At 42.3% G+C, this 72089-nt stretch overlaps 1 protein-coding gene across 1 annotated transcript; it reads right to left on the bottom strand.

The window, feature by feature from the left end:
- Positions 1–33546: 33546 nt before the first annotated feature.
- On the bottom strand, positions 33547–48218 carry TMEM179 (transmembrane protein 179). Its single transcript, XM_053689045.1, has 4 exons — positions 47920–48218; positions 40247–40384; positions 35581–35659; positions 33547–33781 (listed from the first exon to the last, which is right to left on the bottom strand). The coding sequence occupies exons 1-4, from the start codon at positions 48216–48218 to the stop codon at positions 33605–33607; spliced, it is 693 nt and encodes a 230-aa protein (XP_053545020.1). The 3' UTR covers positions 33547–33604.
- Positions 48219–72089: the final 23871 nt, after the last annotated feature.

The following is a 72089-nucleotide window of genomic DNA, read 5'->3' as shown; positions in this document are numbered from 1 at the left end:
GTAAAATTTGTATGATTGACATTATGCTATTAATTTGTATCATGTGTTTTAACTGAACTTAGTTTTTAAATTATTCGCTATTTTATAAAATTATAATCTTTTATTATTATTTTTAGTTCTATTAACAGACTATGTAATATATTTATATGTTATATTTTTTATCGATTGTTGTGAAGGATCAATAGGCTATATGCCTCTCAGCAAGTTGAGCCTGTTTTTGCTTATACAAATAGGTAACAATATTTTAGATAGGAATGAGTTAATCTGTGAAGAGGAAGACAGGTAATAGTTGTAAGACCGCCCACAGACAGGTGCATGTAAGGTAATTAAAGAGAGAAAAGGCTTGATATGATACAGCCTGATGAAACAGCCTTTCAGCCGAGAAACGCGTTGCTGTTTTAATCTTTAATAAATCACGTTTTTTATCTTTACCTTACGTGCTCCTTTGTTTTGAGTACCTATCCACCTTGTCCTCTGATCGTTACCAAGAAGGAGTCTGCTTCTGTCTGAAACTACTGACGCTGCAATTTCCAGCTGATCTCGGGCAGTTGCAACAGAGTGATATTACCTGCAGCGGATTGGAAGTCCCATGGTGACGTGTATCAGCCTGGGGGTGGCTGTCGGGTGACTCTGAACAGTCCCGACTTGCGGTTTAAGGCACGCTGTTTGTGCCGCTCATCTTGTGAGTATCCAGTCTTATCCGGGGGGGGATCTTATCTCTCTCACTGCATCAAACCTACGATACTGTTTTATGTTTTGGCGCCTCTCTTCTTCTATTTGTCTATACAGCCGATTCCATCGGGATTTCTTTTGGGGAGTGCAGCCACAGATCCAGCATACCGGAACTGAAGATTGTCAACTAAACACCAGCGCACCTCTTGAGGACTGCGGACCCTCTTTTTTTCTATCTTGAACACAGAGAAAACCCAGCACTCACTTACAAGCTCTCAGCTAAGATTTAAAAGCAAAAATGGAAAGGTTAGTTACCGCATCTGGCCAAATGGGACAAGCCCAGGTACCTCGTCAAGGTCCTTTCCAATACCTGGGACCCTAAAAACGCCACACAATGCAAGCTTTCAAATCCAAACAAACTGGGAACAAGGGAAGGGTGCACAGGCATATGTAATCACCCTAGACATATACAAAACACGGAAGGGAACTGCACTCTCATACCAGATCGGGTACATATCCCATGACCCTGCAACATGCTCAGCCTTGGGTGCCACTTGCACTCACAGGAAGCTGTGCTGTCCCCAGAGTCACAGCCAGTTAACCCCAGACAGGGCTGGGTGCAAGAACCATAGGAAAAATTACAAAATAAATTAATACAACACACAGAGAAAACAAATAGAAGAAGAGAGGCACCAAAACATAAACCAGTATCGTAGGTTTGATGCAGTGATGTGTACCCGGTCTGGTATGAGAGTGCAGTTCCCTTCCGTGTTTTGTATATGTCTAGGGTGATTACATATGCCTGTGCACCCTTCCCTTGTTCCCAGTTTGTTTGGATTTGAAAGCTTGCATTGTGTGGCTGTGTGTTGTATTAATTTGTTTTGTAATTTTCCCTATAGTTCTTGCACCCAGCCCTGTCTGGGGTTAACTGCCTGTGACTCTGGGGACAGCACAGCTTCCTGTGAGTACCAGTGGCACCCAGGGCTGAGCATGTTGCAGGGTCATTGGATGTTTCCCCGGTCTGGTACTAATAAAGCACAGAGACACCCAGCACTCACCAGCTAGCTCACAGCTAAGATAAAATCACAACTGGAAAGGTTAGTTACTGCATCTGGCCAAATGGGAAAAGCTCAGGCACCACGTCAAGGTCCACTGCCCGAGTCCCTAACACAGCCACACAATGCAAGCTCACAAAGCCAAACAAACTGAGAACAAAGGAGGGGTGTACAGGTATATGTAAAAATAATTATTATTATTTGTTTGTAATCCCCCTATGTTTCTTGCACCCATTCCGGACTGGGGTTAACTGCCTGTAACTCTGGTGACAGCACAGCTTTTTGGGAGTGCTATTTAAGCACCCAGGGCTGGGATGTTGCCGAGTCATTGGATGTGTACCCGGTCCGGTCTTGGAGTGCAGTCTCGTTCCGTGTTTTGTATTTCTCTGGGTGATTACATATACCTGTGCACCCCTCCTTTGTTCTCAGTTTGTTTGGCATTGTGAGCTCACATTGTGTGGCTGTGTTAGGGACTCGGGCAGTGGAAAGGACCTTGACGTGGTGCCTGAGTTTTTCCCATTTGGCCAGATGCGGTAAGTAACCTTTCCAGTTGTGATTTTATCTTAGCTGTGAGCTAGCTAGTGAGTGCTGGGTGTCTATGTGTTGTATTATTATTTGTTTGTAATCCCCCTATGTTTCTTGCACACATTCTGAACTCGGGTTAACTGCCTGTGACTCTGGAGACAGTACAGCTTTTTGGGAGTGCTATTTAAGCACCCAGGACTGGGATGTTGCTGAGTCATTGGATGTGTACCCGGTCCAGTCTTGGAGTGCAGTCTCCTTTCGTGTTATATATATATATATATATATATATATATATATATATACACACACACACACATACTCCAAAAGCACCCTAATGCATAGCCCCAAATGATTTGAAGAATATTTAATACGATGTATGTTGGTTGCTAAAAACAACCCTCATACATATCTACCAGCTAGTATCCTTAAAGGGGCAATACTCCTAATATAATGCTATATATCAATGTTTGGGAATGTAATTCCAAGGAAGCAATACCTTACAGAAACAAAATAAGAATACTATATAATATGGCTACCCTTATTTTAATATCAAGTAAGTGTAAGGGCCAATTTAAGTATGGACATGTACATAAATACTATTACCTAATATATATAATGTTGTTCTGAATAATAGTATTAAAGCAAGAAAGCAGCTAGGTCAATATCCTTATTAAGCCCTATTGGCACTAAGGTACCCATTTTGTGGATCCAAAAGGTTTCCCTTTTGCGAAGATCCAGGGTCCTGCTTCCTCCCCTTTTATTTTGTTTAACCACTTCAAAGATGGTTCCTTTTAGACCTTGTGGATCCTTGTTATGGAAGTGTGTAAAATGCAATGGAACATTGTGAGTGGTTAAATCAGCTTTTATATTATTTATGTGTCCCAAAAGTGCGTCCTATGTATTGAAAACCGCAAACACATTGCAGAAGATAAACCTCAAATGTTGATTTGCAGTTACATAGAGTTTCAATCACACATACTGGCTTATTACTAGTTGATACAACTTGTTTTGTAGGTATTTTATCGTAATGATGCTCGCAAACTACACAATTGGCCCTGTTACACTTAAAGTACCATATCGATTGGGAATGTAACCAGTAGGGTTGCACCGATACCATTTTTTTCTGTGAACAAGTACCGATACTTGTTTTCAAATACTCGACGATACCAATTACCGATACTTTTTTTTAATGTCATGTGACAGTTTACCAAGCACAATACAGACTAATTATTTAAGATTCCTTCTTTATAATTATAAAGGACTGTAATTCAAAAGACATTATGAAATAATAAAAAAGTTCACTGAACATGTTTATAAATAAAAAATATTACAATAAAATATTAAATTTAAAGGGGTGATACAATTGGGTTGTAGGGCTGTTATATAACATCAATCTGACATTTGTATGGAGGTTCGACTCTAAGTTGAACAGTCTTTCACTTTCCACACTACTGCATGGGGCAGAAAGATATTTTTGGGCCATTTTAGCCAGAGCTGGAAATCTGTTTATTAACTACCCAGTACTTCAGGGGTTTGTCTGAAAGAGACAATAATACAAATAACAATTTGTATTGTCAGAACAGTAGTAAACAATTTTTACAATAAATATACCGAATATCACAAAGAAAAAAATGTGAAATAAATGTGATAACAAAAATCATAAAAGGAAAACCAAATAAAGTTCTGAATCAAGGATATGGCTGTGTCCTCAGGATGAGTTTTTCAGCTTGTTAGCATTCCTCAGTGAGATCCCATAAAAAAGGAAACAGAAAATTGCAACATAGTGTGAATCTGTAATGGCACTTTGAGGAAGTAGTTGTTTTGTAACAAATGACTACTCACATTTGTTGGAGCTTTCCACTAAGCTCAAGGATATGCGCACTCCCACTTTATACTGATGGGAAAACAGTACACTAGGCAAAACTTGGATACAAATTTATTTTAAAATATATAAAAGCGTTACATAAGCCTTGATAACACCACAATGTAAGGGTACAAAAGCAGATATGCTGTAACAAATGCTTCAAATCGCCAAACTTGCAAAGAGGTAAATGGATCAGCAGGAGTGTGACCGCTGAAACCAAAACCTTTTTAGTAGCAAGACAATAGCGCTAAGCCCCCAGGTGTCCTGGCTAGTGTAGAGACGCAATAAAACTCAATATAGAACAGTTCAGTTCCGACGTACGTTTCGCTGGTATGCTTTGTCAAGGAATGTTAGTGCGCATGTCCAAGAGTCCTTTTAAACAATCCATTGATGAGTTTCTGCCAGGTTTGTGGTTACTTCCTCCATTTTGGAAGTTGGCATTTAGGTAATTTGTCATTAAACAACTAATATGTTTTTCAACTTCTTTCAGTTTTATACATTTTGTTGATATATGCATAGATGTTAAGATGGATAACCAGAATTGGGAAATTATGCATTATAATGTTATAGCATTATACATATATGCAAAACTTCAAAAAGCATAATCACATTGTGCCTGCAATTAGTGTCTATACTGATGATATATGTAGGTATTTGTTTTCTTTAACCCCTTAATGTGAAGGTATTAGTTATATATTTTTTTTTTTTTTTTTTTTTTGTGATGTTACTGACTATATGTCCTACGGACCATAATTAAACTACTAGCCTTATCATAAACCTAGTTGTGTCGCAATGTTTTTAAAAATAGATTTTATTTGTTAGCATGTAACATGTTTAAAAACATATATTGTACTTTTGTGTGTTTGCGCTGAAAAGTTATGATAGGATGTTGAGGTTACTGTTTCTAACTATGTGTTTAATTTTACATTTGGGGTTCCATCTATTGAAAATAAGTTCGTGAAACATTCTAAAACTATTTAGCACTGATAATATAAGTGTGGACAAAAAAAAAAAAAATTAAGAAAAATAAAAAAAAAAAAAAAATTATTAAAATTAAAAATAAAAAAAATAAAAAATTAAAATAAAAAAATTAATTAAAAAATTTTTTTTTAAAAAAAAAAAATGTTTTTATTAAAATTAAAAAAATAAATAAAATAAAAATGAAAAAAGACATATATAGATTTTATAGCCTTCGTAGCTGTACTTATAAATAACTTTCACAAAAAGTGATGGATTTCAAAATCTTTATTAAGACCATTGGGTATGAAGCTATCCATAATATGGATCCACTTCATTTCCAATTGTCCCAATCTATTCTGTGTGTCTCCTCCCTTCCAATTCTGTTCTAATTTCCTAATGCCCAGAAATTCCAAATCCTTTACATTTCTATTGTGCTTTTTATCAAAGTGAGACGATACTGTATGATTAGCATAACCCTTTTCAATATTGTAAATATGCTCATTCATCCTAATTTTTAGAAGTCTAGAGGTACGCCCTATATAGATTAAATTGCATGAGCATCGTAACATGTAAATTACGTTTTTGCTATTGCAAGTAATAAATTGATCTATACTGTACTCCCTTTTGTTATCTCCAGAAAAAAAATTTTTACAGAATTTTGGAGTTTTTTTTCATAAATTTGCAAGCATTGCAGAATTGACACTTTCTAAAACCCATTTCAGATGGTAGCAACCAATTTTTTACTTTGTTGTTGTCTACTTCTTTAATACATTGGGATAGTTGAAACTTAAGATTGGGAACCTTTCTAAAAATTATGTTAGGTCCATCGCCTAAAAATTCATTTAATGCTGCATCTCTTGTGAGAATTCCCCAGTGTTTTTGTATGATGTTCCTAAGTTCTCCACTCTGCGTGCTATGTTGGAAGATAAGTCTATTTGCTAGTTTATCATCAGTGAATTTCTTATTTTTGATTTTATATTTTAATAAATCTGACCTGTCCATGTTGGTTACTTCTTCTATTTTTTCATCTAGAAAATTAGCTGGATAATTTTTCTCTAAAAAACGTTTTTTTAGGATTTGAGATTGAACCTTATACATATCTTGTCCTTTACAATTACGTCTCAGTCGAACGAATTGACCTTTGGGGACATTTTTAAGCCAATGTTTTTGATGACAACTTTCGAGGCTTATGTAATTGTTTACGTCTATGCTTTTAAAAAAGTTTTTCGACTTCAACATTTCATTCTCAATGTATATTTCAAGGTCTAAAAATTCTACCTTGGTTTGACTATAATTCCAAGTTAGAGCTACTTTGAACTCATTTGTTTTCAAATATTCCATGAATTCAAGTAATTGGTTCTCACTTCCTGGCCATATGAAGAAAAGGTCATCTATGTAGCGATGATAAGACACCAGATATTGCACCCAGCTAGAGTGGTAAATATATTGATTTTCCCAATTGGCCATATATAAATTGGCATAGCTGGGTGCAAATCTGGTGCCCATCGCTGTGCCTCCTACTTGCAAATAGTATTGGTGATTGAACCAAAAGTAGTTGGTTTCTAGAATTATAGCTATGCTGTCTAATATAAACTCAAGTTGTTTTTTATCCAAAGAGTCATCTTTTTCTAGGATGTTTTTTACTGAAGCTATGCCAAGATTTTTGTCTATTATGGTATAAAGTGACGTGACATCACTAGTCACCAACCACCAATTTGGATTCCACTCGAGTTTTCTAAATGGTTAAGGATACTTAAGGTATCTTTCAAATATGATTTTGTCTTTACGACATAAGTCTGTAAAAATTGGTCTATATATGCCGATAAGTTGCTTGTGAGGGAATTAACCCCTGACACTATGGGTCTACCCGGGGGGTTAGATGGATCCTTGTGTATTTTCGGCAGTATATAAAAAGTGGGAGTTTTTGGAAATTGGTTGTAGATATATTGATATTCTTTTTTATTCACAATGCCTGTTTTTTTTTGTTTTTTGTTTTTTTGTTTTGTTTTTTTTTGTTGTCCACACTTATATTATCAGTGCTAAATAGTTTTAGAATGTTTCACGAACTTATTTTCAATATATGGAACCCCAAATGTAAAATTAAACACATAGTTAGAAACAGTAACCTCAACATCCTATCATAACTTTTCAGCGCAAACACACAAAAGTACAATATATGTTTTTAAACATGTTACATGCTAACAAATAAAATCTATTTTTAAAAACATTGCGACACAACTAGGTTTATGATAAGGCTAGTAGTTTAATTATGGTCCGTAGGACATATAGTCAGTAACATCACAAAAAAAAAAATATATATATAACTAATACCTTCACATTAAGGGGTTAAAGAAAACAAATACCTACATATATCATCAGTATAGACACTAATTGCAGGCACAATGTGATTATGCTTTTTGAAGTTTTGCATATATGTATAATGCTATAACATTATAATGCATAATTTCCCAATTCTGGTTATCCATCTTAACATCTATGCATATATCAACAAAATGTATAAAACTGAAAGAAGTTGAAAAACATACTAGTTGTTTAATGACAAATTACCTAAATGCCAACTTCCAAAATGGAGGATGTAACCACAAACCTGGCAGAAAATCATCAATGGATTGTTTAAAAGGACTCTTGGACATGCGCACTAACATTCCTTGACAAAGCATACCAGCGAAACGTACGTCGGAACTGAACTGTTCTATATTGAGTTTTATTGCGTCTCTACACTAGCCAGGACACCTGGGGGCTTAGCACTATTGTCTTGCTACTAAAAAGGTTTTGGTTTCAGCGGTCACACTCCTGCTGATCCATTTACCTTTTTGCAAGTTTGGCGATTTGAAGCATTTGTTACAGCATATCTGCTTTTGTACCCTTACATTGTGGTGTTATCAAGGCTTATGTGACGCTTTTATATATTTTAAAATAAATTTGTATCCAAGTTTTGCCTAGTGTACTGTTTTCCCATCAGTATAAAGTGGGAGTGCGCATATCCTTGAGCTTAGTGGAAAGCTCCAACAAATGTGAGTAGTCATTTGTTACAAAACAACTACTTCCTCAAAGTGCCATTACAGATTCACACTATGTTGCAATTTTCTGTTTCCTTTTTTATGGGATCTCACTGAGGAATGCTAACAAGCTGAAAAACTCATCCAGAGGACACAGACATATCCTTGATTCAGAACTTTATTTGGTTTTCCTTTTATGATTTTTGTTATCACATTTATTTCACAGTAAACAATTTTTAGTTTAGTCTCCACTCATTTAAAATGAAATGGGAACATGCAGTTTGAAAAAACGCCACAAGATAGCATATGGGTAGGAAGTAGAGGTATCGGTTTAAGTATCGGTGCATTTGCACGAGTACAAATATTCATGCAAATACTTGGTATCGGTGCACCCCTAGTAACCAATTCCCTTCATTCTTGCAACTTTCTCTTATTTCACTTGGTGCCAAAATATTCTTAATTTTCCTGAAAATTATTTGGGGACCTGATAGTAAGAAATATTTAAATAGTTCATCCTTTTCCAATACATGCCAGTGTTTTTTATCACTGTTTGTATCTCTTTGGCGCCTTCACCAACACAGGGACTCCATGCCCCAATACAATAAAAGTCTGTATTTAATATAATTTTATGTAATAGGCAATGTACAGTCACTTTAAGAACTTAAGGGCTTATCAAAAATATTTCTATTTAATATTTTTGTTTTTTATACCATAAGTCACTTTAAAAACTATTATGGTTCTTATCCAAAATATTTCTATACAATATTTTTATACAATAGGCAATGCACTGTCACTTCAAATCTTTTGACAGAAAAGCCAGCATAACGTAACGCCCAGGTAGCCCAACATCTTAGTCTGATTGAGGTGTCTAGACTACTCGGAAGCACTTGACACAGTGGGACCGAGGAAAAGATGCCGCTCCGCCATCACAGCGGGAAAGTGGGTCACGTGGTTCACCCACTAGAATCCTGACAATTATGTGAATGTGCGAAAACTAGTCTGCGTATAGCAGAGTCCTCCCGCCACAAGAATGTGTAATGGCGAAGGACTGTAGCGCTCGCAAGGATTCTGAGTAACAAGCATTAAGCCGCTTGAGACTTGAGCCTTTCTCAAAATATATGCCCAAAATAAAAAGCATTAGCCCTTCCAGTAATGTGACAACCCGTACATAACGCCTCATCAACATGTACATCGTAGCCACAGTAACATGTTTAACATGTGGAAACAGTTACATTACTCAGCGCTACTGCTCTATAAGCATCTCCATTAACCATGCACTGAGTAGAATAGTGAAAAATTGTTGTTTAACCTAAAATCACAAACATGTCTTTCGTGTTGCAAACATAAGCTTGTTTTGCCCACAATAAATTAAGATTATATACTCAATCCGTAGAAAGGTATTAACCCCTGTCTCCAGTCACAAGAGAAGTGACCGTTCCCTGCCTTGAAACATCCTGATACAAGATATATGAGTCCCTTAACACTGCAGCTTCTAAAGTGCCCATCTCCCTATTAGAATACCTGCATCTAGCCAACCGGCAGGAGGACAGCCTACACAGTGTGAGAGGATGCCACTCCTTACAGAGACCTGTAGAAAGAAAAGGAACAGAGTAAACCTACTCTGGCTTTCTGTACCATGGGCAGAAAAATGTTAGGAAAATGCAGCAAGGCCCACCTTACAAGTTCCTAACTGCTTTGAAGCTACCACTTCTCTACTGAAGAGATTGACGTGGAATACAGCTATACCCAAAATAAAGGAAGATCAGAGTAAACCTTCTCTGGCTTTTTAAAATAATAAAATATTGCTTGTAGCAAAAACAAAATTTATGCTTACCTGATAAATTTCTTTCTTCTGCGATGTACCAAGTCCACGGATTCATCCTAACTTGTGGGATATTGTCCTTCCTGACAGGATGTAGCAAAGAGAGCACCACAGCAGAGCTGTCTATATAGCTCCCCCCTTAACTCCACCCCCCAGTCATTCGACCGAAGGCCAAGGAAGAAAAGTAGAAACTATAAGGTGCAGAGGTGATTGAAGTTTACATAAAAAAAAATTACTATCTGTCTTGAATAGACAGGACGGGCCATGGACTCGGTACATCGCAAAATAAAGAAATTTATCAGGTAAGCATAAATTTTGTTTTCTTTTGCATGATGTACCGAGTCCAATGATTCATCCTAACTTGTGGGATACCAATACCAAAGCATTAGGACACGGATGAAGGGAGGGACAAGACAGGAACCTAAACGGAAGGCACCAGTGCTTGCAAAACCTTTCTCCCAAAAATAGCCTCCGAAGAAGCAAAAGTTTCAAATTTATAAAATTTTGAAAAGGCATGAAGCAACGACCAAGTCGCAGCCTTACAAATCTGTTCAACAGAAGCATCATTTTTAAAAGCCCATGTGGAAGCTACCGCTCTAGTAGAATGAGCTGTAATCCTTTCAGGAGGCTGCTGTCCAGCAGTATCATAAGCCAAACGGATGATGCTTTTCAGCCAAAAGGAAAGAGAAGTCGCCGTAGCCTTTTGACCCCTACGCTTTCCAGAATAGACAACAAACAAAGAAGATGTTTGACGAAAATCTTTGGTTGCCTGCAAATAAAATTTCAAAGCACGAACCACGTCCAAGTTGTGCAACAGACGTTCCTTCTTACAAGAAGGATTAGGACACATAGAAGGAACAACAATTTCTTGATTGATATTCCTGTTAGTAACAACCTTAGGTAGGAACCCAGGTTTGGTACGCAAAACCACCTTATCAGCATGGAACACAAGATAAGGAGAGTCACATTGTAATGCAGAGAGTTCAGAAACTCTTCGAGCTGAAGAGATAGCAACTAGGAACAAAGCTTTCCAAGATAAAAGCTTAATATCTATGGAATGCATGGGTTCAAACGGAACCTCCTGAAGAACTAAATTTAGACTCCATGGCGGAGCAATAGGTTTAAACACAGGCTTAATTCTAACTAAAGCCTGACAAAAAGCCTAAACGTCTGGAACATCTGCCAGACGCTTGTGCAACAAAATAGACAGAGCAGATATCTGTCCCTTTAGGGAACTAGCTGATAATCTTTTCTCCAATCCCTCTTGGAGAAAAGACAAAATCCTAGGAATCCTGATTTTACTCCAGGAGAAGCCTTTGGATTCGCACCAAAAAAAGATATTTACGCCATATCTTATGATAAATTTTCCTGGTAACAGGCTTTCGAGCCTGAATCATGGTATTTATGACTGACTCAGAGAAACCCCGCTTTGATGGAATCAAGCGTTCAATCTCCAAGCAGTCAGTTGCAGAGAAATTAGATTTGGATGCTTGAATGGACCTTGAATCAGAAGGTCCTGTCTCAATGGCAGAGACCATGGTGGAAGGGATGACATGTCCACCAGGTCTGCATACCAAGTCCTGCGTGGCCATGAAGGTGCTATCAAAATCACTGATGCTCTCTCCTGTTTGATTCTGGCAATCAGACGTGGAAGGAGAGGGAAAGGTGGAAACACATAAGCCAGGTTGAACGACCAGGGTACTGCTAGAGCATCTATCAGTACAGCCTGAGGATCCCTTGACCTGGAGCCGTAACAAGTAAGTTTGGCATTCTGACGAGACACCATCAGATCCAACTCTGGTGTGCCCCATAGACGAACCAGCTGAGCAAACACCTCCGGATGGAGTTCCCACTCCGCCGGATGAAAAGTATGACGACTTAGAAAATCTGCCTCCCAGTTCTCTACACCTGGGATATAGATTGCTGACAGATGGCAAGAGTGAGCCTCTGCCCATTGGATTATCCTTGAGACCTCTATCATCGCTAAGGAACTCTTTGTTCCACCCTGATGATTGACATAAGCCACAGTCGTGATGTTGTCCAACTGAAACCTGATGAATCTGGCCGAAGCCAGCTGAGGCCATGCCTGGAGAGCATTGAATATCGCTCTTAATTCCTGAATATTTATCGGTAGGAGAGCCTCCTCCCGAGTCCACAAACCCTGAGCTTTCAGGGAATTCCAGACTGCACCCAAGCCCAGAAGACTGGCGTCTGTCGTCACTATAACCCATTCTGGCCTGCGGAAACACATTCCCTGGGATAGATGATCCTGTGACAACCACCAAAGAAGAGAGTCTCTGGTCTCTTGATCTAGATTTATCTGGAGGAGATAAATCCACATAATCCCCATTCCACTGATTGAGCCTGCATAGTTGCAGTGGTCTGAGATGCAAGCGAGCAAATGGAACTATGTCCATTGCCGCTACCATTAGTCCGATTACCTCCATACACTGAGCCACTGACGGCCGAGGAATGGAATGAAGAGCTCGGCAGGTGGACAAAATCTTCTTGAGAAAGCCCTGTAAGAGGGAGAAACGCGTTGATGAAAGTTACAGCTACCTTACACTTCATACATTGTCTATAAGGACTCTAATACTCTTTTGAAGTGACAAGTTTTTCAGCTATCCACGGAGAGCACGAGGACCGCATTGTGAAGGGCCACGCGCCTAAGTCAAGCCGGTTTCAAGTTGCACATCAAAGTCCATATACTACAAGGTCTATAAGAGAGATCTGGATATACTATGACCCTGCGTGCGATTCTGCACTAAGAGCGGGGTTTAACATCTACAATATAGAGGCCGCTATAGTTCATCTGTCAAGTTATCCTGACCAATAGGATTTCCCTACAGAGACGACGCCTCCCGGGATATACATACGCCTCACGGAGGTGATTCAAAATACACGGACGGTACGCCTGAAGATAAAACGGGTTAACTTTTACCCGGCTTTGATCTCTTTTTTATCTCTTCTGAGGACTTTAGTTATTATTGTCAACTTCCTCTACAAAATACAGAGACAAGGTCTATATTGGCAACAGTAGTCATTTGTTTTTATTTATCGAAGACGTCCGATTTTTTAATTTCTCTACATTTATGCACTTTATCTTTGCAGGATTTGTACTTCTATGACTGTTTGATTAAATTATATTTGCATAGCGAGTCATTTATCTCATTTCGTTTGCATAGCAAGTCATTTATCTCACTTTGTTTTCATTGTAGCACCTTTAGCTTTTATTAGCACTTCTCCCGTTTTTTCATTCTTTTTCTTTCTTTCTTTCTTTGACAAAATCTTTGATTTCCTGACCTCCGTCAGAAATATTTTCATGTCCACCGAGTCTATCAGAGTCCCTAGAAATGAAACTCTTGTGAGGGGGGAAAGAGAACTCTTTTTTACGTTCACTTTCCACCCGTGAGACCTTAGAAAGGCCAACACTAAGTCTGTGTGAGACTTGGCTAGTTGGAAGGACGACGCTTGAATTAGAATGTCGTCTAGATAAGGTGCCACTGCTATGCCCCGTGGCCTTAGAACCGCCAGAAGGGACCCTAGCACCTTCGTGAAGATTTGCGGCGCCGTGGCCAACCTGAAAGGAAGAGCCACACACTGATAATGCTTGTCCAGAAAGGCGAACCTGAGGAACTGGTGATGATCTTTGTGGATAGGAATGTGCAGATATATATCATATATGTCATATATTGACCCTCCTGGATCAATGGTAAGATAGTACGAATGGTCTCCATCTTGTAAAGATGGAACTCTTAGGAATTGGTTTAGGATCTTGAGATCCAGAATTGGTCTGAAGGTTCCCTCCTTTTTGGGAACTATAAACAAATTGGAGTAGAACCCCTGCCCCGCTTTTGGAACTGGGCAGATCACTCCCATGGTAAAGAGGTCTTCTACACAGCCTAAGAACGCCTCTCTTTTTGTCGGGTTTAAAGACAATTGAGAAAGATGGAACCTCCCCCTTGGAGGGGAATTCTTGAAATCTAGAAGTTATCCCTGGGTTACAATTTCTACTGCCCAGGAATCCTGAACAACTCTTGCCCAGGCCTGAGCAAAGAGAGAGAGTCTGCCCCCTACTAGATCCGGTCCCGGATTGGGGGCTACCCCTTCATGCTGACTTAGTGGCAGCAGCAGGCTTTTTGGCCTGTTTACCCTTGTTCCAAGCCTGATTAGGTTTCCAGGTTGGCATGGATTGAGCAAAGTTCCCCTCTTGCTTTGCAGCAGGGGAAGAGGTAGAGGGACCACTCTTGAAGTTTCGAAAGGAACGAAAATTATTTTGTTTGGTCCTGGTCTTATTTGACTTATCTTGAGGGAGGGTATAACCCTTCCCTCCAGTAATGTCTGAAATTATCTCTTTCAATGCAGGCGCGAATAGGGTCTTACCTTTGAAAGGGATGGACAAAAGCTTAGGTTTAGATGACACATCAGCTGACCAGGACTTAAGCCATAACGCTCTATGCGCTAAAATGGCAAAACCTGAATTCTTAACCGCTAATTTAGCAAGATGAAAAGCGGCGTCTGTAATAGAAGAATTAGCCAATTTAAGAGCCTTAATTCTGTCCAAAATATCATCTAGTGGGGTTTCCATCTGAAGAGCCTCTTCTAGAGCCTCAAACCAAAAGGCAGCTGCAGTGGTTACAGGAACAATGCTTGCTATAGGTTGAAGAAGAAAACCTTGATGAACAAAAATTTTCTTTAGGAGACCCTCTATTTTTATCCATAGGATCAATGAAAGCACAACTGTCTTCAATAGGTATAGTTGTACGCTTAGCCAGGGTAGAAATAGCTCCCTCTACCTTAGGGACCGTCTGCCATGAGTCCTTTATCGTGTCAGAAATGGGAAACATTTTCTTAAAAACAGGAGGGGGAGAGAACGGAATACCTGGTTTATCCCCCTCCTTAGTAACAATGTCCGAAATCCTCTTAGGGACCGGAAACACATCAGTGTAAACAGGAACCTCTAAATATTTGTCCATTTTACACAATTTCTCTGGAACTACAATAGGGTCACAATCATCCAGAGTAGCTAAAACCTCCCTGAGCAATAAGCGGAGGTGCTCTAGCTTAAATTTAAATGCCGTCATATCTGAATCTGTCTGAGAGAACATCTTTCCAGAATCAGAAATCTCTCCCTCAGACAGCAAATCCCTCATCCCTACCTCAGAACATTGTGAGGGAATATAGGATACGGCAACTAAAGCGTCAGAAGGCTCAGCATTTGTTCTTAACCCAGAGCTACTGCGCTACCCTTGTAACCCAGGCAGCTTAGATAAAACCTCTGTGAGGGTAGTATTCATAACTGAAGCCATATCTTGCAAGGTGAATGAATTAGACGCACTAGAAGTACTCAGCGTCGCTTGTGCGGGGGTTACTGGTTGTGACACTTGGGGAGAACTAGATGGCAAAACCTGATTTCCTTCTGTCTGAGAATCATCTAATGCCAAACTTTTATAAGTCAAAATATGCTGTTTGCAATTTATAGACATATCAATACAAGTGGGACACATTCTAAGAGGGGGTTCCACAATGGCTTCTAAACAAATTGAACAATGAGTTTCCTCAGGGTCAGACATGTTTAACAGACTAGTAATAAAGCAAGCAAGCTTGGAAAACACTTTATTTAATGAAAAAAACACAACGGTACTGTGCCTTTAAGAGAAAAAAAGGCATACACAAACTGCAAAACAGGTTAAAATTGCTTCAAAAATTCCGAAATTTTAACAGTACACCCACTAAGCTTTAGAAGAATTGCACCACAAGTAAAAAAGCAATAGACCCCCAAATAAAAAAAACGGATTGAAATATGTCTAAAACCGGTTAAAACCCCTGTTAGCACCTTGCCACAGCTCTGCTGTGGCCCTACCTGCCCTTAGGAAGCGATAATATGGGGGTTTAAAGCTTCAATTAGTCCCTCAGAAGACTATCAGGAACTCAGGAGAAGTTGCTTGCTGCTTGTAAATGTAGGCCCCGCCCACCTCACTCAATGTTGCTGGGGCCTACACAAAACTAACAAAGCCTGCCTTAAAGCCATGTGGGTTATAAACAACCCCAAATAACCCTCAAGCAAATGTCCCATAAAACAGAAAACGTTACTCCCAGACACAAAAACTTTTGTCCCAAATTCACATAACAAACTGAGTGCCCACAAAAAATTAACCCTTTATGCAAGCTAGTAAAAAACCTCTGGTAACACTAGGATTACTGTTTACCCTTCCCCTAATGGGGACACTGTCAGCCTTTCTGAGTTAACACAGTCTCTGCAGAAAATATGACTGAACATACCTCATTGCTGTATAGCAAGAAACCGTTCCTCACACTGAAGTTTTCCTGTACTCCTCAGCTTCTGTGGGAACAGCAGTTGACCTTAGTTACAAATGCTAAGATCATCATCCTCCAGGCAGAAATCTTCATCTATGTCCTGCCTGAGAGTAAATAGTACAACACCGGTACCATTTAAAAATAACAAACACTTGATTGAAGATAAAATAAAACTAACAGTTTAACACCTCTTCTCTTTACTCTTCCTGCTTAGAGCCAGCAAAGGAGAATGACTGGGGGGTGGAGTTAAGGGGGGAGCTATATAGACAGCTCTGCTGTGGTGCTCTCTTTGCTACTTCCTGTCAGGAAGGACAATATCCCACAAGTTAGGATGAATCCGTGGACTCGGTACATCATGCAAAAGAAATAAATCCATTTTCTTCAGACACCAAAACTTCACCTCCTCCATTAACAGAGGCAAAGAGAATGACTGAGGTTTGTGGGAAGGGGAGTGATACTTAACAACTTGGCTGTGGTGCTCTTTGACTCCTCCTGCTGGCCAGGAGTGATACTCCCAACAGTAATTGATGACGCTGTGGACTCACCATATCTTAGGAAAGAAAATCAAACAAGTGACTCAATGTACTGTGGTTTATATGTTTTATTTTATGTCTATATTCATGACACTTCATATGTAAATCAGCTGTGATCTTGTTCCTCTATAAAGCACTAATCATGTACCAATAACACATGAAGGTGGGGGGGGGATTTATTCCCCACAACTAAGTACATTTTTTATAACTTTAGATGATGCTTTTTGTTTTGTAACTTTTGATGCACAGTATAATAGTCTAGGCCAGATATAGATAACCTTGGCACCCCTGATGTTTCTGAACTACATTTTCCATTATGCTCAACTAGAGTGCCTAAGCTTCATGGGAAATGTAGTTCTGAAACATCTGTGGTGCCGAGGTACGCCATCACTGGTCTAGGCTTTATAAAACTAATTTAGAACACATTTAGCCATAGATTTGAAGTGCAATGGTGAGCCGTGATTGTGCCTGCCACGCGGCAGCAGACCTACCCGTACACACGGCTACCATAAAGTGTGCAGTGAGTAAATATTGGCGCACATCCATACACTTAAGTCCACATATTTTTTAACAGATTATTAACATATTTACTTATTTATATATGCTGCAAAAAATATTTTTCTTGCTAAATATTCTTTATACTTTAAATAAAGTTGGGATTTTAGTCAAACAATATGGCCATATTCTGCTCAGCCATTCACCACTTACAAGGTGTTCCAAAATAGACTGGTCCTAACACTATCAAGTTTAGCTTAACTGGGAGAATGAAACTCCCTGGCAGGTGTGTTCCAGACAATGTGATTGTGTTGTATATATAAAGCATGGGAATCTCATTCTGTGCAGTCATGATTTGAGGCATAGTACTGCAGTGTTGGAATTCTGTATAGGTATATTATAATCAAATGAGACAGCCCAGTAAAACGTCATAGTGTTAGGACCAGTCTATTTTGGGACACCTTGTAAGTGGTGACTGGCTGAGCAGAATATGGCCAAATTGTGTGACTAAGATCCCAACTTTATTTAAAGTATAAAGAATATTTAGCAGGCAAAATATTTTTTTGCAGCATATATAAATAAGTAAATATGTTAATAATCTGTTAAAAAATGTGGACTTAAGTGTTTGGATGTGCGCCAACACCTGTTGTTGTCTTATATTCATCAGTTATTTTTTTGTGGGTTAAATTCTAAAGACATTGCTATAATTGTAAATTAGTTACAAAACAATGGTTGAATAAAAACAAATAAATCTTGTTCCCAAAATAAACAATAATAAACACATGGTGGATAAAAAAAAACATGCAATAGTTTATGCAATTGCATTATTTTATGTAATGTGTAAAGCTTACTTTACTGGTGGAAAATGCCTGAAAAATAGAAATGTATATTGTAAATGTGAGGATTATATAAAGTATACTGTATATATTAAAAACAATTATCTCAAAGAAAACCACCTTGTGACCACACCACATAATATAGGGAAGTTCACTGTAAATTTAAAAACATCATTGCCACCAAATATATTATTGTGTGTCATAAAAACCATTATGATTATTGTGGTCATGAAATAGCAATTGTTATAAAAAGGAAAAAAAAAAGTCTATTTATATATTATTCCCAGAAACAGGCTGATCTGGGTAGAGACACATAGAATCCAAATGCCTGAAATATAATGGTAAATAACTTAATAAATTAGATGTGTAAAGCTGATGACAACTCCGATTTCTAACAACTTGAAAAGCAAAACTGAATTTTACAATTAATCAGCACTGGTTAACTATGTTCATGTTTAATTAAAATGATTTTTAAAATATTTGTACTACATTTGTAGGTGAGTAAAGTGCGTCACATGACAGATAGTAGAAATATCATTACAATCCGTTCCTTTAATGTAAAAGTTACATAATATAAATGTATATATACTGTATATACTGATTACAAACTATTGCAGTTATATTAAATGATTACATATTTTACACTTTTATATGCACCAAACAGAATTACACACATCATGCATTTATATTAGCAAATAACTAAACACAACAATACATTACAATTTTACAACACTTAAATACTGCAAGCAGAATATTGTTTTGTCTTTAGGTTTGTTTTTAACATGAAATGGTCATAAAATTGTAGATGTTCATAGAAAGTAGATGCTAAACTGTAAAGTTATCTGTATAGTTATCTATTCAATAAAGTGTAATTGATTAAATAAGAGAAGATTTTTGTCACCAAGAGACCAGAGCGCAAGGAAATGTGATGCAATTGCGCCATGTTATAAAGGTATCTGCGTCACAATCCAGATCGCAGGTGAGATGGTATCGGATAAAATCAGTGTCAGTAGGAGTCTCGGCAAGAGGCGATTTATTACACTCCGCTGCAGGAGGCGAGGGCAGAATGTTAAGAGCATTATTCACCACCTGTAGTGGCAGTGTAATCCCGGCAAGAGGCGATTTATTACACTCCGCTGCAGGAGGCGAGGGCAGAATGTTAAGAGCAGTATCACCACCTGAAGCGACAGTGTAATCCCTTTACAGTATTGAATGACAATAAACCTATATGAGCTGGGGGGTTGTGGGTATATTGTACATGTGTATTTACCAGAGTGAATACAAATCTATTTTTTTTATTTAACATTGTATCTGTATAGCTGCTACTAGTGCACATTTTATGTGTATAGCTGCTACTAGTGCACATTTTATGTGTATAGCTGCTACTAGTGCACATTTTATGTGTATAGCTGCTACTACTGCACATTTTATGTGTATAGCTGCTACTAGTGCACATTTTATGTGTATAGCTGCTACTAGTGCACATTTTATGTGTATAGCTGCTACTAGTTCACACTGTATGTGTATAGCTGCTACTAGTTCACACTGTATGTGTATAGCTGCTACTAGTTCACACTGTATGTGTATAGCTGCTACTAGTTCACACTGTATGTGTATAGCTGCTACTAGTTCACACTGTATCTGTATAGCTGCTACTAGTTCACACTGTATCTGTATAGCTGCTACTAGTTCACATTGTATCTGTATAGCTGCTACTAGTTCACATTGTATCTGTATAGCAGCTACTAGTTCACATTGTATCTGTATAGCTGCTACTAGTGCACATTGTATGTGTATAGCTGCTACTAGTGCACATTGTATGTGTATAGCTGCTACTAGTGCACATTGTATGTGTATAGCTGCTACTAGTTCACATTGTATGTGTATAGCTGCTACTAGTTCATATTGTATGTGTATAGCTGCTACTAGTGCACATTGTATCTGTATAGCTGCTACTAGTTCACATTGTATCTGTATAGCTGCTACTAGTTCACATTGTATCCGTATAGCTGCTACTAGTTCACATTGTAGCTGTATAGCTGCTACTAGTTCACATTGTATCTGTATAGCTGCTACTAGTGCACATTGTATCTGTATAGCTGCTACTAGTTCACATTGTATCTGTATAGCTGCTACTACTGCACATTGTATCTGTATAGCTGCTACTAGTGCACATTGTATGTGTATAGCTGCTACTAGTTCACACTATATCTGTATAGCTGCTACAAGTTCACACTGTATCTGTATAGCTGCTACTAGTGCACATTGTATGTGTATAGCTGCTACTAGTTCACACTGTATCTGTATAGCTGCTACAAGTTCACACTGTATCTGTATAGCTGCTACTAGTGAACATTGAATCTGTATAGCTGCTACTAGTTCACATTGTACTGAAGATGTTTAGTTTTAATATTGCGATTGCACTGAACCAAATGGGTTTTATTTTAAGAAGAAGTTTGCTACAATTAAATCCCAATATTAGAATTAAACCACAGTAAGTTTAAACTGTACTGAACGTGAACTTTAATATTGCAATCTCGGGCATCAAGAGATGCGGACTGGTGAATATATACTACACCCAAAATTAGACTGGGACTGAAGAGCCACACTCGGTATGTCCCTATAAAAATAGCTGTGCACTCTGGGGTCACTCTGATAATATGTATACACTTGTAAAAACATATCTTTTTAATCTAGCTGACAATGGCTAATTGCACACAGCAGTCTAGCTATAGCAATGAAAAAGCTGCTGTTCTGTTGAAATTGGCTACCTTGTCGAGATTTGTTACCTTGATGTACACATGCGCACAATTACATAATCGCGCTCCACATATGTTTCAAAAGAAAGTGTGGAAGGTGATTACGTAATAAGCATATGCATATCCTTAGGTAGCAAATTTGTATACTTGCATTTCTTCTTAAAGCGGCCATGTACATGCGCGCATGTGCAGCTAAACATTTTCTCATTTAATTACACAAGGTTTTTGACTGCGCACGCCACTTCTTAGTTACAGGTCCATATCTTATCAAAATTAAATAAAGTATTTCTCCACCTCCCCAACAGTTGCACATTATTTAATAAAGCTTTCTCCTCTCTTCATTTTTTAATCCATCATTTGCAAGGCACAACACAGGAGCTGATCAAGCAGACGAGACAACGTAACAGAGTTAATTAATTTAATAAATTACCCCATCAAAATGTACTACCCCCATGTTTAACTGTGCATGCACACATGTACATGGCTGCTTCAAGAGGAAATGTGAGGACTAATTTGCTCCACTGTCGAGATTTGCTACGTAACAATGTGCACATGCTTGTAAATACGTAATCAAATTCCACACATTCTTTTAAAACACATGTGGAGTGTGATTACGTAATCGTGCGCATGCGCAAATTGAGGTAGCAAATCTCAACGGAAGTAGAAAATTTTGACAGAACACCGGCAGAAGGTTAATATAGTTTAAAGAATACACAGCATTAAGTAATGGTTAGTCCTCATGTAAGAGGCAGAATGGTAATGCAGACATCGACAATAAAAGGGAGTTATTTATTAAGGTCAAAATGAAAGGAAAAACGATGTAAATTATACAATGCAGTCTGAACCAGATTCTGGCCTTAAAAGTAAACATTTACCAATGATATTCAAACAGCAAGTCACATGTTCTCTTTCAATCTGATGAGACGGCTCCATAAGTTAACGGTCACCTGCAACATCCGCTCAGTCATCTGAACCACAACAAGATGCCAGGGCCACAGCAATAAATATAAATATTCTAATTAGACAACCAAAAGCACAATAATAAATAATGTGACACAATTAACGCTAATAATACAAGCTATAAAGACACACTAATATTGTAATGGGCTGTGTCTTATCTAGCAGTTACTTCCGATTTTACAACAAATCTTATTTACATAAATGAATGAAAACTTTCTCTTTGCATATATATATAAATAAATAAATACATCAACTTTTCACTATATTGAATGTAAAATAACCGCAATAATGATATTCTCACTGAGACATAAATTTGTAATCAGGTTGTTTTACTCAAACATCTACTTTACATAGAGATGAACAGATTAGCGTTCATGTACTCAGCCACTAATGTAAAAAGCACATTATTAGGATGCAAATTAGCACAGTTTGGGACGATACATTTTTTATAAATAAAGGTGACAATCATGAGAACCTATTAGTCACTACAAGATAGGATACAAATGTGGGTCTATAATGTATTCACCAGAATAAGGTTATGCTTTCAGTATTCCTCTAATTGTATTTCTTATTTTGGCTGAAACGTGTTTATATACACACAAGAAGCGCGACTATCCAAAAACCACACAACTCACATGATTACGTGAACCTATACAATTCACACGATTAAAGGGTCATAACACCCATATGCTAAATCACTAATATTAAAGGGACATAATACCCAAATGCTAAATCACTAATATTAAAGGGTCATAACACCCATATGCTAAATCACTAATATTAAAGGGACATAATACTTATATGATAAACCCCTTGAAAGTGATGCAGAATAGCTGTAAAAAGCAGACAGGAAAAAAATCACCTCAGAATCTCTATAGAAAAATGTAAGATATTTTACTTCAAAAATTCCTCACCAGAGTAAGTGCTCTGTAAAAAGCTAAATTTCAGTTACTGCACAGCTGCAGGTAAAAAAAAAGAAATGAACAGCAGCCAATTAGCATCAGCAGTGCTGAGGTCATGAACTGTGATCTCATCGGATTTCATAGTAAACTTCCTTAAAACTGAATAGGGAAATAACATGAGTGTGCATGAGGCACCCTCCCTTGCAAGTCCCGGGACAGACATACTGATTTCCTGCTTAAAGTCCTTTACAATGGATGTGAATACCTTAGGACATTTTGAGGTTTTTAAAAAATAGAGATGTTCAGGTGATATTTTCTAGTCAGCTTTTTACAGCTATGCTGCATCACTTTCCAGGGCTTCAAATTTTGGGTATCATGGCCCTTTAAGTGAAACTACACAACTCCCACGATTACGTGATACTACACAACTCCCACGACTATGTGAAACTACACAACTCCCACGACTACGTGAAACTACACAACTCCCACGACTACATGAAACTACACAACTCCCACGACTACGTGAAACTACACAACTCCCACGACTACGTGAAACTACACAACTCCCACGACTACGTGAAACTACACAACTCCCACAACTACGTGAAACTACACAACTCCCACAACTACGTGAAACTACACAACTACCACGACTACGTGAAACTACACAACTCCCACGACTACATGAAACTACACAACTCCCACGACTACGTGAAACTACACAACTCCCACGACTACGTGAAACTACACAACTCCCACGACTACGTGAAACTACACAACTCCCACGACTATCTGAAACTACACAACTCCCACGACTATGTGAAACTACACAACTCCCACGACTACATGAAACTACACAACTCACATGATAATTGAAACTTTCCAACGCACATGATTACATTACTGCTGGACACAGTAAAAACATAACTTATGTAAGAATTTACAAGATAAATTAATTTCTTTCATATTGGCAAGAGTCCATGAGCTACTGACGTATGGGATATACATTCCTACCAGGAGGGGCAAAGTTTCCCAAACCTCAAAATGCCTATAAATACACCCCTCACCACACCCACAAATCAGTTTAACGAATAGCCAAGAAGTGGGGTGATAAAGAAAGGAGTAAAAAGCATCAACAAAGGAATTTTGAAATAATTGTGCTTTATACAAAAAAATCATAACCACCATAAAAAGGGTGGGCCTCATGGACTCTTGCCAATATGAAAGAAATTAATTTATCTTGTAAATTCTTACATAAATTATGTTTTCTTTCATGTAATTGGCAAGAGTCCATGAGCTAGTGATGTATGGGATAATGACTACCCAAGATGTGGATCTTTCCACGCAAGAGTCACTAGAGAGGGAGGGATAAAATAAAGACAGCCAATTCCGCTGAAAAAATAATCCACAACCCAAAATATAAGTTTATTTTTATAATGAAAAGAAAAACTTAAAAACATCAGCAGAAGAATCAAACTGAAACAGCTGCCTGAAGAATTTTTCTACCAAAAACTGCCTCTGAAGAAGCAAATACATCAAAACGCTAGAATTTAGTAAATGTATGCAAAGAGAACAAAGTTGCCGCTTTGCAAGACTGATCAACCGAAGCTTCATTCTTAAAAGCCCACAAAGTGGAGACTGATCTAGGAAATGGCAGAAGCCTTCTGACCTTCCTAGAACCAGAAAATATAACAGACTAGAAGTCTTCCTGAAATCTTAGTAGTTTCAATATAATATTTCAAAGCTCTCACCACATCCAAAGAATATAAGGATCTTTCCAAATAATTCTTAGGATTAGGACACAAAGAAGGGACAACAATTTCTCTACTAATGTTGTTAGAATTCACAACCTTAGGAAACAATTTTAAAAAAGTCTGCAAAACCGCCTTATCCTGTTGAAATATCAGAAAAGGAGAATCATAAGAAAGAGCAGATAACTCAGAAACTCTTCTAGCAGAAGAGATGGCCAAAAGGAACAACACTTTCCAAGAAAGTAGTTTAATGTCCAAAAAATGCATAGGCTCAAACCTAAGAGCCTGAAAAGCCTTCAAAACCAAATTAAAACTCCAAGGAGGAGAGATTGATTTAATGACAGGCTTGAACCAAAGCCTGTACAAAACAATGAATATCAGGAAGTTTAGTAATCTTTCTGTGAAATAAAACAGAAAGAGCAGAGATTTGTCCTTTCAAGGAACTTGCAGACAAAATCTTATCCAAACCATCCTGAAGAAACTGTAAAATTCTAGGAATTCTAAAAGAATGCCAAGAAAATTTATGAGAAGAACACCATGAAATGTAAAACAGAAAAAGACACAGAGCGCATCCCACTCTAAGTGTAACACCGTTTTATTTGAACAAACATCCAAAGCGTGTAAATCGCACGTACAATGTAAAAGAAATTAAAAAGGCAAAATCACCAAGTCCAAGTCCGTTAGCCGGATGCTGGGGGTGTATTCTCTGTCAACCCGTTGGCTCAATCCTCAGGTAAGCTTCCGGAAAGCTGTGAGGGGACTCGCCGTACCGAGGGATACTCCGTGTTCAGCACCGGCGTTTCAGTGACCGGGAGAGGGTGTTGATGCCGCCTCGACCTGACTTTTTCAAGAGGATATATCCGAATGAGTAGTTGTAGTTCCTTTTAAAAGGCCCGGGCTGGGCGCGCCTCCCAATGAAGTAATATCATTGGCTATGAGTCATCAAAGACCTTAGGGCAAGGCTAACACATATGTTACATCGGTCCGATCATTTGCATAGAAGACAGTGTTTTTCTCTCCAGATTCAGCAGCAAATGGAAGAGCAGGTTGCACAGAAATCCTCTGAATTAGAACAGTATTTAAAAAGAGTGCGGGAGCTTGAGGACATGTATCTTGAGCTGCAGGCGACCCACAGCTACAGACCCTCCTTCAGCAATTAGTGGTAATAAGCATCACCTTATCTGCAGAAAGAAAGCCTTTCTTTCTGCAGATAAGGTGATGCTTATTACCACTAATTGCTGACAGTAAGGCCTTAATGGAAGTGGCCAAGTTTGGCAACTGGACATCCAAACAAGATCCGCATACCAAAAACCTGTGAGGCCATGCTGGAGCCACCAGCAACACAAATGATTGTTCCATGATGATTTTGGAGATCACTCTTGGAAGGAGAACTAGAGGCGGGAAAATATAAACAGGTTGATAACACCAAGGAAGGGTCAATGCATCCACTGCTTCCGCCTGAAAATCCCTGGACAGGTATCTGGGAAGTCTCTTGTATAGATGAGAGGACATCAGATCTATTTCTGGAAGACCCCACATCTGAACAATCTGAGAAAACACATCTGGATGGAGAGACCCCTCCTCCGGATGTAAAGTCTGGTGGCTGAGATAATCCGCCTCCCAATTGTCTACACCTGGGATATAAACCGCAGAAATTAGACAGGAGCTGGATTCCGCCCAAGCAAGTATCCAAGATACTTCTTTCATAGCTTGGGGACTGCGAGTCCCACCCTGATGATTGACATATGCCACTGTTGTGATATTGTCTTTCTGAAAACAAATGAAGGGTTCTCTCTTCAACAGAGGACAGAACTGAAGAACTCTCACGGCACAGAGTTCTAAAGTACTGATTGGTAATCTCGCCTCTTGAGATTTCCAAACCCCTTGTGCTGTCAGAGATCCCCAAACAGCTCCCCAACCTGAAGACTTGCATCTGTTGTGATCACAGTCCAAGTTGGACGAACAAAAGAAGCCCCTTGAACTAAACGTTGGTGATTTAACCACCAAGTTAGAGAGTATCGAACATTGGGATTTAACGATATTAATTGAGATATCTTTGTATAATCCCTGCACCATTGGTTCATCATACAAAGCTGGGGAGGTCTCATGTGAAAACAAGCAAAGGGAATCGCGTCCGATGCTGCAGTCTTGAGACCTAAAACTTCCATGCACATAGCCACTGAATGGAATGACTGAGACTGAAGGTTCTGACAGGCTGCAACCAATTTAAACGTCTCTTGTCTGTTAGAGACAGAGTCATGGACACTGAATCTATCTGGAAGCCAAAACAAACAAAAAAAAAGGTGACCCTTGTCTGAGGAATCAAGAAACTCTTTGGTAAATTGATCCTCCAACCATGTTTGAGAAGAAACAACACTAGTTGATTTGTGTGAGATTCTGCAGAACGTAAAGACTGAGCGAGTACCAAGATATCGTCTAAATTAGGAAACACCGCAATACCCCGCTCTCAGATTACAGAGAGTAGGACACCTAGAACCTTTGAAAAGATTCTTTGAGCGGTTGCTAGGCCAAATGGAAGAGCAGCGAATTGGAAATGCTTGTCTAGAAAAGAGAATCTCAGGAACTGAAAATGATCTGAATGAATCGGAATATTAAGGTATACATCCTGCAAGTCTATTGTAGACATAAAATGTCCTTGCTGAACAAAAGGCAGAATAGTCCCTAAAGTCAACATTTGATAGTTGGTACTCTTACATAACGATTCAAAATTTTCAGATCCAGAACTGGTCTGAATGAATTTTCCTTCTTTGGGACAATGAATAGATTTGAATAAAACCCCAGACCCTGTTCCTGAAAAAGAACTGGCATGATTACCCCTGAAACTCCAGGTCTAAAACACACTTCAGGAAAACCTGAGTATTTACTGGATTTGCTGGGATGCATGAGAGAAAAAATCTTCTCACAGGAGGTCTTACTCAGAATCTTATTCGATACCCCTTAGAGACAATACTCTGAAACCATTGGTTTTGGACAGAATTTATCCAAACATCCTTGAAAAAAAACTTAATCTGCCCCTTACCAGCTGATCTGGAATGAGGGCCGCACCTTCATGCGGACTTAGGGGCTGGCTTTGGTTTCTTAAATGGCTTGGATTTATTCCAATTTGATGAAAGTTTCCAATTGGAAACAGATTCCTTGGGGGAAGGATAAGGTTTTTGTTCCTTATTTGACAAAAAGAACGAAAACGGTTAGAAGCTTTAGATTTACCCTTAGGTCTCTTATTACCTTGGAAAGAAGAGATAGCAATCTAGACTTAGAAGTCATATTAGCATTCCAAGATTTAAGCCACAAAGCTCTTCTAGCTAAAAATAGCTAAAGACATAGATCTAACATCAATCTTGATGATATCAAAAAATTGGCAACAGAAATGATTAGCATGTTGCAATAAGCGAACAATCCTAGATAAATAAGAATCCAAATCTGGTTGCGCTAAATTCTCCAACAAAAATGTTTATGCAGCTGCAACATCAGCCAAAGAAATTGCAGGCCTCAGAAGATGACCTGAATATAAATAAGCTTTCCTTAGATAAGATTCAAGTTTCCTATCTAAAGGACTTAAGTACTATCTTCCATAGGAATAGAGGTACGTACAGCAAGAGTAGAAATAGCCCCATCAACTTTGTGGATCTTTTCCCAAAACTCTATAAAAATTGCTGGTAAAAGATACAATTTTTTTAAACCTTGAAGAAGGAATAAAAGAAGTACCCGGCGTATTCCATTCCTGAGAAATCATATCAGAAATAGCATCAGAAATAGGAAAAAAACCTCTGGAATAACCACAGGAGGTTTTAAAAAAACAGAATTTACTATTTCTAATATCAAGAGGACTAGTTTCCTTAATATCCAAAGTAATTAACACTTCTTTAAACAAAGACTGAAAATACTTCATTTTAAATAAATAAGTAGATTTGTTAGTGTCAATATCTGAGGAAGGATCTTCTGAATCAGATAGATCCTCATCAGGAGGAGGATAATTCATTATGTTGGTAGGTCATTTGAAATTTCATCAACCTTATGAGAAGTTTTAAAAGACCTTTTATATTAATTAGAAGGCGGAATAGCAGACAAAGCCTTCTGAATAGAATTAGTAACAAATTCTTTAAAATTCATAGTTATATCATGTACATTAAAAGTTGAAAGAACAGCAACAGGCAATGTACTATTACTGATGGACACATTATCTGCATGTAAAAGTTTATCATGACAACTATTTCCAAATGACAATCGGAAATAAAATGCACTTAGCTTTGGTAGAACCGATGTCAGGCAGTAAAGTTCCAACAGATACTTCTGAGACAGGATCAGATTGTGACATCTTGCAAAATGTAAAATAAAAAACATATAAAACAAAATTATCAATTTCCTTATATGACAGTTTCAGGAATGGGAGAAAATGCAAATAGCATAGGCCTCTGACATAGAAAAAGGCAAGAGGCAAATAGCAATGGGGTGATAAAATAATGAAAAAATTTGGTGCCAAGTATGACGCACAACATAACTGAAATTTTTTTGGCGCTAAAAACATCTGGAAATGACACACTATCGACGCAACCTTGTGTAAGGAACTCAGCGGCAACTACGACGCCGGAAATTATGAACTTGCGTCAACGGACGTACTTTCGCGCCAAAAAATTATCGCGCCAAGAATGACGCAATAAAGTCTAGCATTTGGCGCACCTGCGGGCCTAATTGTGCCCGCAATTTTCAAAAAAAAATGTAGTCAATTTGAAAAAAAGACTAAACTAAGGGGTAAGAAAAATATTTCTTAATAGGTTTATTTTCCCCAAATATGAAACTGACAGTCTGCAAAAAAGGAAATACATGAACCTGACTCATGGCAAATATAAGTACAATACATATATTTAGAACTTTATATTAATGCATAAAGTGCCAAACCATAGCTGGGGTGTCTTAAGTAATAAAAACATACTTACCAAAAGACACCCATCCACATATAGCAGATATAGCCAAACCAGTACTGAAACAGTTATTAGTAGAGATAATGGTATATGAGAGTATATCGTCGATCTGAAAAGGGAGATGAATCTCTACGACCGATAACAGAGAACCCATGAAATAGATCCTCGTGAGGAAAACCATTGCATTCAATAGGTGATACTCCCTTCACATCCCTCTGACATTCACTGTATTCTGAGAGGAATCGGGCTTCAAAATGCTGAGAAGCGCATTATCAACGTAGAAATCTTAGCACAAACTTACTTCACCACCTCCATAGGAGGCAAAGTTTTTACAACTGAATTGTGGGTGTGGTGAGGGGTGTATTTATAGGCATTTTGAGGTTTGGGAAACTTTGCCCCTCCTGGTAGGAATGTATATCCCATACGTCACTAGTTCATGGACTCTTGCCAATTACATGAAAGAAATTTTGTGATTCTTTAGTTTGGGGGGGAAAAAAACTGAAAAACAATAAAAAGGGTAAGATTGTTGGATACTAATAAAATGAATAAGGCATAATGCCCTTAAAAGAGACATATTAAGTTTAAGATTTCCTTTTTAATATGGACTGTAATTAAGTGAAGACGTTTATGAGCAGTGTATCCTAGCTGGGTGATGGCCTCTCTAAAGAGGATTTTTATACACTGAATTTGTGATGAGTATATACAGCTCAGGCAGCATTATGGGAAAGTCATTAAGGCATATTCTAATGCACACGTTACATGCTCTGATGTGTTAAACCATGCAATGTTTGCTTTATTTACATTAGATGATTGTGTTTACCCCTGTAAGTGGTTAAACACATAGGTAAAGTCTAGATAGGGAATCACAAAGCTTTGCAGCTCCTGAGCAGTATCCTGTTCAGAAAATTTAAGATTTAGAGAGTACAATCTTTGTATCAGAATATAAATAGATAATTAAAAACAAGATTTGTAAATAAAATATTCTGGTATTTAAAACACAAAGCAGCTTGATTGAAGAATATATCTCTAAGAGTGCATGCACACCATTCGTCATGCATTAAGATGTGCATAATATTCTACAACACACAAAGGTACATCAGGCAAACACAACGTACTCATAGTATTAGTGATATAGGAAACGCTAAACAGATAGAATGTTCACTGTGCACAGCTGTATTATAAGATTAGTACATCTATACATAGCACAGTAAGCTAAAGTGCCCTGATATATTACACCACCAATGACCTATACAGCAGATGATAATACATTTGCACCAAACAACATGATTTACAAATCCGTGAACAAACCTACAGCATATACTGTACCTGTTGTTACCAGCTATATGTTAAAACAAACCTACAGCATATACTGTACCTGTTGTTACCAGCTATACGTTAAAACAAACCTACAGCATATACTGTACCTGTTGTTACCAGCTATACGTTAAAACAAACCTACAGCATATATACTGTACCTGTTGTCACCAGCTATATATTAAAACAAACCTACAGCATATATACTGTACCTGTTGTCACCAGCTATACATTAAAACAAACCTACAGCATATACTGTACCTGTTGTTACCAGCTATACATTAAAACAAACCTACAGCATATACTGTACGTGTTGTTACCAGCTATACATTAAAACAAACCCACAGCATATACTGTACGTGTTGTTACCAGCTATACATTAAAACAAACCTACAGCATATACTGTACCTGTTGTTACCAGCTATACATTAAAACAAACCTACAGCATATACTGTACCTGTTGTTACCAGCTATACATTAAAACAAACCTACAGCATATACGGTACCTGTTACCAGCTATACATTAAAACAAACCTACACACATCTCGTACCTGTTGTTACCAGCTATACACTAAAACAAACCTACAGCATATACGGTACCTGTTGTTACCAGCTATATATTAAAACAAACCTACAGCATATACTGTACCTGTTGTTACCAGCTATACATTAAAACAAACCTACAGCATATACTGTACCGGTTGTTACCAGCTATACATTAAAACAAACCTACAGCATATACTGTACCTGTTGTTACCAGCTATACATTAAAACAAACCTACAGCATATACTGTACCTGTTGTTACAGCTATACACTAAAACAAACCTACAGCATATACTGTACCTGTTGTTACCAGCTATATATTAAAACAAACCTACAGCATAGACTGTACCTGTTGTTACCAGCTATACATTAAAACAAACCTACAGCATATACGGTACCTGTTGTTACCAGCTATACATTAAAACAAACCTACACACATCCCGTGCCTGTTGTTACCAGCTATACACTAAAACAAACCTACAGCATATACGGTACCTGTTGTTACCAGCTATATATTAAAACAAACCTACAGCATATACTGTACCTGTTGTTACCAGCTATACATTAAAACAAACCTACAGCATAGACTGTACCTGTTGTTACCAGCTATACATTAAAACAAACCTACAGCATATACGGTACCTGTTGTTACCAGCTATACATTAAAACAAACCTACACACATCCCGTGCCTGTTGTTACCAGCTATACACTAAAACAAACCTACAGCATATACGGTACCTGTTGTTACCAGCTATATATTAAAACAAACCTACAGCATATACTGTACCTGTTGTTACCAGCTATACATTAAAACAAACCTACAGCATATACTGTACCTGTTGTTACAGCTATACACTAAAACAAACCTACAGCATATACTGTACCTGTTGTTACCAGCTATATATTAAAACAAACCTACAGCATAGACTGTACCTGTTGTTACCAGCTATACATTAAAACAAACCTACAGCATATACGGTACCTGTTGTTACCAGCTATACATTAAAACAAACCTACACACATCCCGTGCCTGTTGTTACCAGCTATACACTAAAACAAACCTACAGCATATACGGTACCTGTTGTTACCAGCTATACATTAAAACAAACCTACAGCATATACGGTACCTGTTGTTACCAGCTATACATTAAAACAAACCTACACACATCCCGTGCCTGTTGTTACCAGCTATACACTAAAACAAACCTACAGCATATACGGTACCTGTTGTTACCAGCTATATATTAAAACAAACCTACAGCATATACTGTACCTGTTGTTACCAGCTATACATTAAAACAAACCTACAGCATATACTGTACCTGTTGTTACCAGCTATATATTAAAACAAACCTACAGCATATACTGTACCTGTTGTTACCAGCTATACATTAAAACAAACCTACAGCATATACTGTACCTGTTGTTACCAGCTATACATTAAAACAAACCTACAGCATATACTGTACCTGTTGTTACAGCTATACACTAAAACAAACCTACAGCATATACTGTACCTGTTGTTACCAGCTATATATTAAAACAAACCTACAGCATAGACTGTACCTGTTGTTACCAGCTATACATTAAAACAAACCTACAGCATATACGGTACCTGTTGTTACCAGCTATACATTAAAACAAACCTACACACATCCCGTACCTGTTGTTACCAGCTATACACTAAAACAAACCTACAGCATATACTGTACCTGTTGTTACCAGCTATACATTAAAACAAACCTACAGCATATACTGTACCTGTTGTTACCAGCTATACATTAAAACAAACCTACAGCATATACTGTACCTGTTGTTACAGCTATACACTAAAACAAACCTACAGCATATACTGTACCTGTTGTTACCAGCTATATATTAAAACAAACCTACAGCATAGACTGTACCTGTTGTTACCAGCTATACATTAAAACAAACCTACAGCATATACGGTACCTGTTGTTACCAGCTATACATTAAAACAAACCTACACACATCCCGTACCTGTTGTTACCAGCTATACACTAAAACAAACCTACAGCATATACGGTACCTGTTGTTACCAGCTATATATTAAAACAAACCTACACACATCCCAGAACAAGTTATCCAGTGACATAAAACTTAAATCACAATTATGATTTTTGGCTTCACATTGTTACAGATTTAGCTCTATATTTTTTCTACTTTCATTTGTGTCAAAGTATCCTCTAGGGAATAAGTCTCATTTTTTTCTGTCACATTCTTCCTCGGTAACTATAAGAAATTTAGATAAAAATCTTTGCTGTAAACACATTACGTGGTGGATGAGAGCTATCGCCTAAGGCTGGAATCAAATCAAAACACTTTTCTCTTCCTGCACAGAGTGATGTGAGGCAGATCCAATCAGCAGTTCCTTCTCATGTATCAGGCTGTCCAGCAAGTCCTCCTGTCTGCAGTTATGATACACTTTCAGGAAGGATAGGACGGTTGTTCCTAGCCATGTGATCCAAGCAGCCCACAGTCCAAACTAGAATAGGAAGACATAAAGCAGAAGACAAGGGGTCTCAGCAAGTGCCCAGCTGCTACATGTAAATGCCCCCGTGATACTGCCAACCCAAGGTCAGAACAGGTCAGAGCTTCTGCTCCTTAAATGGAGGCTATAAAATGTAAAGCACTTACTGCAAACCTGAATATAAGCTACCAGCAAACTCTCACTGAAAGTGTATTAAATGATAGTAACATGTATTGGCAATCTTACCCCTTCTCAGATGCGGTGCTGAGGTGGAGAAGAATGATGGGGACGACAATGAAGACAATGACAACAACAACAATGACTATGACGATGACAATAATGACGACAATGATGAGGATGATGGCAATGATAATGACGATGACATCTAAGAGTTTTCACACAATCCTTCCTAATATCATCTCAAAACATCCTGACCATTGTTTGTAGCTATATTTTAGAATTTTACATTGTTTTCTTATTTCTAGCAATAAAAATCATGAACATAATAGTGAGTTAGATGGTGAAATAATGAGTTTACAATTTGTATTTAATGTAACCTGCAGCCTGTGTTATAAACAAAGCAATAATAGTGAGCTTTTGTTTTGTAACATCATCTGAGCCCTGTTACCTTCTGTTTATTGACAACGAAAATTCTGTATCCAGGTCGACTAATCCCAATCATATACACGACTTACCTGAGCAAACAGTAAACTGATCCCAATCATATACCCGACTTACCTGAGCAAACAGCAAACTGATCCCAATCATATACATGACTTACCTGAGCAAACAGTAAACTGATCCCAATCATATACCCGACTTACCTGAGCAAACAGTAAACTGATCCCAATCATATACCCGACTTACCTGAGCAAACAGCAAACTGATCCCAATCATATACACGACTTACCTGAGCAAACAGTAAACTGATCCCAATCATATACACGACTTATGTGAGCAAGAGCAAACTGATCCCAATCATATACACGACTTACCTGAGCAAACAGTAAACTGATCCCAATCATATACCCGACTTACCTGAGCAAACAGTAAACTAATCAAAATCATATACACGACTTACCTGAGCAAACAGCAAACTGATCCCAATCATATACACGACTTACCTGAGCAAACAGCAAACTGATCCCAATCATATACACGACTTACGTGAGCAAGAGCAAACCGATCCCAATCATATACACAACTTACCTGAGCAAACAGCAAACTGATCCCAATCATATACACGACTTACGTGAGCAAACAGCAAACTGATCCCAATCATATACACGACTTACGTGAGCAAGAGCAAACTGATCCCAATCATATACACGACTTACCTGAGCAAACAGCAAACTGATCCCAATCATATACACGACTTACCTGAGCAAACAGCAAACTGATCCCAATCATATACACGACTTACCTGAGCAAACAGCAAACTGATCCCAATCATATACATGACTTACCTGAGCAAACAGCAAACTGATCCCAATCATATACACGACTTACCTGAGCAAACAGCAAACTGATCCCAATCATATACATGACTTACCTGAGCAAACAGCAAACTGATCCCAATCATATACACGACTTACCTGAGCAAACAGCAAACTGATGCCAATCATATACACGACTTACCTGAGCAAACAGCAAACTGATCCCAATCATATACACGACTTACCTGAGCAAACAGCAAACTGATGCCAATCATATACACGACTTACCTGAGCAAACAGCAAACTGATCCCAATCATATATATACACAACTTACCTGATCAAAAAGCAAACTAATCACAATCATATACACGACTTACCTGAGCAACAGCAAACTGATCATAGAAAGAAGTGTGTGTTAAGTTAAGATCCAGGTCTTTGTCCTGCAGTTCCTCACAGCTGGGAGAATATAAAGAGATAAGTGATAGTTACACATATCGAGGGGAAATTCACAAACAGGTTACAAAAGTCATGAACTCAATTGTACAGGAAACATACATAAGTCACAGGAAGCCGACATCCCAGATGAAACAAGTATTTGCTATAAAAGGGATGTACTAACCCCACAAAGGGAATAAATACATAGTAAAGTCCTGCTCAAGAGTATCAAGCATTGCAGTGCCAGAGCTGGCGATCGGTGGGTTGTGTGACTGTCAAATGCATGACCTTGCAGGCAGTTTCCTGCACAGAAGCTATCAGGCAACCGATTGAGACTTTCCCTATGTTTTAAACTCATTTGTGGGAACTAAACATAAAATTAGCTAGGGACAGTGACTCTATTACAGACTGTAACAAATAATGTTTATTAGCGTATTTGTATTGCACTTATGGACCACTATATAAAATAACTATACATGTGTCTAGCACTGAAAACCAGGTAACAATACAGCAGAGGTAAAAACGACAACACCTGCGTCTATCTCATTATAGTTTTATAAACATAGAAACATAGATATTGACGGCAGATAAGAGCCATAGGCCCAGCAAGTCTGCCCGACCTTACCTAACAGTATAAACTTATCTAGTTCGTAGGATAGCCTTATGCTTGTCCCATGCATTTTTAAAGTCCCCCACAGTGTTTGTTGCTACTACCTCTTGAGGAAGTTTATTCCATAAATCAATCACTCTTTCTGTAAAGAAGCTTCCTCAAATTACTCCTGAATCTACTACCCTTTAGCTTGAGCTCATGACCCCTTGTTCTTGAATTTTCCATTTTATGTAAAATACCCACAGCCTCAGTTTTACTAAACCCTTTAATGTACTTGAAAGTTGCTATCATATCACCTCTTTCCCTTCTCTCCTCTAAGCTATACATATTTAGGTCATTGAGCCTATCCTGGTAAGTTTTATTTTTTAGACCATGTACCATTTTGGTAGCCCTCCTTTGCACAGATTCAAGTTTGTTAATATCCTTCTGAAGATATGCAGGCCCATTTATCAAGCTCCGTATGGAGCTTGAAGGGCCGTGTTTCTGGCGAGTCTTCAGACTCGCCAGAAACACAACTTATGAAGCAGCGGTCTAAAGACCGCTGCTCCATAACCCTGTCCGCCTGCTCTGAACAGGCGGACAGGAATCGCCAGACATCAACCCGATCGAATACGATCGGGTTGATTGACAGCTCCCTGCTGGCGGCCGATTGGCCGCGAGTCAGCAGGGGGCGGCGTTGCACCAGCAGCTCTTGTGAGCTGCTGGTGCAATGTTAAATGCGGAGAGCGTATTGCTCTCCGCATTTAGCGAGGTCTTGCGGACCTGATCCGCAGTGTCGGATCAGGTCCGCAAGCCCTTTGATAAATGGGCCTGATAGTCTCCAGAACTGCACACAATACTCAAGATGAGGCCTAACTAATGATCTATAAAGTGGCATAAGAACCTTACTATTTCTGCTGCAAATACCTCTACCAATACATCCAAGCATTCTGCTAGCCTTACTCGCTGCATTACTACATTGTTTACTAAGTTTTAAATCATCTGAAATAATAATTCCCAAGTCCTGTTCCTCGTCTGTAACAGTCAGTAAAGTGTCATTGAGTCTGTAATTAACATTTGGATTTTTCTTCCCTAAATGCATTATTTTACACTTTGCTGTGTTAAACTTTAGACCCCAGTCATTTGTCCAATCCTCCAATTGTTGTATATCACTTCTCATTTTGTCTACCCCCCCTGGAACATCCACTCTGTTGCAAATTTTTGTATCATCTGCAAAGAGACATACTTTCCCCTGTAGCCCTTTGCTGATATCGCAGATAAATATGTTAAACAAAACAGGCCCCAGAACTGACCCCTGAGGAACACCACTAGTAACAGCCCCCTCTGCTGAATGAACTCCATTTACTAAGACACTTTGTTTTCTGTCCTTAAGCCAGCATTCCACCCAGTTCACTATTTTTGAATCTAGACCAAGGAGATACAGTTTGGGAATTAGTTTATTGTGTGGGACGGTGTCAAATGCTTTGCTGAAATCTAGATATGCTACATCAACTGCTCCTCCCTTGTCTAATACTTTTGTTACATAATCAAATAAGTCAATTAGATTAGTCTGACATGATCTCCCTGAAGTAAAACCATGCTGATTTTGGTCCTCTAAATTGTTTGTCTTTATGTAAGTCATAATTCTTTCTTTTAAGAGGCTTTCCATTAATTTCCCTACTACTGAAGTTAAACTAACTGGCCTGTAGTTGCCAGATTCTTCTCTACTGCCCTTTTTATGAAGGGGTATTACATTTGCTATTCTCCAATCATCTTGGACAGCTCCTGTTAATAGTGACTGATTAAACAGATCAGTTAATGGGACAGTTAGCACTGATCGAAGTTCTTTTAAAACCCTTGGATGAATATTATCAGGACCCACTGCCTTTGTAACATTTATTTTTGATAATGCTAACAAAACCTCATCCTCTGTAAAAAGATTACTGTTAAGCTTGTTTCTATTTTGCGTTGCATCCCTTAATGTAGACATTGTATCTTCACAATCTTTAGTGAAAACAGAACAGAAGTAATCATTGAGACAGTCTGCAATCTGCTTATCTCCTTCTATTATTCTACCATCAACTGATTTCAATTTTACTATTCCTACCTTATTTTTTCTTCTTTCACTGATATATCTAAAGAATGTTTTGTCCCCATGTTTTACTGACTGTGCTATCTTCTCTTCTGCATGAGCTTTAACCTTCCTAATTAACTGCTAAGTCTTTTTTTGTTGGAGTCTCCATATTTTCATATCATCATCTGCTTGTGTGTGTCTGTAATTTTTATAAGCTATCTTTTTTGTCTTTACAGCATGTGCTACTTCTTTGGAAAACCAAATTGGTTTCCGCTTTCTTTTACTTTTACAGACATGTCTAATACAGTGTGCGGTTGCATCTAAAATGGCACCTTTCACAAATTCCCACTGTTCTTGAACCCCTGTAATAAGAGTTTTCCCCTTTAAATAGTTCTTTAGGTATTCTCCCATTAATGAAAAATCTGCCGTCCTAAAGTCTAAAACTTTTGTTTTAGTCTGGGTGGACAGTTCCTGAACATGAATACTAAACCAAACAGATTGATGATCACTGGATCCTAAGTTCTCACCTACAGACACATCTGAAACTGTATCACTGTTTGTAAGTATTAGATCTAATATAGCTTCCTTACGAGTTGGTTCCTTGACTAATTGTTCAAGTGATTCCCCTACCCCTATAACCCAAATAGCAAGCTGAGCACAAGTAAAAACTAACTTCACAATCCCAGTGTCATCAAAGAGATGAAAAGTGAACTATTCAGTACACTGGCTCACGATGATCACAGTTTTATGCACCTTACATAACTACACACAGTTTTATGCACCTTACATAACTACACACAGTTTTATGCACCTTACATAACTACACACAGTTTTATGCACCTTACATAACTACACACAGTTTTATGCACCTTACATAACTACACACAGTTTTATGCACCTTACATAACTACACACAGTTTTATGCACCTTACATAACTACACACAGTTTTATGCACCTTACATAACTACACACAGTTTATGCACCTTACATAACTACACACAGTTTTATGCACCTTACATAACTACACACAGTTTTATGCACCTTACATAACTACACACAGTTTTATGCACCTTACATAACTACACACAGTTTTATGCACCTTACATAACTACACACAGTTTTATGCACCTTACATAACTACACACAGTTTTATGCACCTTACATAACTACACACAGTTTTATGCACCTTACATAACTACACACAGTTTTATGCACCTTACATAACTACACACAGTTTTATGCACCTTACATAACTACACACAGTTTATGCACCTTACATAACTACATACAGTTTATGCACCTTACATAACTACACACAGTTTTATGCACCTTACATAACTACACACAGTTTTATGCACCTTACATAACTACACACAGTTTATGCACCTTACATAACTACATACAGTTTTATGCACCTTACATAACTACACACAGTTTATGCACCTTACATAACTACACACAGTTTTATGCACCTTACATAACTACACACAGTTTTATGCACCTTACATAACTACACACAGTTTTATGCACCTTACATAACTACACACAGTTTTATGCACCTTACATAACTACACACAGTTTTATGCACCTTACATAACTACATACAGTTTTATGCACCTTACATAACTACACACAGTTTTATGCACCTTACATAACTACACACAGTTTTATGCACCTTACATAACTACACACAGTTTTATGCACCTTACATAACTACACACAGTTTTATGCACCTTACATAACTACACACAGTTTTATGAATATTTAATACACGGCAAGGAAATAAACACAGACCTTTTTATATCAAAGTGAGATGTGTGTTTTTTCCCATTTAGAGTATAATTTTAAATGTATATTACAGAATAAACGTGAATCATTTCCGAGTTCTGCCTGAGATTCTCTACAAATAATCTCACAAAGGATACGCAAAACATTTCTACTCACCTGCTGGGCAAACTTCCTTTTTCTGTAATGGAATTGCACCACATATTAAAGCCAACACTTACAATCGTACTGGCAATAAAGATGATAAAAACCACAAAGGAACTGATCAGCAGATTCATGAAGGCATAAAACAAAGAGCTGCAATAAAAAATGGAAATACAACTCAAAATCAAGAATAATATTGTATCACAACAAGCCTCAAACACTGCATCTCAACGGAACATACGTACTCCCTAAAGCTCCTACTGAATGTAATAAAATCAGCTGTAAATGGCAAGGCACAGGATAACTTATCGTATGTCTTATTATCCTTGTCACTTATGATCTTAATTTAACAATAAAAAATCATGCTTTTAAATCATTATAGCTACATCTGTATAATATTGCAGTAACAAAAAGCAAACTGTGAAATCTCTCTAGTGATATACTATGAGCAAACAAAATAATTACATGAAGATATAGATTTCATATTATTACATTAGTTCTGGACTACACGACAATGCTTAGATGACTAACACAATGCACATGCCTTTTAAACATACACCAAATTGTGTGATTCAACATGTATAAAATAAGATTATTGTCAGCAATGAAACAAACCCTTTGCTTCAGTAACAAGTGGTTGTAGAGTAGGCAAGCAAGTTCCCAAGTTCAGCACCATGAACAGCTCCACATCATATGTATTGTAAGTCATAGACATGATGGGCTAGTGATGGTCACATGTGGCCCTCTACACTAGTTTTTGGGGCTCTTGAAAAACAAAATCAGAGCTTAGGATAAACACCATAATTGTTGTGATCCCAGAAAAAAAACAGAGCTAAAAATGTGTGCTTTGGGGACCTCTGATAGATGGGCACACTTAGATGGCCACAACGTAAAAAAAAAAAAAAAAAGCTCTCTAAAATTGATGCAGTGCCACTGAATATTTTGAAGACATATATTAATATTTGTGTGTTAAATAGCCCTTAGGGCTTCTAAAATATTGATCTGAGGCCCTTATTTCATAGGAAGTTTGCTAGATTACTATTTTTATAACACAGACAAAATACACAGCGTTATGACATCGGGTATAAAACAACAGTGTATAGTAAGACTGGTATAACGATTATTTTAGTGCTCTACACAGAAAAAATTGCCAGCCGGGTGCTATTATTAAGTAGCCAGGTGCTATTATCAAGTTGCCAGATGCCAATATGAAATAGCCGGGTGCTATTATGAAGTAGACGGGTGCTATTATGAAGTAGACGGGTGCTATTATGAAGTAGCCGGGTGCTATTATGAAGTAGCCGGGTGCTATTATGAAGTAGCCAGGTGCTTTTATGAAGTAGCCGGGTGCTTTTATGAAGTAGACGGGTGCTATTATGAAGTAGCCGGTGCTATTATGAAGTAGCCGGGTGCTATTATAAAGTAGACGGGTGCTATTATGAAGTAGACGGGTGCTATTATGAAGTAGACGGGTGCTATTATGAAGTAGCCGGGTGCTATTATGAAGTAGCCGGGTGCTATTATGAAGTAGCCGGTGCTATTATGAAGTAGCCGGGTGCTATTATGAGGTAGTTGGTTGCTATTATGAAGTAGTCGGGTGCTATTATGAGGTAGTTGGTTGCTATTATGAAGTAGCCGGTGGTATTATGAAGTAGCCGGTGCTATTATGAGGTAGTTGGTTGCTATTATGAAGTAGTCGGTGCTATTATGAAGTAGTCGGGTGCTATTATGAGGTAGTTGGGTGCTATTATGAAGTAGACGGGTGCTATTATGAAGTAAACGGGTGCTATTATGAAGTAGACGGGTGCTATTATGAAGTAGCCGGGTGCTATTATGAAGTAGCCGGTGCTATTATGAAGTAGCCGGGTGCTATTATGAGGTAGTTAGGTGCTATTATTAAGTAGTCGGGTGCTATTATTAAGTAGTCGGGTGCTATTATGAAGTAGTCGGGTGCTCTTATGAGGTAGTTGGGTGCTATTATGAGGTAGTTGGGTGCTATTATGATGCAGCTGAGTGCTATTATGAGGTAGCCAGGTGGGGGCAGTGTAATACTTTGTAAGATTATAACATTTTCTGATATCCAAAGCACAAATTAACTGAATCATTTTACATGAATGTATTTTATGATAATTTGTGCAATGAACATGCACACACTACCCTGTAAATACCCACTGACACTACACACACACACACACACTGTACATACCCACTGACACTACACACCCACCCCTGTACATACCCACAGGCACAACACACACCCCTGTACATACCCACAGGCACAACACACACCCCTGTACATACCCACAGGCACAACACACACCCCTGTACATACCCACAGGCACAACACACACCCCTGTACATACCCACAGACACAACACACACCCCTGTACATACCCACAGACACAACACACACCCCTGTACATACCCACAGACACAACACACACCCCTGTACATACCCACAGACACAACACACACCCCTGTACATACCCACTGACACTACTACACACACACACCCCTTAACATACCCACTGACATTACACACACACACACACTGTACATACCCACAGACACAACACCCCCACCCCTGTACATACCCACTGACACCAAACACACACCCCTGTACATACCCACAGACACAACACACACCCCTGTACATACCCACAGACACAACACACACCCCTGTACATACCCACAGACACAACACACACCCCTGTACATACCCACAGACACAACACACACCCCTGTACATACCCACAGACACAACACACACCCCTGTACATACCCCCAGACACAACACACACCCCTGTACATACCCACTGACACCACACACACCCAGATACTCCTAAACATACCCACAGACACTATTACACACACACACTCCTGTACATACCCACAGACACTATTACACACACACCCTTGTACATACCCCCAGACACTACACACACACCCTTGTACATATCCCCAGACACTACACACACACCCTTGTGCATACCCCCTGACACTACACACACACCCTTGTACATACCCCCTGACACTACACACACACACACCCTTGTACATACCCACTGACACTACACACACAGGTCCATACCCACTGACACTACACACACACCCTTGTACATACCCACTGACACTACACACACACCCCTGTACATACCCACTGACACTACACACACACCCCTGTACATACCCACTGACACTACACACACACCTGCATGTAATAAAATCAGCTGTAAATGGCAAGGCACAGGATAACTTATCGTATGTCTTATTATCCTTGTCACTTATGATCTTAATTTAACAATAAAAAATCATGCTTTTAAATCATTATAGCTACATCTGTATAATATTGCAGTAACAAAAAGCAAACTGTGAAATCTCTCTAGTGATATACTATGAGCAAACAAAATAATTACAAGATATAGATTTCATATTATTACATTAGTTCTGGACTACAAGACAATAATTTGAGCAAACAGGTTTACTAAAATGACTAATACAATGCACATTCATTAATGAATGCCTTTTAAACATACACCAAAATGTGTGATTCAACATGTATAAAATAAGATTATTGTCAGCAATGAAACAAACCCTTTGCTTCAGTAACAAGTGGTTGTAGAGTAGGCAAGCAAGTTCCCAAGTTCAGCACCATGAACAGCTCCACATCATATGTATTGTAAGTCATAGACAAGATGGGCTAGTGATGGTCACATGTGGCCCTCTACACTAGTTTTTGGGGCTCTTGAAAAACAAAATCAGAGCTTAGGATAAACACCATAATTGGTGTGATCCCAGAAAAAATAACAGAGCTAAAAATGTGTGCTTTGGGGACCTCTGATATGTGGGCACACTTAGATGGCCACAACGTAAAAAAACGCTCTGGAGGAGAAAATGTTGCCTAAAATTGATGCAGTGCCACTGAATATTTTGAAGACATATATTAATATTTGTGTGTTAAATAGCCCTTAGGGCTTCTAAAATATTGATCTGAGGCCCTTATTTCATAGGAAGTTTGCTAGATTACTATTTTTATAGCACCGACAAATTATACAGCGTTATGACATCGGGTATAAAACAACAGTGTATAGTAAGACTGGTATAACGATTATTTTAGTGCTCTACACAGAAAAAATTGCCAGCCGGGTGCTATTATTAAGTAGCCAGGTGCTATTATCAAGTTGCCAGATGCCAATATGAAATAGCCGGGTGCTATTATGAAGTAGTCGGGTGCTATTATGAAGATTATGAACTAGTCGGGTGCTATTATGAAGTAGCCGGGTGCTATTATGAAGTAGCCGGGTGCTATTATGAAGTAGCCGGGTGCTATTATGAAGTAGTCGGGTGCTATTATGAAGTAGCCGGGTGCTATTATGAAATAGTCAAGTGCTATTATGAAGTAGTCAAGTGCTATTATGAAGTAGTCAAGTGCTATTATGAAGTAGTCAAGTGCTATTATGAAGTAGTCTGGGGGGGTTATGAATTAGCCGGGTGCTATTATGAAGTAGACGGGTGCTATTATGAAGTAGACGGGTGCTATTATGAAGTAGACGGGTGCTATCATGAAGTAGACGGGTGCTATTATGAAGTAGACGGGTGCTATTATGAAGTAGTCGGGTGCTATTATGAAGTAGACGGGTGCTATTATGAAGTAGACGGGTGCTATTATGAAGTAGTCGGGTGCTATTATGAAGTAGACGGGTGCTATTATGAAGTAGTCGGGTGCTATTATGAAGTAGACGGGTGCTATTATGAAGTAGACGGGTGCTATTATGAAGTAGACGGGTGCTATTATGAAGTAGTCGGGTGCTATTATGAAGTAGTCGGGTGCTATTATGAAGTAGTCGGTGCTATTATGAGGTAGTTGGGTGCTATTATGAGGTAGTTGGGTGCTATTATGAGGTAGTTGGGTGCTATTATGAGGTGGTTGGGTGCTATTATGAGGTAGTTGGGTGCTATTATGATGCAGCTGAGTGCTATTATGAGGTAGCCAGGTGGGGGCAGTGTAATACTTTGTAAGATTATAACATTTTCTGATATCCAAAGCACAAATTAACTGAATCATTTTACATGAATGTATTTTATGATAATTTGTGCAATGAACATGCACACACTACCCTGTAAATACCCACTGACACTACACACACACACACTGTACATACCCACTGACACTACACACCCACCCCTGTACATACCCACAGGCACAACACACACCCCTGTACATACCCACTGACACCAAACACACACCAAGACACTCCTGTACATACCCACAGACACTATTACACACACACTCCTGTACATACCCACAGACACTATTACACACACACACCCTTGTACATACCCACTGACACTACACACACCCTTGTACATACCCACTGACACTACACACACCCTTGTACATACCCACTGACACTACACACACCCTTGTACATACCCACTGACACTACACACCCTTGTACATACCCGACACTACACACACACACACCCTTGTACATACCCACTGACACTACACACACACACACACACACACCCCTGTACATACCCACTGACACTACACACACACCTGTACATACCCACTGACACTACTATACACCTCTGTACATACCCACTGACACTACTACACACACACCCCTGGACATACCCACTGACACTACTACACACGCACCCCTGGACATACCCACTGACACTACTACACACGCACCCCTGTACATACCCACTGACACTACTACACACGCACCCCTGTACATACCCACTGACACTACTACACACGCACCCCTGTACATACCCACTGACACTACAACACACGCACCCCTGTACATACCCACTGACACTACTAAACACCCCTGTACATACCCACTAACACTACACACACACACACCTTTGTACATACCCACTGACACTACTACTACACACCCCTGTACATACCCACTGACACTACTACACACCCCTGTACATACCCACTGACACTACTACACACCCCTGTACATATCCACTGACACTACACACACCCCTGTACATATCCACTGACACTACACACAAACACCTTTGTAAATACCCACTGACACTACTACACACACAGCCCTGTACATACCCACTGACACTACTACACACCTGTACATACCTACTGACACTACTACACACCTGTACATACCCACTGACACTACTACACACACACCTGTACATACCCACTGACACTACTACACACCCCTGTACATACCCACTGACACTACTACACAGCCCTGTACATACCCACTGACACTACTACACAGCCCTGTACATACCCACTGACACTACATACCCCTGTACATACCCACTGACACTACTACACACACATCCCTGTACATACCCACTGACACTACTACACACCCCTGTACATACCCACTGACACTATTACACACATACCCACTAACACTACTACACACCCCTGTGCATACCCACTGACACTATTACACACCCCTGTAAATACCCACTGACACTATTACACACATACCCACTAACACTACTACACACCCCTGTAAATACCCACTGACACTACTACACAGCCCTGTACATACCCACTGACACTACATACCCCTGTACATACCCACTGACACTACTACACACACATCCCTGTACATACCCACTGACACTACTACACACCCCTGTACATACCCACTGACACTATTACACACATACCCACTAACACTACTACACACCCCTGTGCATACCCACTGACACTATTACACACATACCCACTAACACTACTACACACCCCTGTAAATACCCACTGACACTATTACACACATACCCACTAACACTACTACACACCCCTGTAAATACCCACTGACACTATTACACACATACCCACTAACACTACTACACACCCCTGTACATACCCACTGACACTATTACACACATACCCACTAACTACTACACACCCCTGTACATACCCACTGACACTATTACACACATACCCACTAACACTACTACACACCCCTGTAAATACCCACTGACACTACTACACACATACCCACTGACACTACTACACACACACCCTGTACATACCCACTGACACTTCTACACACCCCTGTACATACCCACTGACACTACTACACACCCCTGTACATACCCACTGACACTACTACATACCCACTGACACTACTACACACCCCTGTACATACCCACTGACACTACTACACACCCCTGTACATACCCACTGACACTATTACACACTCCTGTACATACCCACTGACACTACTACACACCCCTGTACATACCCACTGACACTACTACACACCCCTGTACATACCCACTGACACTACTACACACCCCTGTACATACCCACTGACACTACTACACACCCCTGTACATACCCACTGACACTACTACACACCCCTGTACATACCCACTGACACTACTACATACCCACTGACACTACTACACACCCCTGTACATACCCACTGACACTATTACACACATACCCACTGACACTACTACACACACACCCTGTACATACCCACTGACACTACTACACACCCCTGTACATACCCACTGACACTACTACACCCCTGTACACACACACCCTGTACATACCCACTGACACTACTACACACCCCTGTACATACCCACTGACACTACTACACACCCCTGTACATACCCACTGACACTACTACACCCCTGTACACACGGACACACCAGGAGATACTTACTCTTCCCGGCCCCGCCACAGTCCATGCCCGGCCCGCCAGGCGAGGGCCCCGGAGCCCAGCAGGGACAGCAGTCCGGAGAGGAGGCTGAAGGTACAGGCCGAGCTGGGGCCCCACTCCTCCACCGAGAAGCTGTCCCGCTCCTGCGTGTTGTTCAGGCTCAGCCACACGCCCTCCGTGAAGAGCAGGCAGCGGCCCTGAGCTCCCGCACGGTGCTGGGACAGCGGCACTACGGCCAGCACGCTGCAAACAAAGGCCGCGGTGTACAGGCCGCACTGAGCACGGAGTAGTCTGTCCGCCATGTCTGAGGTACAGCTGCACCGGGGAGTATACTGAGGTACAGCTGCACCGGGGAGTATACTGAGGTACAGCTGCACCGGGAGAGTATACTGAGGTACAGCTGCACCAGGAGAGTATACTGAGGTACAGCTGCACCGGGGGAGTATACTGAGGTACAGCTGCACCAGGAGAGTATACTGAGGTACAGCTGCACCGGGGGAGTATACTGCTGCACCTAATGGGTAATGTACAGGCCGCACTGAGCACGGAGTAGTCTGTCCGCCATGTCTGAGGTACAGCTGCACCGGGGGAGTATACTGAGGTACAGCTGCACCGGGGAGTATACTGAGGTACAGCTGCACCGGGAGAGTATACTGAGGTACAGCTGCACCAGGAGAGTATACTGAGGTACAGCTGCACCAGGAGAGTATACTGAGGTACAGCTGCACCAGGAGAGTATACTGAGGTACAGCTGCACCAGGAGAGTATACTGAGGTACAGCTGAAACAGGAGAGTATACTGAGGTACAGCTGAAACAGGAGAGTATACTGAGGTACAGCTGCACCAGGAGAGTATACTGCTAGTTATACCTGAGGTGAGGGAGGTATGTGATGTACAGCTGCACCAGGGGAGTACACTGCTGGTTATACCTGAGGTGAGGGAGGTATGTGATGTACAGCTGCACCAGGAGAGTACACTGCTAGTTATACCTGAGGTGAGGGAGGTATGTGATGTACAGCTGCACCAGGAGAGTATACTGCTGGTTATGCCTGAGGTGAGGGAGGTATGTGATGTACAGATGCACCAGGAGAGTATACTGCTAGTTATTCCTGAGGTGAGGGAGGTATGTGATGTACAGCTGCACCAGGGGAGTATACTGCTAGTTATGTCTGAGGTGAGGGAGGTATGTGATGTACAGCTGCACCAGGAGAGTATACTGCTAGTTATGTGTGAGGTGAGGGAGGTATGTGATGTACAGCTGCACCAGGAGAGTATACTGCTAGTTATACCTGAGGTGAGGGAGGTATGTGATGTACAGCTGCACCAGGAGAGTATACTGCTAGTTATGCCTGAGGTGAGGGAGGTATGTGATGTACAACTGCACCAGGAGAGTATACTGCTAGTTATACCTGAGGTGAGGGAGGTGTGACAGACCCTTCTGTCAGGACTGAAAGAGTTAACTGTGTTTAGCTTTAAGAATCTAATTTCTAAAGACAGGTTTTCTGGCCTCAGCTATTGTGTGCTATAATTACATTTAAGTAATAAACAGGCCATTGTTTAATCACCCTCAGAGAACAGACGCTAGGTGATAAGACAAGCCAAATGTGTTTAAGTTGTTATCTGCCTAAGTAAAGTATTTAAGTAATATAATTCTATTGTATCATGTCAAGGGCGCTTCTCCCTTTTATCTAATGTACAACATTCTTTCAACCCCCATCTGAGGGGGGGTCAAAAACCTGTATAAATCTGTGTGCTGCCTTTTAATAAATGTTATCCTGTTTTAAACCTGAAATGTGGAGCTTGGTCTCATGTTTGCAGGGAAACTGATCAAGGTTGTGAAGTGCTGATTCTATATGCAGGACATTGTTCATCCGGTATTAACCCTTGGTATACAGTTGGTACCGTAACATTGGTGGCAAGCGACGGGAGAATCCTTATCGCCCAAAGGAGCAACTACGGATCCAGACCGAATGGGAACACCGTATGAAAGGCTAAAAAGAGCTACCCTTAAAGACCTGCTAGAGCAACGGGGCCAACAAACCAGTAACCTCAGGAAGAGGGGGATTATTACAATACTGACTAAGATGGAAAGAGTACCAGGGACAGAAGGAACCAATGGGCCCAGCATAGCAGACAGAACCCCTGAAGAAGCAAGTTTTGACCGGGCTGTCAAAATAAGACTGGCACACCAGGAGATACTTACTCTTCCCGGCCCCGCCACAGTCCATGCCCGGCCCGCCAGGCGAGGGCCCCGGAGCCCAGCAGGGACAGCAGTCCGGAGAGGAGGCTGAAGGTACAGGCCGAGCTGGGGCCCCACTCCTCCACCGAGAAGCTGTCCCGCTCCTGCGTGTTGTTCAGGCTCAGCCACACGCCCTCCGTGAAGAGCAGGCAGCGGCCCTGAGCTCCCGCACGGTGCTGGGACAGCGGCACTACGGCCAGCACGCTGCAAACAAAGGCCGCGGTGTACAGGCCGCACTGAGCACGGAGTAGTCTGTCCGCCATGTCTGAGGTACAGCTGCACCGGGGAGTATACTGAGGTACAGCTGCACCGGGGAGTATACTGAGGTACAGCTGCACCGGGAGAGTATACTGAGGTACAGCTGCACCAGGAGAGTATACTGAGGTACAGCTGCACCGGGGGAGTATACTGAGGTACAGCTGCACCAGGAGAGTATACTGAGGTACAGCTGCACCGGGGGAGTATACTGCTGCACCTAATGGGTAATGTACAGGCCGCACTGAGCACGGAGTAGTCTGTCCGCCATGTCTGAGGTACAGCTGCACCGGGGGAGTATACTGAGGTACAGCTGCACCGGGGAGTATACTGAGGTACAGCTGCACCGGGAGAGTATACTGAGGTACAGCTGCACCAGGAGAGTATACTGAGGTACAGCTGAAACAGGAGAGTATACTGAGGTACAGCTGCACCAGGAGAGTATACTGAGGTACAGCTGCACCAGGAGAGTATACTGAGGTACAGCTGCACCAGGAGAGTATACTGAGGTACAGCTGAAACAGGAGAGTATACTGAGGTACAGCTGAAACAGGAGAGTATACTGAGGTACAGCTGCACCAGGAGAGTATACTGCTAGTTATACCTGAGGTGAGGGAGGTATGTGATGTACAGCTGCACCAGGGGAGTACACTGCTGGTTATACCTGAGGTGAGGGAGGTATGTGATGTACAGCTGCACCAGGAGAGTACACTGCTAGTTATACCTGAGGTGAGGGAGGTATGTGATGTACAGCTGCACCAGGAGAGTATACTGCTGGTTATGCCTGAGGTGAGGGAGGTATGTGATGTACAGATGCACCAGGAGAGTATACTGCTAGTTATTCCTGAGGTGAGGGAGGTATGTGATGTACAGCTGCACCAGGGGAGTATACTGCTAGTTATGTCTGAGGTGAGGGAGGTATGTGATGTACAGCTGCACCAGGAGAGTATACTGCTAGTTATGTGTGAGGTGAGGGAGGTATGTGATGTACAGCTGCACCAGGAGAGTATACTGCTAGTTATACCTGAGGTGAGGGAGGTATGTGATGTACAGCTGCACCAGGAGAGTATACTGCTAGTTATGCCTGAGGTGAGGGAGGTATGTGATGTACAACTGCACCAGGAGAGTATACTGCTAGTTATACCTGAGGTGAGGGAGGTGTGACAGACCCTTCTGTCAGGACTGAAAGAGTTAACTGTGTTTAGCTTTAAGAATCTAATTTCTAAAGACAGGTTTTCTGGCCTCAGCTATTGTGTGCTATAATTACATTTAAGTAATAAACAGGCCATTGTTTAATCACCCTCAGAGAACAGACGCTAGGTGATAAGACAAGCCAAATGTGTTTAAGTTGTTATCTGCCTAAGTAAAGTATTTAAGTAATATAATTCTATTGTATCATGTCAAGGGCGCTTCTCCCTTTTATCTAATGTACAACATTCTTTCAACCCCCATCTGAGGGGGGGTCAAAAACCTGTATAAATCTGTGTGCTGCCTTTTAATAAATGTTATCCTGTTTTAAACCTGAAATGTGGAGCTTGGTCTCATGTTTGCAGGGAAACTGATCAAGGTTGTGAAGTGCTGATTCTATATGCAGGACATTGTTCATCCGGTATTAACCCTTGGTATACAGTTGGTACCGTAACATTGGTGGCAAGCGACGGGAGAATCCTTATCGCCCAAAGGAGCAACTACGGATCCAGACCGAATGGGAACACCGTATGAAAGGCTAAAAAGAGCTACCCTTAAAGACCTGCTAGAGCAACGGGGCCAACAAACCAGTAACCTCAGGAAGAGGGGGATTATTACAATACTGACTAAGATGGAAAGAGTACCAGGGACAGAAGGAACCAATGGGCCCAGCATAGCAGACAGAACCCCTGAAGAAGCAAGTTTTGACCGGGCTGTCAAAATAAGACTGGCACATTATGGCCCCAACCCATCTGCGGAAATTATCGACCGGGTCATAGCAGCTGTGGAAGCCAACCTACTTCGCCAAAGCGGCGCTGCAGCAAACCCAGTGGAAAAGAGAAAAGTGAATTTTGCAGCTTTTAAAAACTTCCTGGAAACAGAAGGAGAGATTGATGGGTACCTTGCGGATTTTGAGAGGCAATGTGCACTACACAAGGTACCCGCAGAGGACTGGGTCACGATATTATCCGGAAAATTATCCGGCCGGGCCAGTGAGGCTTTTCGGGCCATTCCAGATGAGGAAGTCGGGGATTATAATACTGTAAAAGAGGCTCTGCTCTCCAGGTATGCGGTTACACCGGAGGCATACCGGAGGCGGTTCAGAGACACTGTTAAATTAGCTGGTGATTCCTACCTTGAGAGGGCATGTAAGGTGCACCGCACAGCAGCTCACTGGATAGCGGGGTGCCAAGCCGTATCTGGGGAAGAGGTGCTGCAGCTATTCCTGTTGGAACATTGCTTCGACAAGTTACCCGCAGGAGTTCGAGAGTGGGTTCGGGACCGTAAACCCTCCACCCTGCATGAAGCGGCTCGCTTGGCAGATGAGTATACGGATGCCCGCAAACTGGACACTGCTACCACTAAGCCCCCTGCTAGAGTGGAGTACAGACCCCCAGTCACCCCAGCAGCTGCCAGTTACCAACCCCCAGCGTACCGCTATACCACACGGCCTCCGGCCACGAACTACCCTCAGAGAGCCTGGTTCAATTCGCGGGGCTACTCACAACCGATTCGGTGCTTTAGATGTAAGCAACTAGGGCACAAAAGACCAGAGTGTCCCCTAAACGCAGCGAACCAAGCACAGTCCTGGAGAAGACCCGCTAGCGGAATCCCACGTAATCCTCAGCCTGCGGCCCGCTACGTAGAGGCGCAAGAATGCTGGGGCATCCTACATGAGGCAGACCCCGTGCAAGCTGCCCACCGGAACAACCGGTTAAAGTGAATGGGAAGGAGGTCAGTGGTCTACGGGATACTGGTGCTACCATGACCTTGCTTCGAAAGAACTTGGTGTCTGAGAAACAGCACACAGGAGACACTGTGGCTGTGAGGGTAGCAGGGGGCACTGTGTTCCGCCTGCCTGTTGCCAGGGTGCATTTGGATTGGGGAGGGGGCGCTAGACCTGTGAATGTGGGGGTCATGAAGGATTTACCAGCTGATGTTCTCCTTGGAAATACCTTGGTCCCCCTTGTTTCTGCCTATGCTCCCATGGGTCCCGCTGATGTTAACCCTGTGACTACCCGTGCTCAGATCCGTGCAGCAGAGACTGACCCCCCTGCTGCTAAGCCCCAGGACGCTGAGCTCAGTAAATCTCTATCCGCTATTGATATGTGGGAGTCACGTTACAATGCGCTGATGAAGGAGAAGAGTCACGTAGAGGATAAAATGGTCACGTTAAACAATCACGTAACAGTGCTAGCGGGAGAGAAGAGGAGCGCAGAGGAAAAAGCACGTTTAGAACAGGAATCTCTGCTAGACAGGCTGCATCGACAGACTGCAGAAAACACCAGCTTGAGAGTGGAACATGAAACATTAAGGACAAACTTAGTGACACTGGAGGAGAAGCTGACGCTGGCTCATAGGGAGGTGCAGCAACTCAAGGGCACCCTATGTCAGTATGAAGGGATTGTGGATACCTATAAAGAGCAGGTACAAAAACCACGTAAAGAAGCCGATGATATTTTGAAGGACTGTTTAGCCCTAGTCGGGGCACTGAAGAGGTTGAACCCTTATTTATACAGACAGGGATTCTCTCTCATAACGGGAATACAGATGGATTGTCCCAGCAAACTGACATGCCTACCACCTCCTAGTCCGGTCATCCCCAGGTTGACCCGCAAAAGGGTCAAGCCGGGTCTGCCGGAGTGTTCCACAAGGGGGGAGCTATGTGACAGACCCTTCTGTCAGGACTGAAAGAGTTAACTGTGTTTAGCTTTAAGAATCTAATTTCTAAAGACAGGTTTTCCGGCCTCAGCTATTGTGTGCTATAATTACATTTAAGTAATAAACAGGCCATTGTTTAATCACCCTCAGAGAACAGACGCTAGGTGATAAGACAAGCCAAATGTGTTTAAGTTGTTATCTGCCTAAGTAAAGTATTTAAGTAATATAATTCTATTGTATCATGTCAAGGGCGCTTCTCCCTTTTATCTAATGTACAACATTCTTTCAACCCCCATCTGAGGGGGGGTCAAAAACCTGTATAAATCTGTGTGCTGCCTTTTAATAAATGTTATCCTGTTTTAAACCTGAAATGTGGAGCTTGGTCTCATGTTTGCAGGGAAACTGATCAAGGTTGTGAAGTGCTGATTCTATATGCAGGACATTGTTCATCCGGTATTAACCCTTGGTATACAGTTGGTACCGTAACAGGAGGTATGTGATGTACAGCTGCACCAGGAGAGTATACTGCTAGTTATACCTGAGGTGAGGGAGGTATGTGTGACAGACCCTTCTGTCAGGACTGAAAGAGTTAACTGTGTTTAGCTTTAAGAATCTAATTTCTAAAGACAGGTTTTCTGGCCTCCGCTATTGTGTGCTATAATTACATTTAAGTAATAAACAGGCCATTGTTTAATCACCCTCAGAGAACAGACGCTAGGTGATAAGACAAGCCAAATGTGTTTAAGTTGTTATCTGCCTAAGTAAAGTATTTAAGTAATATAATTCTATTGTATCATGTCAAGGGCGCTTCTCCCTTTTATCTAATGTACAACATTCTTTCAACCCCCATCTGAGGGGGGGTCAAAAACCTGTATAAATCTGTGTGCTGCCTTCAAATAAAGTTGTCATTCTGTTTTAAACCTGAAACTGGCTGGGTTGTGAATTGCTGATTGTCTATGCAGGACATTGTTCATCTGGGGTTAACCCTTGGTACACAGTTGGTACCGTAACATTGGTGGCAAGCGACGGGAGAATCCTTATCGCCCAAAGGAGCAACTACGGATCCAGACCGAATGGGAACACCGTATGAAAGGCTAAAAAGAGCTACCCTTAAAGACCTGCTAGAGCAACGGGGCCAACAAACCAGTAACCTCAGGAAGAGGGAGATTATTGCAAGACTGACCGAGATGGACGGAGTATCAGGGCACGAAGGAACCAATGAGCCCAGCATGTCAGACAGAACCCCCGAAGAAGCAAGCTTTGACCGGGCGGTCAAAATAAGACTGGCACACTATGGCCCCAACCCATCTGCCGAAATTATCGACCGGGTCATAGCAGCTGTGGCCAACCTACTTCGCCAAAGCGGCGCTGTAGCATCCCAAGTCACAGCAACCCCAGTGGAAAAGGGAAAAGTAAATTTTGCAGCTTTTAAAAACTTCCTGGAAACAGAAGGAGAGATTGATGGGTACCTTGCAGATTTTGAGAGGCAATGTGCACTACACAAGGTACCCGCAGAGGACTGGGTCACGATATTATCCGGAAAATTATCCGGCCGGGCCAGTGAGGCTTTTCGGGCCATTCCAGATGAGGAAGTCGGGGATTATAATACTGTAAAAGAGGCTCTGCTCTCCAGGTATGCGGTTACACCGGAGGCATACCGGAGGCGGTTCAGAGACACTGTTAAATTGGCTGGTGATTCCTACCTTGAGTGGGCATGTAAGGTGCACCGCACAGCAGCTCACTGGATAGCGGGGTGCCAAGCCGTATCTGGGGAAGAGGTGCTGCAGCTATTCCTGTTGGAACATTGCTTCGACAAGTTACCCGCAGGAGTTCGAGAGTGGGTTCGGGACCGTAAACCCTCCACCCTGCATGAAGCTGCTCGCCTGGCAGATGAGTATACGGATGCCCGCAAACTGGACACTGCTACCACTAAGCCCCCTGCTAGAGTGGAGTACAGACCCCCAGTCACCCCAGCAGCTGCCAGTTACCAACCCCCGGCGCACCGCTATACCACACAGTCTCGGGCCACGAACTACCCTCAGAGAGCCTGGTTCAATTCGCGGGGCTACTCACAACCTATTCGGTGCTTTGGATGTAAGCAACTAGGGCACAAAAGACCAGAGTGTCCCCTAAACGCAGCGAACCAAGCACAGTCCTGGAGAAGACCCGCTAGCGGAATCCCACGTAATCCTCAGCCTGCGGCCCGCTATGTAGAGGCGCAAGAATGCTGGGGCATCCTACATGAGGCAGACCTTGTGCAAGCTGCCCACCGGAATAACCGGCAACTGGTTAAAGTGAATGGGAAGGAGGTCAGTGGTCTACGGGATACTGGTGCTACCCTGACCTTGCTTCGAAAGAACTTGGTGTCTGAGAAACAGCACACAGGAGACACTGTGGCTGTGAGGGTAGCAGGGGGCACTGTGTTCCGCCTGCCTGTTGCCAGGGTGCATTTGGATTGGGGAGGGGGCGCTAGACCTGTGAATGTGGGGGTCATGAAGGATTTACCAGCTGATGTTCTCCTTGGAAATACCTTGGTCCCCCTTGTTTCTGCCTATGCTCCCATGGGTCCCGCTGATGTTAACCCTGTGACTACCCGTGCTCAGATCCGTGCAGCAGAGACTGACCCCCCTGCTGCTAAGCCCCAGGACGCTGAGCTCAGTAAATCTCTATCCGCTATTGATATGTGGGAGTCACGTTACAATGCGCTGATGAAGGAGAAGAGTCACGTAGAGGATAAAATGGTCACGTTAAATAATCATGTAACAGTGCTAGCGGGAGAGAAGAGGAGCGCAGAGGAAAAAGCACGTTTAGAACAGGAATCTCTGCTAGACAGGCTGCATCGACAGACTGCAGAAAACACCAGCTTGAGAGTGGAACATGAAACATTAAGGACAAACTTAGTGACACTGGAGGAGAAGCTGACGCTGGCTCATAGGGAGGTGCAGCAACTCAAGGGCACCCTATGTCAGTATGAAGGGATTGTGGATACCTATAAAGAGCAGGTACAAAAACCACGTAAAGAAGCCGATGATATTTTGAAGGACTGTTTAGCCCTAGTCGGGGCACTGAAGAGGTTGAACCCTTATTTATACAGACAGGGATTCTCTCTCATAACGGGAATACAGATGGATTGTCCCAGCAAACTGACATGCCTACCACCTCCTAGTCCGGTCATCCCCAGGTTGACCCGCAAAAGGGTCAAGCCGGGTCTGCCGGAGTGTTCCACAAGGGGGGAGCTATGTGACAGACCCTTCTGTCAGGACTGAAAGAGTTAACTGTGTTTAGCTTTAAGAATCTAATTTCTAAAGACAGGTTTTCTGGCCTCCGCTATTGTGTGCTATAATTACATTTAAGTAATAAACAGGCCATTGTTTAATCACCCTCAGAGAACAGACGCTAGGTGATAAGACAAGCCAAATGTGTTTAAGTTGTTATCTGCCTAAGTAAAGTATTTAAGTAAAATAATTCTATTGTATCATGTCAAGGGCGCTTCTCCCTTTTATCTAATGTACAACATTCTTTCAACCCCCATCTGAGGGGGGGTCAAAAACCTGTATAAATCTGTGTGCTGCCTTCAAATAAAGTTGTCATTCTGTTTTAAACCTGAAACTGGCTGGGTTGTGAATTGCTGATTGTCTATGCAGGACATTGTTCATCTGGGGTTAACCCTTGGTACACAGTTGGTACCGTAACAGTATGTGATGTACAGCTGCACCAGGGGAGTATACTGCTAGTTATACCTGAGGTGAGGGAGGTATGTGATGTACAGCTGCACCAGGAGAGTATACTGCTGGTTATGTCTGAGGTGAGGGAGGTATGTGATGTACAGCTGCACCAGGAGAGTATACTGCTGCTTTTGCCTGAGGTGAGGGAGGTATGTGATGTACAGCTGCACCAGGAGAGTATACTGCTAGTTATGCCTGAGGTGAGGGAGGTATGTGATGTACAGCTGCACCAGGAGAGTATACTGCTAGTTATGTCTGAGGTGACGGAGGTATGTGATGTACAGCTGCACCAGGAGAGTATACTGCTAGTTATGTCTGAGGTGAGGGAGGTATGTGATGTACAGCTGCACCAGGAGAGTATACTGCTGGTTATGTCTGAGGTGAGGGAGGTATGTGATGTACAGCTGCACCAGGAGAGTATACTGCTGCTTATGCCTGAGGTGAGGGAGGTATGTGATGTACAGCTGCACCAGGAGAGTATACTGCTAGTTATGCCTGAGGTGAGGGAGGAATGTGATGTACAGCTGCACCAGGGGTGTATACTGCTAGTTATGTCTGAGGTGAGGGAGGTATGTGATGTACAGCTGCACCAGGAGAGTATACTGCAGGGAGGTATGTGATGTACAGCTGCACCAGGAGAGTATACTGCTAGTTATGTCTGAGGTGAGGGAGGTATGTGATGTACAGCTGCACCAGGAGAGTATACTGCTAGTTATGTCTGAGGTGAGGGAGGTATGTGATGTACAGCTGCACCAGGAGAGTATACTGCTAGTTATACCTGAGGTGAGGGAGGTATGTGATGTACAGCTGCACCAGGAGAGTATACTGCTGGTTATGCCTGAGGTGAGTGAGGTATGTGATGTACAGCTGCACCAGGAGAGTATACTGCTTGTTATGTCTGAGGTGAGTGAGGTATGTGATGTACAGCTGCACCAGGAGAGTATACTGCTAGTTATGTCTGAGGTGAGGGAGGTATGTGATGTACAGCTGCACCAGGAGAGTATACCAGGAGAGTATACTGCTAGTTATACCTGAGGTGAGGGAGGTATGTGATGTACAGCTGCACCAGGAGAGTATACTGCTGGTTATACCTGAGGTGAGGGAGGTATGTGAGGTACAGCTGCACCAGGAGAGTATACTGCTAGTTATACCTGAGGTGAGGGAGGTATGTGATGTACAGCTGCACCAGGAGAGTATACTGCTAGTTATACCTGAGGTGAGGGAGGTATGTGATGTACAGCTGCACCAGGAGAGTATACTGCTAGTTATGTCTGAGGTGAGGGAGGTATGTGATGTACAGCTGCACCAGGAGAGTATACTGCTAGTTATGCCTGAGGTGAGGGAGGTATGTGATGTACAGCTGCACCAGGAGAGTATACTGCTAGTTATGCCTGAGGTGAGGGAGGTATGTGATGTACAGCTGCACCAGGAGAGTATACTGCTGGTTATGCCTGAGGTGAGGGAGGTATGTGATGTACAGCTGCACCAGGAGAGTATACTGCTAGTTATGCCTGAGGTGAGGGAGGTATGTGATGTACAGCTGCACCAGGAGAGTATACTGCTGGTTATACCTGAATTGAGGGAGGTATGTGATGTACAGCTGCACCAGGAGAGTATACTGCTGGTTATGTCTGAGGTGAGGGACGTATGTGATGTACAGCTGCACCAGGAGAGTATACTGCTGGTTATACCTGAGGTGAGGGAGGTATGTGATGTACAGCTGCACCAGGAGAGTATACTGCTGGCTATGTCTGAGGTGAGGGAGGTATGTGATGTACAGCTGCACCTGGAGAGTACACTGCTAGTTATACCTGAGGTGAGGGAGGTATGTGATGTACAGCTGCACCAGGAGAGTATACTGCTAGTTATACCTGAGGTGAGGGAGGTATGTGATGTACAGCTGCACCAGGAGAGTATACTGCTAGTTATGCCTGAGGTGAGGGAGGTATGTGATGTACAGCTGCTCCAGGAGAGTATACTGCTGGTTATGCCTGAGGTGAGGGAGGTATGTGATGTACAGCTGCACCAGGAGAGTATACTGCTAGTTATACCTGAGGTGAGGGAGGTATGTGATGTACAGCTGCACCAGGAGAGTATACTGCTAGTTATGCCTGAGGTGAGGGCGCTATGTGATGTACAGCTGCACCAGGAGAGTATACTGCTAGTTATACCTGAGGTGAGGGAGGTATGTGATGTACAGCTGCACCAGGAGAGTATACTGCTAGTTATGCCTGAGGTGAGGGAGGTATGTGATGTACAGCTGCACCAGGAGAGTATACTGCTAGTTATGCCTGAGGTGAGGGAGGTATGTGATGTACAGCTGCACCAGGAGAGTATACTGCTGGTTATACCTGAGGTGAGGGAGGTATGTGATGTACAGCTGCACCAGGAGAGTATACTGCTAGTTATGCCTGAGGTGAGGGAGGTATGTGATGTACAGCTGCACCAGGAGAGTATACTGCTGGTTATACCTGAATTGAGGGAGGTATGTGATGTACAGCTGCACCAGGAGAGTATACTGCTGGTTATACCTGAGGTGAGGGCGGTATATGATGTACAGCTGTACCAGGAGAGTATACTGCTAGTTATGCCTGAGGTGAGGGAGGTATGTGATGTACAGCTGCACCGGGAGAGTATACTGAGGTACAGCTGCACCAGGAGAGTATACTGAGGTACAGCTGCACCGGGAGAGTATACTGAGGTACAGCTGCCACAGGAGAGTATACTGAGGTACAGCTGCACCAGGAGAGTATACTGCTAGTTATACCTGAGGTGAGGGAGGTATGTGATGTACAGCTGCACCAGGAGAGTATACTGCTAATTATGCCTGAGGTGAGGGAGGTATGTGATGTACAGCTGCACCAGGAGAGTATACTGCTGGTTATGTCTGAGGTGAGGGAGGTATGTGATGTACAGCTGCACCAGGAGAGTATACTGCTAGTTATGTCTGAGGTGAGGGAGGTATGTGATGTACAGCTGCACCAGGAGAGTATACTGCTAGTTATGCCTGAGGTGAGGGAGGTATGTGATGTACAGCTGCACCAGGAGAGTATACTGCTAGTTATACCTGAGGTGAGGGAGGTATGTGATGTACAGCTGCACCAGGAGAGTACACTGCTAGTTATGTCTGAGGTGAGGGAGGTATGTGATGTACAGCTGCACCAGGAGAGTATACTGCTAGTTATGCCTGAGGTGAGGGCGCTATGTGATGTACAGCTGCACCAGGAGAGTATACTGCTAGTTATGCCTGAGGTGAGGGAGGTATGTGATGTACAGCTGCACCAGGAGAGTATACTTCTGGTTATACCTGAGGTGAGGGAGGTATGTGATGTACAGCTGCACCAGGAGAGTATACTGCTAGTTATGTCTGAGGTGAGGGAGGTATGTGATGTACAGCTGCACTAGGAGAGTATACTGCTAGTTATGCCTGAGGTGAGGGAGGTATGTGATGTACAGCTGCACCAGGAGAGTATACTGCTGGTTATACCTGAGGTGAGGGAGGTATGTGATGTACAGCTGCACCAGGAGAGTATACTGCTAGTTATGTGTGAGGTGAGGGAGGTATGTGATGTACAACTGCACCAGGAGAGTATACTGCTAGTTATACCTGAGGTGAGGGAGGTATGTGATGTACAGCTGCACCAGGAGAGTATACTGCTGGTTATGTCTGAGGTGAGGGACGTATGTGATGTACAGCTGCACCAGGAGAGTATACTGCTAGTTATACCTGAGGTGAGGGAGGTATGTGATGTACAGCTGCACCAGGAGAGTATACTGCTAGTTATGTCTGAGGTGAGGGAGGTATGTGATGTACAGCTGCACCAGGAGAGTATACTGCTAGTTATGTCTGAGGTGAGGGAGGTATGTGATGTACAGCTGCACCAGGAGAGTATACTGCTAGTTATGTGTGAGGTGAGGGAGGTATGTGATGTACAGCTGCACCAGGAGAGTATACTGCTAGTTATGTCTGAGGTGAGGGAGGTATAATGTACAGCTGCACCAGGAGAGTATACTGATGGTTATGTCTGAGGTGAGGGAGGTATGTGATGTACAGCTGCACCAGGAGAGTATACTGCTGGTTATACCTGAGGTGAGGGAAGTATGTGATGTACAGCTGCACCAGGAGAGTATAATGCTGGTTATGTCTGAGGTGAGGGAGGTATGTGATGTACAGCTGCACCAGGAGAGTATACTGCTGGTTATGCCTGAGGTGAGGGAGCTATGTGATGTACAGCTGCACCAGGAGAGTATACTGCTAGTTATACCTGAGGTGAGGGAGGTATGTGATGTACAGCTGCACCAGGAGAGTATACTGCTAGTTATGTCTGAGGTGAGGGAGGTATGTGATGTACAGCTGCACCAGGAGAGTATACTGCTGGTTATGTCTGAGGTGAGGGAGGTATGTGATGTACAGCTGCACCAGGAGAGTATACTGCTGGTTATGTCTGAGGTGAGGGAGGTATGTGATGTACAGCTGCACCAGGAGAGTATACTGCTAGTTATGTCTGAGGTGAGGGAGGTATGTGATGTACAGCTGCACCAGGAGAGTATACTGCTAGTTATGTCTGAGGTGAGGGAGGTATGTGATGTACAGCTGCACCAGGGGAGTATACTGCTAGTTATGCCTGAGGTGAGGGAGGTATGTGATGTACAACTGCACCAGGGGAGTATACTGCTAGTTATGCCTGAGGTGAGGGAGGTATGTGATGTACAGCTGCACCAGGAGAGTATACTGCTAGTTATGTCTGAGGTGAGGGAGGTATGTGATGTACAGCTGCACCAGGAGAGTATACTGCTAGTTATGTCTGAGGTGAGGGAGGTATGTGATGTACAGCTGCACCAGGAGAGTATACTGCTAGTTATGTCTGAGGTGAGGGAGGTATGTGATGTACAGCTGCACCAGGGGAGTATACTGCTAGTTATGCCTGAGGTGAGGGAGGTATGTGATGTACAGCTGCACCAGGGGAGTATACTGCTAGTTATGCCTGAGGTGAGGGAGATATGTGATGTACAGCTGCACCAGGAGAGTATACTGCTGGTTATACCTGAGGTGAGGGAGGTATGTGATGTACAGCTGTACCAGGAGAGTATACTGCTAGTTATGCCTGAGGTGAGGGAGGTATGTGATGTACAGCTGCACCAGGAGAGTATACTGCTAGTTATGTCTGAGGTGAGGGAGGTATGTGATGTACAGCTGCACCAGGAGAGTATACTGCTAGTTATGTCTGAGGTGAGGGAGGTATGTGATGTACAGCTGCACCAGGAGAGTATACTGCTAGTTATACCTGAGGTGAGGGAGGTATGTGATGTACAGCTGCACCAGGAGAGTATACTGCTAGTTATGCCTGAGGTGAGGGAGGTATGTGATGTACAGCTGCACCAGGAGAGTATACTGCTAGTTATACCTGAGGTGAGGGAGGTATGTGATGTACAGCTGCACCAGGAGAGTATACTGCTAGTTATGCCTGAGGTGAGGGAGGTGTGACAGACCCTTCTGTCAGTACTGGAAGGGTTAACTCTGTTCAGCTTTAAGAAGATATTTTCTAAAGACAAGTTTGCTGGCATCAGCTATAATTAAGTTTAAGTGATAAACATTCCCATTGTTCAATCACATCTAGAGAGCAGACACCCCAGTGATAAGAAAGGATCAAGTGTGTCTTGTGTTTAACTTGTTATCTGCTTAAGTAAGGTAATTCTACTGTATCATGTCAAAGGGCGTTTCCCCTCTATCTAATGTACAACATTCTTTCAACCCCCCCATCTGGGGTCAGACCTGCATAAATACTGGGCATATGGCCCTTAATAAAGGGCATTCTGTTTTAAACCTGAGAACTGGCTGGGTTGTGAGTTGCTGATTCCCTATTCAGGACATTGTTCATCTGGTATTAACCCTTGGTATCCTCTTGGTACCGTAACAATTGGTGGCAAGCGACGGAATGAACCTTATCGCCCAGAAGAGCAACTACACAAGCCAGTAACCTCAGGAAGAGGGGGATTATTACAATACTGACTAAGATGGAAGGAGTACCAGGGACCGAAGGAACCAATGGGCCCAGCATATCAGACAGAACCCCCGAAGAAGCAAGCTTTGATCGGGCGGTTAAAATAAGACTGGCACATTATGGCCCCAACCCATCTGCGGAAATTATCGACCGGGTCATAGCCGCTGTGGAGGCCAACCTACTTCGCCAAAGCAGCGCTGCAGCAGCCCAAGTCACAGCAACCCCAGTGGAAAAGGGAAAAGTAAATTTTGCAGCTTTTAAAAACTTCCTGGAAACAATGTGCACTACACAAGGTACACGCAGAGGACTGGGTCATGATATTATCCGGAACATTATCCAGCCGGGCCAGTGAGGCTTTTCAGGCCATTCCAGATGAGGAAGTCGGGGATTATAATACTGTAAAAGAGGCTCTGCTCTCCAGGTATGCGGTTACACCGGAGGCATACCGGAGGCGGTTCAGAGACACTGTTAAATTAGCTGGAGATTCCTACCTTGAGTGGGCATGTAAGGTGCACCGCACAGCAGCTCACTGGATAGCGGGGTGCCAAGCCGTATCTGGGGAAGAGGTGCTGCAGCTATTCCTGTTGGAACATTGCTTCGACAAGTTACCCGCAGGAGTTCAAGAGTGGGTTCGGGACCGTAAACCCTCCACCCTGCATGAAGCGGCTCGCTTGGCAGATGAGTATACGGATGCCCGCAAACTGGACACTGCTACCACTAAGCCCCCTGCTAGAGGGGAGTACAGACCCCCAGTCACCCCAGCAGCTGCCAGTTACCAAACCCCGGCGCACCGCTCTACCACACGGTCTCCGGCCACGAACTACCCTCAGAGAGCCCGGTTCAATTTGCGGGGCTACTCACAACCTATTCGGTGCTTTGGATGTAAGCAACTAGGGCACAAAAGACCAGAGTGTCCCCTAAACGCAGCGAACCGAGCGCAGTCCTGGAGAAGACCCGCCGGCGGAGTCCCACGTAATCCTCAGCCTGCGGCCCGCTACGTAGAGGCGCAAGAATGCTGGGGCATCCTACATGAGGCAGACCTTGTTCAAGCTGCCCACCGGAATAACCGGCAACTGGTTAAAGTGAATGGGAAGGAGGTCAGTGGTCTACGGGATACTGGTGCTACCATGACCTTGCTTCAAAAGAACTTGGTGTCTGAGAAACAGCACACTGGAGACACTGTGGCTGTGAGGGTAGCAGGGGGCGCTGTGTTCCGCCTACCTGTTGCCAGGGTACATTTGGATTGGGGAGTGGGCGCTAGACCTGTGAATGTGGGGGTCATGAAGGACTTACCTGCTGATGTTCTCCTTGGAAATAACTTGGGCCCCCCTTGTTTCTGCCTATGCTCCCATGGGTCCCGCTGATGTTAACCCTGTGACTACCCGTGCCCAGATCCGTGCAGCAGAGACTGACCCACCTGCTGCTAAGCCCCAGGACGCTGAGCTCAGTAAATCTCTATCCGCTATTGATACGTGGAAGTCCCGTTACAATGCGCTGATGAAGGAGAAGAGCCACGTAGAGGATGAAATGGTCACGTTAAATAATCATGTAACAGTGCTAGCGGGAGAGAAGAGGAGTGAAGAGGAAAAATCACGTTTAGAACAGGAATCTCTGCTAGACAAGCTGCACCGACAGACTGCAGAAAACACCAGCTTGAGAGTGGAACATGAAACATTAAAGACAAACTTAGTGACACTGGAGGAAAAACTGACGCTGGCTCATAGTGAGGTGCAGCAACTCAAGGGCACCCTATGTCAGTATGAAGGGATTGTGGATACCTATAAAGAGCAGGTACAAAAAACTCGTAAAGAAGCTGATGAGATTTTGAAGGACTGTTTAGCCCTAGTCTGGGCACTGAAGAAGTTGAACCCTTATTTTTACGGGCAGCAATTCTCTCTCATAACGGGAATACAGATGGATTGTCCCGGCAAACTGACATGCCTACCACCTCCTAGTCCGGTCATCCCCAGGTTGACCCGCCAAAGGGTCAAGCCGGGTCTGCCGGAGTGTTCCACAAGGGGGGAGCTATGTGACAGACCCTTCTGTCAGTACTGGAAGGGTTAACTCTGTTCAGCTTTGAGAAGCTATTTTCTAAAGACAGATTTGCTGGCATCAGCTATAATTAAGTTTAAGTGATAAACATTCCCATTGTTCAATCACATCTAGAGAGCAGACGCCCCAGTGATAAGAAAGGATCAAGTGTGTCTTGTGTTTAACTTGTTATCTGCTTAAGTAAGGTAATTCTACTGTATCATGTCAAAGGGCGTTTCCCCTCTATCTAATGTACAACATTCTTTCAACCCCCCATCTGGGGTCAGACCTGCATAAATACTGGGCATATGGCCCTTAATAAAGGGCATTCTGTTTTAAACCTGAAAACTGGCTGGGTTGTGAGTTGCTGATCCCATATCCAGGACATTGTTCATCTGGTTTTAACCCTTGGTATCCTGTTGGTACCGTAACAGCAGGTATGTGATGTACAGCTGTACCAGGAGAGTATACTGCTAGTTATGCCTGAAGTGAGGGAGGTATGTGATGTACAGCTGCACCAGGAGAGTATACTGCTGCTTATGCCTGAGGTGAGGGAGGTATGGGATGTACAGCTGCACCAGGAGAGTATACTGCTAGTTATACCTGAGGTGAGGGAGGTATGTGATGTACAGCTGCACCAGGAGAGTATACTGCTAGTTATGCCTGAGGTGAGGGAGGTATGTGATGTACAGCTGCACCAGGAGAGTATACTGCTGGTTATGTCTGAGTTGAGGGAGGTATGTGATGTACAGCTGCACCAGGAGAGTATACTGCTAGTTATGCCTGAGGTGAGGGAGGTATGTGATGTACAGCTGCACCAGGAGAGTATACTGCTGGTTATGTCTGAGGTGAGGGAGGTATGTGATGTACAGCTGCACCAGGAGAGTATACTGCTAGTTATGCCTGAGGTGAGGGAGGTATGTGATGTACAGCTGCACCAGGAGAGTATACTGCTAGTTATGTCTGAGGTGAGGGAGGTATGTGATGTACAGCTGCACCAAGAGAGTATACTGCTAGTTATGTCTGAGGTGAGGGAGGTATGTGATGTACAGCTGCACCAGGAGAGTATACTGAGGTACAGCTGCACCGGGAGAGTATACTGAGGTACAGCTGCACCAGGAGAGTATACTGAGGTACAGCTGCACCGGGAGAGTATACTGAGGTACAGCTGCACCAGGAGAGCATACTGAGGTACAGCTGCACCAGGAGAGTATACTGAGGTACAGCTGCACCAGGAGAGTATACTGAGGTACAGCTGCACCAGGGTAGTATACTGAGGTACAGCTGCACCAGGAGAGTATACTGAGGTACAGCTGCACCGGGGGAGTATACTGAGGTACAGCTGCACCGGGGGAGTATACTGAGGTATAGCTGCACCGGGGGAGTATACTGAGGTACAGCTGCACCGGGGGAGTATACTGAGGTACAGCTGCATCAGGAGAGTATACTGGGGTACAGCTGCATCAGGAGAGTATACTGGGGTACAGCTGCACCGGGGGAGTATACTGAGGTACAGCTGCACCAGGAGAGTATACTGAGGTACACTACACCAGGAGAGTATACTGAGGTACAGCTGCACCGGGGGAGTATACTGAGGTACAGCTGCACCGGGGGAGTATACTGAGGTACAACTGCACCGGGAGAGTATACTGAGGTACAGCTGCACCGGGGGAGTATACTGTGGTACAGCTGCACCGGGGGAGTATACTGAGGTACAGCTGCACCGGGGGAGTATACTGAGGTACAGCTGCACCGGGGGAGTATACTGAGGTACAGCTGCACCGGGGGAGTATACTGAGGTACAGCTGCACCGGGGGAGTATACTGGGGTACAGCTGCACCGGGGGAGTATACTGGGGTACAGCTGCACCGGGGGAGTATACTGAGGTACAGCTGCACCGGGGGAGTATACTGGGGTACAGCTGCACCGGGGGAGTATACTGGGGTACAGCTGCACCGGGGGAGTATACTGATGTACAGCTGCACCAGGAGAGTATACTATTGCTTATACATACATAAAGAGAATTAATCTGCCATGAGCGAATCACAGCTCAGTCGCTTGTTCTATGTCTCCGTTTGTACCGGGGAGCAGCTTTTTTTAGCACAATTGTGCTTATCACAGAGAGGAAGTACAGCGGTCTGATCCCAACTAACAAGGTCAGTCCAACCCCAAAATACCAGGCGATACCCCACTGAAAAAGGAACATGGCAACCCCCGACAATTGTTATGGTCTGATGCGAAATATAGCACCCTCTAACGTGAGGGGAAATATAGCGCTCTCTAACGTGAGGGGAAATATAGCGCTCTCTAACGTGAGGGGAAATATAGCGCCCGCTAACGTGAGGGGAAATATAGCGCTCTCTAATGTGAGGGGAAATATAGCGCCCGCTAACGTGAGGGGAAATATAGCGCCCGCTAACGTGAGTGGAAATATAGCGCCCGCTAACGTGAGGGGAAATATACCGCCCGCTAACGTGAGGGGAAATATTGTGAGGAAAAATATAGCGCCCGCTAACGTGAGGAGAAACATAGCGCCCACTAACGTGAGGGGAAATATAGCTCCTGCTACTAGCGAGGGGAAATATAGTGCCTTCTTCTAGCTAGGGGAAATATAGCTTCTTCTAGCGAGGGGAAATATAGCGCCTGCTACTAGCGAGGGGAAATATAGCGCCTGCTACTAGCGAGGGAAAATATAGCGCCTGCTACTAGCGAGGGGAAATATAGCGCCTGTTACTAGCGAGGGGAAATATAGCGCCTGCTACTAGCGAGGGGAAATATAGCGCTTGCTAACATGAGGGGAAATATAGCGCCTGCTAGCATGAGAGGAAATATAGCGCCTGCTACTAGTAAGGGGAAATATAGCGCCTGCTACTAGTGAGGGGAAATATAGCGCCTGCTACTAGTGAGGGGAAATATAGCGCCTGCTAACATGAGGGGAAATATAGAGCCTGCTACTAAAGAGGGGAAATATAGCGCCTGCTAACATGAGGGGAAATATAGCGCCTGCTAACATGAGGGGAAATATAGCGCCTGCTAACATGAGGGGAAATATAGCGCCTGCTAATATGAAGGGAAATATAGCGCCTGCTAATATGAGGGGAAATATAGCGCCTGCTACTAGTGAGGGGAAATATAGCGCCTGCTACTAGTGAGGGGAAATATAGCGCCTGTTACTAGCGAGGGGAAATATAGCGCCTGCTACTAGTGAGGGGAAATATAGCGCCTGCTAACATGAGGGGAAATATAGCGCCTGCTAACATGAGGGGAAATATAGCGCCTGTTAATGTTCCAAGCAATTACAAAAGGACTATGAGAAATTTGATTAGAGCACATATCAAAGCAAAAGAACTATCCTCTAAAACTTGTCCCTTGTAGGTCACCGTGTCTCACCTGCTACAAACAAATGTTTGTGAGTGAAAAAGAAACGTGTATCGAACTCTGTATTAGATGATGATTCTCTTTAGAACAGGGCTTGACAAACCCAGGATCCTGGGAGCCACTGGCTCCGGCTCCTATAATTTTACCCCTGGCTCCTAACATTTTGGGTTATTCTCCATATGTCTATCTATATACAAATCCAACTGTCTGGCTCCTAAAAATATGCCTGGCTCCCAAATATTCTTACTGGCTCCTAATTTTTAAACAGATTTGTCAAGCACTGCTTTAGAAGCGCTTGACAAATCTAACGTGAGGGGAAATATAGTGCCCTCTAATGTGAGGGGAAATATAGCGCCCGCTAACATGAGGGGAAATATAGTGCCCTCTAATGTGAGGGGAAGTATAGCGCCCTCCAACGTGAGGGGAAATTAGCGCCCTCTAACGTGAGAGGAAATATAGCACCCGCTAACTTGAGGGAAAATATAGCACCCGCTAACGTGAGGGGAAATATAGCGCCTGCTAACGTGAGGAGAAATATAGCGCCCACTAACGTAAGGGGAAATATAGCGCCTGCTACTAGCGAGGGGAAATATAGCGCCTGCTACTAGCGAGGGGAAATATAGCGCCTGCTACTAGCGAGGGGAAATATAGCGCCTGCTACTAGCGAGGGGAAATTTAGTGCCTGCTACTAGCGAGGGGAAATATAGCGCCTGTTACTAGCGAGGGGAAATTTAGTGCCTGCTACTAGCGAGGGGAAATATAGCGCCTGTTACTAGCGAGGTGAAATATAGCGCCTGTTACTAGCGAGGCGAAATATAGCGCCTGCTACTAGTGAGGGGAAATATAGCGCCTGCTAACATAAGGGGAAATATAGTGCCTGCTAATATGAGGGGAAATATAGCGCCTGCTACTAGTGAGGGGAAATATAGCGCCTGCTACTAGTGAGGGGAAATATAGTGCCTGCTAATATGAGGGGAAATATAGCGCCTGCTACTAGTGAGGGGAAATATAGCGCCTGCTACTAGTGAGGGGAAATATAGCGCCTGCTAACATGAGGGGAAATATAGCGCCTGCTAACATGAGGGGAAATATAGCGCCTGTTAATGTTCCAAGCAATTACAAAAGGACTATGAGAAATATGATTAGAGCACATATCAAAGCAAAAGAACTATCCTCTAAAACTTGTCCCTTGTAGGTCACCGTGTCTCACCTGCTACAAACAAATGTTTGTGAGTGAAAAAGAAACGTGTATCGAACTCTGTATTAGATGATGATTCTCTTTAGAACAGGGCTTGACAAACCCAGGATCCTGGGAGCCACTGGCTCCTATAATTTTACCCCTGGCTCCTAACATTTTGGGTTATTCTCCATATGTCTATCTATATACAAATCCAACTGTCTGGCTCCTAAAAATATGCCTGGCTCCCAAATATTCTTACTGGCTCCTAATTTTTAAACAGATTTGTCAAGCACTGCTTTAGAAGCGCTTGACAAATCTAACGTGAGGGGAAATATAGTGCCCTCTAATGTGAGGGGAAATATAGCGCCCGCTAACATGAGGGGAAATATAGTGCCCTCTAATGTGAGGGGAAGTATAGCGCCCTCCAACGTGAGGGGAAATTAGCGCCCTCTAACGTGAGAGGAAATATAGCACCCGCTAACTTGAGGGAAAATATAGCACCCGCTAACGTGAGGGGAAATATAGCGCCTGCTAACGTGAGGAGAAATATAGCGCCTGCTACTAGCGAGGGGAAATTTAGTGCCTGCTACTAGCGAGGGGAAATATAGCGCCTGTTACTAGCGAGGGGAAATTTAGTGCCTGCTACTAGCGAGGGGAAATATAGCGCCTGTTACTAGCGAGGTGAAATATAGCGCCTGTTACTAGCGAGGCGAAATATAGCGCCTGCTACTAGTGAGGGGAAATATAGCGCCTGCTAACATAAGGGGAAATATAGTGCCTGCTAATATGAGGGGAAATATAGCGCCTGCTACTAGTGAGGGGAAATATAGCGCCTGCTACTAGTGAGGGGAAATATAGTGCCTGCTAATATGAGGGGAAATATAGCGCCTGCTACTAGTGAGGGGAAATATAGCGCCTGCTACTAGTGAGGGGAAATATAGCGCCTGCTAACATGAGGGGAAATATAGCGCCTGTTAATGTTCCAAGCAATTACAAAAGGACTATGAGAAATTTGATTAGAGCACATATCAAAGCAAAAGAACTATCCTCTAAAACTTGTCCCTTGTAGGTCACCGTGTCTTATCTGCTACAAACAAATGTTTGTGAGTGAAAAAGAAACGTGTATCAAACTCTGTATTAGATGAAGATTCTCTTTAGAACAGGGCTCGATAAACCAAGGATCCTAGGGATCCACTGGCTCCTATAATTTTACCCCTGGCTCCTAACATTTTGGGTTATTCTCCATTTATCTATCTATATACAAATCCAACTGTCTGGCTCCTAAAAATATGCCTGGCTCCCAAATATTCTTACTGGCTCCTAATTTTTAAACAGATTTGTCAAGCACTGCTTTAGAAGGTGACTCAGCTAGTGCTGCTCTTGGAGAATCCAAGATTAGAACGATAAGTGCAGATAAAAGTGCTTTGAGAGCTATAGTAGGAAGGATTTCTGAAACTTTGAAAATAAATCTGTAAGAGTAATTTGATGAGATGATCCAGCAGATTATAACAGTG

This window comes from Bombina bombina, chromosome 1 (assembly GCF_027579735.1).
Source record: "Bombina bombina isolate aBomBom1 chromosome 1, aBomBom1.pri, whole genome shotgun sequence".
Taxonomy (NCBI): Eukaryota; Metazoa; Chordata; class Amphibia; order Anura; family Bombinatoridae; genus Bombina; species Bombina bombina.
The sequence above is the reverse complement of the archived record's forward strand: the minus strand, read 5'-3'. Positions and strand labels throughout refer to the sequence as shown.

What these genes read in the sequence shown, in the direction of transcription:
- TMEM179 (XM_053689045.1), bottom strand. Translation starts at nt 48,218, where the DNA reads ATGGCGGACAGACTACTCCGTGCTCAGTGCGGCCTGTACACCGCGGCC. An exon ending in CTGTGGCGGGGCCGGGAAGA is followed by an intron (nt 40,385 to 47,919) that starts GTAAGTATCTCC and finishes TTTTTATTGCAG; the next exon opens with CTCTTTGTTTTATGCCTTCA. An exon ending in ATCAGTTTGCTGTTGCTCAG is followed by an intron (nt 33,782 to 35,580) that starts GTAAGTCGTGTA and finishes TTCCTATTCTAG; the next exon opens with TTTGGACTGTGGGCTGCTTG.